The sequence below is a fragment of the Phocoena phocoena genome, chromosome 6 (genome assembly GCF_963924675.1).
Source record: "Phocoena phocoena chromosome 6, mPhoPho1.1, whole genome shotgun sequence".
NCBI classification, from domain to species: Eukaryota; Metazoa; Chordata; class Mammalia; order Artiodactyla; family Phocoenidae; genus Phocoena; species Phocoena phocoena.
The window spans coordinates 66,027,987-66,100,075 of NC_089224.1; the positions used below are offsets into that span (position 1 = coordinate 66,027,987).

General features: G+C 36.2%; 1 protein-coding gene across 6 annotated transcripts; it reads right to left on the reverse strand.

The window, feature by feature from the left end:
- Positions 1-16,157: 16,157 nt before the first annotated feature.
- On the reverse strand, positions 16,158-55,066 carry PTAR1 (protein prenyltransferase alpha subunit repeat containing 1). Of its 6 annotated transcripts, none has more exons than XM_065879328.1 (8): positions 54,980-55,066; positions 44,933-45,102; positions 35,149-35,215; positions 26,146-26,250; positions 23,848-24,061; positions 18,636-18,940; positions 16,466-16,500; positions 16,158-16,384 (listed from the first exon to the last, which is right to left on the reverse strand). In XM_065879328.1, exons 1-8 carry the CDS (start codon positions 55,063-55,065, stop codon positions 16,158-16,160), a joined length of 1,209 nt encoding a protein of 402 aa, XP_065735400.1. In that variant the 5' UTR covers position 55,066. The 6 variants fall into 6 exon arrangements, with proteins under 6 accessions (XP_065735400.1, XP_065735401.1, XP_065735399.1 ...); XM_065879329.1 differs by having other exon boundaries at positions 16,158-16,381; positions 54,980-55,065; XM_065879327.1 differs by having other exon boundaries at positions 16,158-16,500; positions 54,980-55,065.
- Positions 55,067-72,089: the final 17,023 nt, after the last annotated feature.

Consider the following 72,089-nt stretch of genomic DNA (forward strand, 5'->3'; position numbering starts at 1 on the left):
AAGAATACATTTTATAACTATATTGGTACAAAGATGAATATATTAATATTATATAACGAAACATCTTCTTTGACTTAAAAATTTTTTTTGCCTCTGATTTTAAAAGAAATTAAGACATTTTTATGGGCTCCTTAAAGTATTATGGACCTTAGACATTGTATCTGCTCTAATAGATAAGTCGGCCATACAGAGTGCTGCATAGGAGGAGTGAGTCACCACACAAAACCTACAGAATGGAATCGAGAGGCACAATATGGCATTCCATCTAAGGTGCTGAGATGGTGGTCTACAGGGTCATTCCTTTCCTTCATGCTATGGGAACTGAAGAAACAAAAGGACACACACACTATGGCAAGAAAGCAGACTGTAGCAAATCTCCCTATCATTGATTCTATGTGAACTCTATTCAGAAATGTTCCCTTAAACTGAAATACTGTATCTATTTTTATGTGTTCAGTGTAAATCTACATAGGGTTAGGTTCAGTAGCTGGAAAAAGAGATTCTTAGTTTCTCATCTATGCATGTGAATCTAAACATCCACATTGGCTCATACTCAGAGCATCTTTGAGAGAGAAATTTCCATAGCTTAGATTGATGTTACCAACCTTTATTGTAGACAATACTTTCAATTCGTGGTTCTATTATTTATCCACAGCAAACTCTCTGGCTAGAGATAAGAGATGAACTGTATTGATCCCTACTTGGCAAACAGAGTAGGGGTAAGAAACTGTGGGTAAGGCTCATGGTGACTTGGGCATGATACCAAATTTGATTCTTTCAGCCATGTTGACCATATCACCCAAGACTGAAGATTCATCTTGAAAGATAAATTAGTAAAAGGGAATTTTCCATACAGTCAAGGGATGTTCAACTCCAGAACAGAAGTATTTTGTTTTTCTACTGAAAGTGTGTTTACTCAAAGATAAATTGCCACTTTCTGGCTCAGGAGCAAAGGCAAATGGATCCCAGAAATACACAAGGTCTATATGAGAATTTAGGACATCATAAATGTGGCATTTCAAGTTAGTGCAGAAAGATGTATTATTTAATAAATGTTATTAGGTTGGCTGACTAGACATTTGTGACGAAATAAACTGGATCTCCATCCCACTCTTTGGGATGCAGGGCATGCAAGATCTTAGCTCCTGGATCAGGGATCAAACCCTTGTCCCCTGCAGCGGAAGCATGGAGTTTTAACCGCTGGACCACCAGGGAATTCCTGATCCCACTCCTTATATCAAAATAAATTCCACCTACTTCAAAAATAAAAATGTAAAATAATGAAGAGATTAAAATACTTGAAGAAAGCACAGTGAATATTATTTATAATCTTGGAGTGGAGAGGGCTTTTCTAAGCATGACACAAACCCAGAATTAGAAAGTACCAAGAAAAGTACATTAACCTTAAAGAATTTCTGTACCAAAAAAATTGAAAACAAAGCATCAAAAGAAAACCTTAGAAAATTATGCATATAACATAATAAAGGGCTACTTTCCCTGATATAAAAAAACTTTCACAAATCAACAAGAAAAAGGAAACAAATAGAAATACAAAGGACAATAATGGCCAATTCCTAGAAGAAAAACAAATGACCCAACAGATCTGTGAAAAGGTGCTCAACCTCTCTAATAATTAAAGAAATACAAAAGAACAATGGTAATATTTTGCATCTATTAGATTGGCCAGAACAAAACAAAACTTGATAATATACTACCTTGTTACAGATGTAAGAAAACAGGCATTTTCATTATGCACTCTTACTGTATAATGTGAGTATAAACAATATTTTTAAAGGACTGCTTAGCTAATAAACTTTGACCCTGAAATTTAGGAATTTATCACACAGAAATACTCAAGGTGATGGATGCTTACTGTAAAATAGTCATACATTTCAGATATTTTTGCATTGTACAAGTATACAAAGACATGTACCTATTCAGTGTAGCATTGTTTATAATAATGGTATGGTAACTGAAATGACTATCAATAGGGAACTGGTTAAATAAACTACAGTATGCCAAAAAAGCAAGATTATAAATCATTAAAACAAGGGAGGCGGCCCATGAGTTCTTAAAAGGGAAATTGTCTGCAATATATTGTTAACTGAACATTCAAGTTACAAAGCAGTATGTTTAGAATGATCCCATTATTTTTTAAATGTTAGATATTCATCCAAAAATTTGGAGTAACATATACCAAACTATAGTACAGTTAGTCACTCTTTCTATCATAAATACCTATAACATTTGAAATGTTTATAACAAGGATTTATTATTCGTATACTCAGAATAAGTAGTTCAGAAAAAGAGCAAATAAAAAAATACTGTTAGTCCATTTTAATAGACTTGTATTTTTTCTAAAAATGCTTTTTCCTCCTCAGGCCCAACTAGTCATCAGGTGTCTTATAGCACTGAAGTGCCAAGCAAGAGAATTTCTGGTCACTTTTTTTTAAACATCTTTATTAGAGTATAATTGCTTTACAACGGTATGTCAGTTTCTGCTTTATAACAAAGTGAATCAGTTATACATATACATATGTCCCCATATCTCTTCCCTCGTGCATCTCCCTCCCTCCCACCCTCCCTATCCCACCCCTCTAGGTGGTCACAAAGCACCGAGCTGATCTCCCTGTGCTATGTGGCTGCTTCCCACTAGCTATCTGTTTTACGTTTGGTAGTGTATATATGTCCATGCCACTCTCTCACTTTGTCCCAGCTTACCCTTCCCCCTCCCCGTATCCTCACAGACAACTTTTTTTTTATATACCTGACCTCTGTATGGCTGCTAGTGCCAGAAGGAATTGGAAAAACTGTCACCATTGGCTTGAAAGTTCATATTGAATTTCTTTATTAAAGTTAGAAACCAGGAATCTGTAATGAGCACATGCTGTGAGATTTCCCTGCTGTTCCAGACATAGCAGTGATTGTTTATGTATATTATACATTATAAAAATATAAGCTAATATATTCTCCTCATAGAAAATTTGGTAAATATAAGAATTGAAAGAACAATATTCCTCACAGCTTCTCCACTCAAAATAACTACTGTTAGCCTATACTTTTAAAAATCTTTTTTCCCCACTTCTTCATTTTTTCAAGTATGTGATCATATTGTAAAAACAATTTTGTGGGACTTCCCTGGTGGTCCAATGGTTGAGACTTTGCCTTCCAATGCAGGGGGTGTGGGTTCAATCCCTGGTCGGGGATTGAACCTGCACTGAACCCCGGTGTTTTGGCTGCATGCTTCGTGGCCAAAACACGAGGGCTTAAAACAGAAGCAATATTGTAACAAATTCAATAAAGACTTAAAAAAATTGTCCACATCAAAAAAAAAGAGACAATTTTGCATCTTGCTTTCTTCACTTAGCACATTTTATCACATTATTTTAAAAGTTTCTTTGTAAACATTTTAATGGCTAGTTGATATTTTATTATTTATCTAATAACCCCCCTGTATAGCTTGACATTTAAGTTGTTTTCAAATTTTCATTAATATAAATAATTCTTAGTGAACATTTTTATATATAAAGCTTTTTCTTTTGGTCAGGATTTCTCTTTAGGGTGATTCCTAGAAGTGGGATATCTGTATTCAAGGATGTCAAGAGTCCTTATACAAATGACGAAATTGCTTATTCTTATTTACACTCCCACCAGTAAAGAGAAAGGGTACATGTTTTATTATACTTTTGCAAATATCTGATATTATTACTAAAAACGAGGAAAACCAAAAACCTTTGCTAATTTGATAGGTATTGAAGTCTTATTTTAATTTGCATTTCTTTGCTATGACTGATATTTTTCTGCCTTATCTGTTAAGGTACCTTTTTGTCTTTTTGTGCGTGTGTGTGTGTATGTGTGTGTTTGTGGGTATGTGTACTGTCTGTTTATACCCTTTACCCATTCATCTACTGGGCTCTTGATGTTTTTCTTATCAAATTACAGGAATTCTTCATATATCAAGGGTGCTTATAAATTTTTTTTATTTTGAAATAACCCTAAGCTTACAAAAAATTTGGAGGAACAACAACATTCATTTTTTCATTTGTGGCATGCTTACAAATGTTGCCTCAAGTTCATAGTTTATCTTTCCATTGTTAGGATTTTGTTTTAATTTTAGACTTAAAATTTGAGTTTACTGGGCATTTTTTGCAGTTGATCAGTTCTTTTTTTAATTGAAGTATAGTTAATTTACAATATTAGTTTTAGGTGTACAAAATAGTAATTCAATATTTTTATAGATTATACTCCATTTAGAGTTATTATAAAATATTGGCTCTATTCCCTAAGCTGTACATTACATCCTTATATCTTAATTTATACCTAGTAATTTGTACCTCTTAATCCCCTTCTCCTATCTTGCCCTTCCCCCCCCCACCCCTCTCCCCACTGGTAACCACTAGTTTGTTCTCTGCCTCTGAGTCAGTTTCATTTATATTCATGCATTTGTTTTATTTTTCAGATTACACGTACAAGTGAAAACATACAGCATTTTTCTTTCTCTGTCTGACTTATTTCACTAAGCATAATACCCTCCAGGTCCATCCATGTTATTGCACATGGCAAAATTTTGTTCTTTGTTATGGCTGAGTGATATTTCATTGTATATATATACCACATCTGCTTTATCCATTCCTCTGTTGATAGACACTTAGGTTGCTTCCATATCTTGGCTATTGTAAATAGTGCTGCTATGAACACTGGGTGCATATATCTTTTCAAATTAGTGTTTTCGTTTTCTTCATATTCCCAACAGTGGAATTGCTGGATCATATGGTAGTTCTATTTTTAATTTTTTGAGGAAACTCCATACTGTTTTCCATAGTGGCTGTACCAATTTATATTCCCACCAACAGTGTACAAAGTTCTCTTTTTTCCACACCCTTGCCAACATTTATTATTTGTTGTCTTTTTGATTATATCCATTCTGACAAGTATGAGGTGATATCTCATTGTTGTTTTGACTTGCTCATCCCTGATGAATAGTAACAGTGCAGAAAAACAAAGGATCATGAGAGATTACTACAGGCGACTATATGCCAATAAAGTGGACAACCTGGAAGAAATGGGCAAATTTGTAGAAAAGCACAACCTTCTGAGACTGAACCAGGATGAAATAGAAAATATAAACAAACCAATCACAAGCACTGAAACTGAAACTAATTAAAAATCTTCCAACAAACAAAAGTCCAGGACCAGATGGCTTCACAGGCAAATTCTATCAAACATTTAGAGAAGAGCTAACACCTATCCTTCTCACTCTTCCAAAATATAGCAGAGGAACACTCCCAAACTCATTCTACAAAGCCACCATCACCCTGATACCAAAACCAGACAAGAGATCACAAAGAAAGAAAACTAGAGGCCAACATCACTGGTGAACAAAGATGCAAAAATCCTCAACAAAATACTAGCAAACAGAATCCAACAGCACATTAAAAGGATCATACATCATGATCAAGTGGGGTTTATCCCAGGAATGCAAGTATTCTTTAATATATGCAAATCAAACAATATGATACACTATATTAACAAACTGAAGGAGAAAGACCATATGATCATCTCAATAGATGCAGAAAAAGCTTTTGACAAAATTCAACACACATTTATGTTAAAAACTCTCCAGAAAGTAGGCATAGAGGGAACTTGCCTCAACATAATAGAGGCCCTATATGACAAACCGACAGCCAACATCATTCTCAATGGTGAAAAACTGAAACCATTTCCACTAAGATCAGGAACAAGACAAGGTTGCCCACTCTCACCACTATTATTCAACATAGTTTCGGAAGTTTTAGCCACAGCAATCAGAGAAGAAAAAGAAATAAAAGGAATCCAAATTGGAAAAGAAGTAAAGCTGTCACTATTTGCAGATGACATGATACTATACACAGAGAATCCTAAAGATGCTACCAGAAAACTACTAGAGCTAATCAATGAATTTGGTAAAGTAGCAGGACACAAAATTAATGCACAGGAATCTCTTGCATTCCTATACACTAATAATGAAAAATCTGAAACAGAAATTAAGGAAACACTCCCATTTACCACTGCAACAAAAAGAATAAAATACCTAGGAATAAACTTACCTAAGGAGACAAAAGACCGGTATGCAGAAAACTGTAAGACACTGATGAAAGAAATTAAAGATGATACAAACAGCTGGAGAGATATACCGTGTTCTTGGGGAAGAATCAACATTGTGAAAATGACTCGACTACCCAAAGCAATCTACAGATTCAATGCAATCCCTATCAAACTACCACTGGCATTTTCACAGAACTAGAACAAAAAATTTCACAATTTGTGTGGAAACACAAAAAACCCAAATAGCCAAAGTAATCGTAAGAAAAATGGAGTTGGAGGAATCAGGCTCCCTGACTTCAGAGTATACTACGAAGCTACAGTAATCAAGACAGTATGGTAATGGCACAAAAACAGATATATAGATCAATGGAACAGGATAGAAAGCCCAGAGATAAACCCACGCACATATGATCACCGTATCTTTGATAAAGGAGGCAAGAATATACAATGGAGAAAAGACAGCCTCTTCAATAAGTGGTCTGGGAAAACTGGACAACTACATGTAAAAGAATAAAATTAGAACACTTCCTTACACCACACTCAAAAATAAACTCAAAATGGATTAAAGATCCAAATGTAAGGCCAGACACTATGAAACTCTTAGAGGAAGACATAGGAAGAACACTCCATGACATAAATCACAGCAAGATTCTTTTTGACCCACCTCCTAGAGAAATGGAAATAAAAACAAAAAGAAACACATGGGACTTAAAAGCTTTTGTACAGCAAAGGAAGCCATAAACAAGATGAAAAGACAACCCTCAGAATGGGAGAAAATATTTGCAAACAAAGCAGCTGCAGAACACAGGGAGATCCGCTCGGTGCTTTGTGACCACCTAGAGGGGTGGGATAGGGAGGGTGGGAGGGGGACGCAAGAGGGAGGGTATATGGGGATATATGTATACATATAGCTGATTCACTTTGTTGTACAGCAGAAACTAACATAACGTTGTAAAGCAATTATACTCCAATAAAGATATTTCAAACAAAAAAGAAAACATGGGGTATAACACTGAAATAACCAAGTAATTCCCTGCTCCCTACGTTCATTTGAAGTATATTGGAAAAAAGCATATGTAGTCATAATGATGATTTCACACGTCAGCTAGTCATCGTTAATGCACTCTAAAGACAACTGCACTCTAATTTGTTTTGGCATTTTTTTTAATGTCCTAGACACAAGTGATATGTTTAGATTCTTTTTACAAATGTAGGTAATCAAATCATTGGCTTCACACAAGACAACAGTTCACACCTCCACCCAACTACCACTATCACAGCAATTAAACAGGACAAATTGGGAGACTGAAGTTGAGTTTAAAACACCACCACAAGTAAAAATAAAATCACACTTAACACTCATTTTAGGAGATGAAAAGTTTACTTAGAAACTGCAAACATTTAGCAAAGACAAGACATAAACACTATTTTCCATATTCTACAGAAATACAATAATTTATAGCTGGCTTGGTACATGGTCACATGATAAAAACAAATATAATTGAAAAAAAAAGTTCATTCTACTTTTCTGCCACTTATTACAACTTAATACGTATACCAGTAAGTACTGGAGGACAGCTGCATAGGCAGATTAGAATCCGAGGGCTGTTTGTTAATACGTATTATTGTATTATAACAATCATATAAAAACAAAATAGGTACAGATATATAATTAACATGCAATTTAAGCTATTATTTTGAAGAAACAGGACAGAATTTAGTGAACACATTGAAAAATGTGTTGTTAATAATATGTTGTTATAATCAGCATATCATGGTATTTTACATGCATGGAAATCCTTCCTTCTTAAATAATGCTTGGCAAATTGAAACTGGTTGACCCTACTTCTAGAGAAAATTTTAAATGAAGACAAAAGAACGAGTGGACAATTCTGTTTGATGCTTTTCTAAGTATACTAAATAATTTTTAAAGTACCATAATTTCATGCCTACCTCACCATCTCCAATTTAAAGTAAAGCCATACTTTGTATTCTATGAATCTACACTGTCCAGTATAGCAGCCCTCATCCACAAGTGGCTTTTTGAGTATTTAAAATGTAGCTAGTCAGAACTGAGATGCACATGAGTGCAAAATACACGCTGAATTTTGAGGACTTACTATGGAGAAAAAAGAAGGTAAAACACCTCTATTTTGTATATTGATTACATACCTAAAAGATAATATTTTTAATATATTGGGTTAATTAAAATATTAATTTTATGTGTTTCTTTTTTTAATGTGGCTACTATAGAATTTTAAATTACATACGTGGCTCACATTTATTTCTACTGGATAGCGCTGATACAGATGTCTATAGTCATTACATCAGCCTTAGCACTTAGCATCACACTTAAAGCGCTCTGGAGTACTAACTCTCAGAACACCGTAAACACACTCTGTATGTACGTTATTGCAAAATTTATTTTTATGCCTCTGCAATTACACATTTTAAGTGTAAAAAGAATTCACAAAATATTTAATCCTTAAAAAACATCAACTAGAATATGGTTAGAGCTAAAGGAAATTCAATGCAGACTGTTATATTGGGGGAAAATAGTTTAATAGTGAAGACAATTAGTATCTTCAGTAAAGTAAGTTAGCCAAACTTATCTTTAATGCCCAGGATCTGACCTTGCACCACAGATCATACATGTAACTTGTCCATTTAACCATAACCTAAAAGAAAATCTTAAAACAACACTGATTGCAACCTACTTAAATACTCCATTTTCTGGAGAATCTTCAAGCAATGTAAAATTAACACACATAACGGATTCTAACAGCAGAATATAGTAGCTAAGAACTATCCCTTAAAGTCCCTCAGTGTTAAAAGTAAGCAACTACCTAGTGTCCAAGAGATGTGGATTGAAGAAAAGGTTTTTAGAAGCTATTAAAAAAAAAAGATCATTGCTCTCTTATCATTTTCTTCCCCTCCTCCTTTTTTAGTTTTTTTGTAGTAAAGGATATAAATATTTGGTATATTCATAATACCTCATCTTTTATTTTGTCCAACTCAAAAAACAAGTTAACCTAGTACAAAGTCCATTATTTTCCTAGGAACAACAAGCACCAAAATACAATACCGACAGTGGTGACCTCAGTCAGAAGCCAGCGTCATAGCCATGCATCAAGAACCTCGCCAGGAGGCAATGCCTAAATACGCTTGTGCTGCACACACTGCTTCTCACAGCTCAGGTTGGAATGCTTGTTTTTAAACTGTTTAAATCTGTTTGCATTAGGTAAAGTCTGTCAAAAATGCTCTGAAAGCCACAAATTAATAGACTCTGAAACGACTATATTATTCATAAAAATTTCTCCTTCATTTTGAACATGTTCTCAAAAAACAAGTAGAAGTTATTTAATATAACTTCATACCTTACCATGACTACTTTTAAGACACTGGAAAGTAACCAAGATTTAGGGAGAAATAAACAGTACCTATACTAGATAATACTAGATATACCAACATAGAAATTGATTGCAGAAGACTACAGCAGTTCTCTCTAGAGTTCAGCAGCCTATTAAGACATTTAATCACATTTATGAATGTGCCTTGCACAAAGAGATACTACTTAAACTTTTCACATCTCCTGTCTTCAGACCATTTCTACATAAACAGCATTTTTATTACACGCTACTAACTCCAACCTAAATAAGCCTAATAATTCATGTCAAATGAGAAAAATGTTCAGTTTCAAACATATATTACTCTAAAAATATACTCCTCAATGAAAAGATGACAACAGTCTCCTTTCTGAAAGCTGTTACTTTGATGTTAGATCAATAATCAACTAAATATTTATTGAGCACCTACTATGATTGCATTCAGCCTATACTCATTCTTCAACCAACAAGAAAAAAAATATCTGCTCCAAATGCAAAATGACATTTGTGAGGGAGGATAACATATTAGCATTTCTAACAGAATGCTGTATGAGTCATATCTGGACATGTGAAATTGTTCATCCCTATGACACTGAAAAACCTCAAATTTATTACTGATCACTTTATAAAGATAAATAAACATTTGAAGTATGCTGCATAGTACTCTGAGGAAAGTGACTGCCATACTTAAAATTAAGGCTGATTCCCTAAAGGTATGGAAGAAAAGTCAAAATGTCATGGTTCGTAAGCAACCGAAGACTTACTATAAACAGTTTACAGCAATATCTGGTTAATTCAAGCAAATGGGCACTTGTGTTAGGTTTCCAACTTTGCTTGAGGGGGCTGGTCTAATAAAGAAAACTGCCTTTAAACAGGAGCACTTCAAGCAAGTATGAAAATAAAAGTCCTTTGGATAAAATTCTTTGTAAAACCAGTATGTAAGTTGAAATTCCAAATCTCATTTAAATATATATACATATATGTGAATACACACACATATGTATGCCTTAAAAGTATCTAAATTGCACTTACAATGCTGTACAGCTGTATATCTTTGCCTTGTATGTTTGAACCTGATTATGTATCTTCAGCACAATACTGTATTTCTCCTGAAGTTAAGAATGTGGACAACGATGATAAGACAGAGATAAATAAGCTAGTTTCAACTTTCTAGCCTTTAACAATTCTGACCTGTTGAATTCCTACAAGGTGCAAGGCATTATGCAACATACTGAACGTGTACAAGAGCTGACACAAAGCACTCTTTCAGGGAAACTGAAGTTTTAAGAAGCAAAAGAGTTGTCAGTTTGAAAACCAACAGTAATCACTTTCCCAATAGAATTTCTAAAAACTGAGATTGATGTCAACTAAAGCACTCCTACCTCTGCAAAACATGGAAAATAATGCAATACAGAAGTCATTTCCGTAGAAGACACGTGTAAGAGAACATTCATAATAGAACCACAGGGATTGAAGCAGTGAGATGAACAATGAGGCAGTCACAGAGCTACTGCACTGGTAGTAGTTTATAAAAAATACTATCTATACTAAAATTTTAAGAGCTAGTAATATACTTAGCATATTTTTGCCTTTTTTTGGCCACTGAATATAAAATTTTGTCCTAAATTTACTAAATCTTCTACACCCTGAGAAATAATAACAGATTAATAAAAAGAAATGCCAGGGTTAGCTTTGTGGACCATATTATTGTCCAGAAAGCACAAGCTATATATAGCTAATATTCTTGGAAGCACAAGATTTCATCAGCAGAGTAAGCTGCTGCTCTCTATTTTTTTTTTTTCTTTTTTTAAGTAAAGGGTTGGTTTTACAGTGTTAACATGGCCTAGTGAGAATACAGAAGTCAAAGTTGGGAGCCTGAAGTCCCTACCCCCCAGATCCACAACTGACACAACAGTTTTCTGTTTCCACTATGAACATGACCTATTGCTGTCTGTTAGGAATACATTATTCGACAGTTCTCTGAAAAGCACTTTGGAATCTTAAGCTATATATTTTAATGAAATTACAATGAACAATTATTTGCTATCTGGAAATATGGAACTCCTATCCCTCCCCTCTCCATACCCAAATACATAAAAAGCCACATTTTAAATTTCATCTCAGTATTTGCCTCTTTTCCTCCAATATTTGAAAAGATTAAGGTTCCATTTTTCCCCCCACTCAACTATCTTACGTAGGACAAAATTTGGGATGGGGTTCTCAAAAGTCCTTAAGATGAGGCAACGGATTCATTTAGGACAACTGTATGGAGCTTCTTTTAGGGCAGAGTGCCACTGTTTCCCTTTAAACATGGGCTGCACAGGGTTTTTGGCTGATCTTTATGCATATGCCATCCTCTAAATGTGAGGCCTCCAACCCCAAAAACATTAGTTGTCACTGAGAAAGAACTAATTCTTCCTGGTAGGGTGCTTAAAAATGATAACTAATGACATGCAAACCAAAGCATCCTTCCTGCTCTTATCAGTAACTCACTTAAGGATAAAATATTCCATTGGGCCATGCCTAGCAAGTGGAATAAATAAAATAATGAGTCAATCAACTGTTTAATAAAATTTTCATCCTTTGTTTTCTACCTAAATGTTAGACTTAAATATAATCTTGCTCCCCCAAAAAGAAAGGCACTCGAATGAACACAGTATATACAGTTATTTTTTAAAAGACACTGTGTGATGGTAAGGAGAATTCTCAGGGTTGATTTTTCCTGCTCACTGCCTTTATAACACTGAATTTGCCTATGCTTTCCTGTGCCTCCATGAACTTCTCTAATAAAAAGGAGCACATTACAGAGTATACTCAAGTACAGGGAGGCGGCAGCACGTAAAGTGCTAGGGTTTGCACAGTTCTATTTGAGAAATTTACTTAGAAGACAAAAAGTTCAGTTGTTACAATGCTGCTCAAATTTTCTAGCATACTTTAGATATTGAAAATTTTTTAAATATAATTTTCTAGTAACAAAATAACTAAGCTCACAAAAGCTTTTTGCAAAAACAAAAGTGTTTTCTTACTTCCTTTGATAAACTAAATATTTAGCATCTTCTCTAATACAGGGGAACTAAGGTAGAAATGAGATTGCTGCATAGCAAGTGGTAGTTGCATTCCTAAATTATATTTAGCCCTCATGTCAGATACCATCTTGTGCTATTAAGAGAAAAATACTAGGCTGACAATATGTTTTCAAAAATATTAAAAGTTTTTACACACATGTATGTATGTGTCTAAACAAGCATGAATTCACATGACCTGAATATATCTAAATGACACAGCCTACCACCATATATGCTTTCCTACAAAATGCCACATAAAAATCCAAGAACTTTTGTTTGCACATCTTGTGTTACATAAGCCCTTATCTGAAGACTTAAGTGGCTTTGAGTGACCTCTTGTATATTTAATCCGATAGAAGCCTTTAATTTAAATTAGAATTGTACCATAGGAATAAGAGATATGACTCAAAAGTCTGGGCCCAGAGTTTTCAAAGAGGTAATAAAATGCTAAAACCTAGAAAAGAAAGGGTTTTGAGTCTAAAATGACTACTCATGCACAGATACAGATCAACACGTCTTTGAAATCAGTTTCCTCAGATACTCCAAGAGTGGCTATGGCTCTATTGGCAAGATCTGTCCTCCAACATCATAAGTGAATAGAAAGTAGTGTTCTTGCAAATGTTCTTCATTTTTCTATGAATTTTTAATATACATTATAGTACAGTTAATGGATATTATACAGCTGCATTTCTTGGCTGGGATTTAACAAGCATAAACAAAGTAGTTTAATGAAGGAAAAAAATCTAAATTAACTTATTCTATATGCAATAGCTCCCCCTAAGTATCATGAAGGCAGAGTACATCATTCATTCACAATCCATTGCTCTATTCCATCAATTTCTCAATCATAACTCACTCTATGTATCACTCATAATTGATCTTTCTCATCTTCAGTTAATCATTCATAAATTTAATAAATATTTAATGAGTCCTTACAATGTGAAAGGCACACAGAATCTGGGAACACCATGTTACCAAAATAGGTATACTTAAAAAAAAAAAGTCAGGTTGGGGAGGGGTAGTGGTAGAGATATTTACAGATCTTATTGCTTTTTTGCTTGTCAGTAGTATTCTTGATCCACAGGATGGCCTACAATTCTTCCAGTGAAAGATGGATGACATTTGTGTCAATCTAAATCACCTTTTCCTTTAACAATGACATATTTATAGAAAAATAAGTGAAGACTAATGAGTCCCTAAAAATAGACACATCCTTTCCACTGCATGAGCTCATTCATTCCAAGAGATAATATCATGCTACAGCTAGTGAGTTTAGATGTGAACCATTTAGGGAAAAAATACAACCATCCAGGGCAATACTAGGTTTTTCAGTGAATGAACAGTTGAAAACTGCAAATTTTAGAAATAAAGCAGCACACAAAAGTCAGATATAAACAGTATCCTTTGGATATTTGTATTTTTACTCCCTACTTAAAGCTATTAGGAAGACAGGAGACCAAGATACATTAAAGGACTGCATGGCTTCATGTAAGGGTGGGTTAAGAGACTTAAAACACATGAAGGCAGTTAACATCAAAGAAGGGCAAGAGACTGTGGAAGGTATAAAAAGATGTGGAGCATTATCAAATTTAGCTGATGTTTCACAGAGTATTCATGTCTCAACACTCTCACATCAAAGCATAAGAAGCCCTACTACTTAATACTTAAAATGATGATACTTAAAATGATGCTTGGAAGAATCGTAATACTGAGTGAGGCCAGAATTTGGCAACATATATTAGTGGAATGTGCTGAATCTTCCATGTCATCTGTGTGTAGTCTGCCCCCCAAGCCCCACAGGTGCTAAAAATCATAAATTAATAGTTTTATCCATAGAGGTCTAGGTAGACCTTGAGGTATTTGAATCAAAATATGCTTTGTACACAAAGGGTCATAGATTTATGCTCATAATACCAATCATTTTCTCACCTAAATACTATAAAAAGCTAAAAAAGGGTAATTTTTGCCCTAAGAGAGAAGGACAGGCAGCTTCTGTCTACAAGGACCAGTCTAGACAATTTTTTTGGTGTTCTTGTCTCACTTGACATTTTGCCACTCAACAAAATCATGACATACAAGTAAAGGACCTATTCTTTTCCCTTAAAGAAATGCTCCTCACTCAAGTCCAGAGTCTCCGTAACAGTGGTATAGGAGAGGTCTGCTTTTCCCTACATCTGTCTTCTCACCCTACAGGTGACCTAGCATATAAAGAGGAAAACAGGCAAAGCATAGTGCACTTGTTTCTGCCACTATTACATTTCAAACATACACAGGATAATAGACAACTTCCATCATTAGGGGAACTTTTAGAGGGGCAGTTCATATTCATATTGTGTGTGTGTGTGTGTGTGCACGTGTGTTTAATGGGGTATGGAATTAACTGGAAACAGAGAGGAGATTATGTTTAGTACACATCCATGAAATACAACAGATAAGGAAAAATATACAAAAGTGGAGATGACAAAAAAATGGAATGGGAAAATAAAGAGAAAGGTGTGTGGAAAGAAGAAATGCAAAGCATTCTTTCATATTAAGACATTAGACATTACCTGGAACTTTCCCCACACCTGCCTCACCTACCTAAAAAACCCAGCCCTTATTATTGAAAAGATAAGATACAGCTAAAAGGTGTATACTTTGGTAAGTTGTCCCTGATAAATTTAGTATCAAAGTTTTTAAATTGTTTTATTTTTTAAAATAAAGACTGAAGAACTAACCTTCAAAACTATTCATCCCCCCTGGCTTTTGCCAGTAAACTTTTAATAATCACTTCACAAAAACTTTATAGTTTATCCAGTGTATCCTTAATAACTTAAATTTTAAAAAGGAAGATTTTTAATGGACACATTTCTATGCATAAGCTTCCCATTTTTCATGGTGAATTTGGAGGAAAGTAAGTAGTAATAACTAAAAACAGCATTCTAGGTTTTTTTTAAATTGATTTTAATTGAGGTAAAAACCTATCAAAGCTAGTAGTAGTAAAAATAATTTTCTACTACAATTACATAAACTCTTAAAATTATTTTTTTAAAAAATAACCATTTTTAAAATGGACTATATTGGAAGCATGTTGTTCATATAAATTCCAATACTTCTGACTTTGGTTATGTTGGTCTATGACTTGAGTAGAACATACTAGAGAAAGAGAAATGGTGTGTATTTTCACACATCCATCCATCTGGCCATTTGATTCTCAAAACAACAATTAGATCAAGTAATTTTGAATTTGTATTGTTCTTAAGCTAAACAACATAAATTTTTAATTAAAAAAAAACTAGCCTATGCAGCAACCACACTGAGGTGGGTTGAGGTGTGTGTGAACCAATCTGGAGAACCAAATGAGAAAAGCCTCAAGTACAGGAATATAAAGGATGAGAAGTTTAAAAGAAAAAAATTAAGACTCACTGTTCAGCAGGAAGGAACTACACAATTATTTTATCCCCAAAGGAATGCCAGTTCTTAACAAAATAAATAAAATGCAAGATTTACTATGGACTTTTAACCTAAAGATGAAGCACATATAGTTAGACAATAATAGCAAACAGTTCATGCAACTATGTAAATAAGAAAGGAAAGCAATATTGCACTAAAAGGGGAACCTTGCAGGACTAATCCACCTCTTTCATTGACTCAATGTAACCAGCCATTTCCTGTATGCATTGGCAAACCTGGCCTGCTCCACGTTCCGGCAGGTGGACAATACTTGATCGATGAACCTGTGCTCCATTTCCAGGCCCAGGGAGTCTGGAGCAGGGGTCCGCTTCAGGCGTTTGGTTTCCTGGGAATAGCCTTGCTTGCTAGAGTCACTGAGTCCATCCACCTCCATTGCCTGAGATGTATGCGGTCCTGCTGGGATGAGGTGCAAGTCACTCAAAGTCCCCCCTGGGCTGTCTGCAGGTGACAACTGGACCACGCTGTGAGGAAACCTACCATTTAAGTGATGCTGAAGGTAGAAAACATGCCGCCTGTGAAAGAGGGTAAAGAAGAGAATAGAAAAAGAAAAGTCACATCACAAAGTCAAGCTTTTCAGAAAAGACAAAAAAGTCGATAATCTTAAAACATACAGTACTCAGTTCAGTGCCCCCTTCGTAACCCAGAGCTATCTGGGGGAAGGAGGAAGAATAGTTAAGATGTAGTCTCTGGGTATTTGGACAGAGCCTCACAAACCCAGATTACTGGTTTGTGAGAAAGAATGCTACCTCGAAGGTGTTTAAAAAAAATGGACTGAGATGATGACAATCACTTGGTGTTGTTACACCTGTTACTATAATATGAAACTAGAAATGGGTCTTAGCTCAATCTCTGCTATAAGTTAAAATATAAAACAAAACCAAAAATTAACCTCATTGATATCCTAAAAGACAAGTGATTTTCAGAAACAAGAGAATTAAATATTAGCTCCTCTAGAGGCTTAGTGTATGGCCTCTATCCAATACTTTCTTTAATAAGAACAGAACTGCTGTGGTTGGACTTATTATCTTAGAAACCCTCTGAATTCTCCCCTAAATCCAGCACTATAGTCTTATTAAACACCGACATGCAGTAGGGATGTGCTGGGCTCTGAGAAAAGTATGTTAAAAGACACAGTTCCTGTTCTTCCTCTAAGGAGAGTTCTCCTGCCCTTAGAATCATCTGGAGTTATTTGTTAAAAATGAAGATCCATGTGCCTAATTTCCAAAAATTGTGACTCAAAGGGGTATACATCTCTGTATGAAATAAGGTAAACTACCTTAGGTAGTTTCTAGGTTGTTATACTTCATCATTCATATTAATAACTCTAAGCCCTTAAAAGAGAATTCTATTCATTTTCCCAGCTTATTTGGGAGCAGACAAAGGAGCATATAACACCCATTTTACAGAGGACAAATCTAAAAGGGCTGATAAGCTGCTTAAGGGCACTGAATCAGTAGAAAATATAATTCATTCCTGTAATATACAGGTCATCCCAACTGCCTCTTCTCCCCACTCCAAACTCCAATTAATCTTTATATGAACAAAGAAAGTTTCTGTTCTAATGATCTAGCTCTCTCTCAAACACAAATATAATTTTTAATATTCTTTGAGTCTTGCTATTAATGTGTCTAAATATAAAACAGCAATAAAAAATCGGTAACAGCAAAACATGCAAGATCTATCTTCTCTCCTAAAAATGTGTAATAAAAATGTTTTGTTTTTAAGGGAAAAAGAAAATTCTGTATTTATGAAGATGCCAAAGTGGGGGACTGTCTTCCATCTTCTAATATATCTTCCAAATATATTTAGACTGGAAAAAGGGAACAAATCACATTTAACTTAAAAAATACACAAATATTTTAAATGCCTACCTCCCGCCTAACACAGGCAACTCTTTTGTCTACAAACAGAATCCTGTAACTTACAGTAAAATCTGTACATATAATGCCAGAGATGCCTCCAACTAAATGATAATCCAAAATAAATCAATCGGGGGTTCCCATACCTGGATTTCATTTCAACATGAAAAGTACAGTCAAAGGTTCTTAAAACTCAAGTTATGAGGTTGCTAACCCTCTTTCACTCCTTCCTAATAATCCTGATTCACTCCCAAAGTACATATTACTTTAAAAAAGCAAAAAGTGTCAAGAGATTATACTTAAGGTAAATTAATCTGCAGGCCATCACGGTTGGGAAGAACAATAAAAATGTCTAACTATTCTCAGGGTCTAATCAATGGTCTCAGCCCTGACTATGTATCAAATTTACCTGTCAGGGTTTTTTCTTTATATTTTAAAAAACAGATGGCAGCACTCCATCCCAGATATGCTAAGTATCAGGATCTCCAAGGAGGGAGTCCAGAAACTTTCTTTAGTTTGAAAGTAACACACCTTATTCTGTGGCGCAGTCAAGGATGAACGCCACCATCTTGAGCCATTGGCAAAGATCTGCATGAGGAACTTCATATTGATCATGACCATGAGGAGGAGTATATGGTAACACAAACTCCTCTGACGCACTCAGGCAAAGTTCCACAATCAGATTACCATATTTACCCAAGTAGGCACGAGTCAGATGTAAGACCTTCTGTAGCTCTCATAAGGACACACACAGTTTTATGCAGGAAATAGATCTTCCTTTCTCTTACCTATGACACCAAAGGGTTTCATGTCCTGGGTAGGAATCAATAAGATCAGTGCTGAATTCAACTTCTTCTTCTAGAAGATGGGGAAGATTTATCCTTGATTCCTCTGCTGAAGCCACTGCTTCTTCATCTTTTGGAAGAACTATAGCTGGCTCACTTCTCAACGTATTTTGCTCCAATACAGAACCATCTGTCACAGTTTGGCTAACCAAAGACTTTAATAAAAACTGGCGGTAGTGAAATCCACTGTGGTCTGAAACATGCATGGACGCCCAGTGTTTAGTAGAAGATAGTTCATCAAGAAGAATCTTGTAGGAAGAAAAAAGGGAAGTGAAATGAGGAATTGCCAAAGGTTTTACTTTCTCCATTAATGCTTTGGATTTCTCTTCCGACTCATTTCTTGTTTTGACAACACCATTCCTACCAATATTTTGTATATAATGCCCAACACAGTGTTGTCATTTAGTGGAAGCTTGCACTTAGTGGAAGCTCAGTAAATTCTAATTTTCCCTTTCTTTTATAAAGTAATTGATTTTTTTTTTTTTTTACTGCCGCAGAATTTATGGAGCTTTCCCTAGACTTTGATCACATTCTGACTGGCACACACATAGAAAAGACAGATTCTAAAATAATGATAGACATTTGGGTGTTCATTTTCAAGTAATGCTTATATTGAAGGAAAAATATAAATTCAGAGATCACTTTGATGGAAACTTTCTTTTGCATTTAATGAATCTGTATTATACCTAACTTACTATTTGTTCAACAATAGACTCAATGTAATTATTTCTTCTTCACTGTAAGTGTCATCAGGGCAGAGACCATGTCTGTTTTGTTCACTACTTAATTCTAAGGGTTTACTACAAAAACATGATGCAAGAATAACAGGAATTTTCAAGTGCTCATGACTTTCACTATCTGTCTCAAACTTACTTAACATCAATGATAAATGGCTTTTTTAAGTAGGTAAGACAAAATTCAGCAGTGAATTCTTTAAATCTGCAAATTAAAGAATTTCAAATAGAATGATAAAAAGAAAAGCAGCATTTATGAAAAAATAAGAGTGGGATTGCTGGATCATATGGTAGCTCTATTTTTAGTTCCTTGAGGAACCTCCATACTGTTTTCCATAGTGTCTGCACCAATGTACATCCCCACCAACTGTGTACTAGGGTTCCCTTTTTCCTACATCCTTGCCGACATTTGTTATTTTTGATGATAAACTTTTTGATGACAGCCACTATGAGAGGAGTGAGGTGGTTTTCATTTGCCTATCTCTGATGATTATAATTTCAAAACATTTTCATCATCTCCAAAACAACCCCTATTCCTATTAGGAGTCCTCTAATTCCCCATTCCCCCTATCCTCTGGCACCCACTAATCTGCTTTGCTTATTCTGAATATGTCATATAAATGGAATACTACTTTCAATCAGCATATTGTTTTCAAGGTTCACCATGTTATAGTATTTATCAGAACTTCATTCCTTTTTTATGGCTGAATAAAAGACCACTGTATGGATATACCATATTTTGTTTTTCTATTCCTCAGATACTGGACATTTGGGGTATTACTTTTTTTTTTTTGGCTTTTATGAGTAATGCTGCTATGAACATTCTCATACACGCTTTGGTATGAACATATGCTTTCGATATTTTTGGATATATACCTAGCAGTGGAATTGTAGGGTCATACATGGTGTTTCTATGTTTAATTTTTTGAGGAAATGCCAAACTTTTCCCCAGTGGCTGCACTGTTTCACATTCCTACCACCAATGTATAAGGGTTCCAATTTCTCTACATCCTTGTCAACACTTGTTATTGTCTTTTTTATTTTAGTCATCCTAGTTGTGTGAAATGGTATCTCACTGTGGTTTGATTGGCATTTCCCCAGTGGTTAATGCTGTTGAACATCTTTTCATATCTTTCTTGGTCATTTGTATATCTTTTTTGGAGAAATGACCCTATGTGCTTTTTCAGGTGACACACGGTATCAGCTTTCAATTGGCTAGTAGTAATGAACTCTGTTCAACTGTGACTGTTTCCTTCCACCCCACCCTCAAATTAGACTATTTTAAAATTTTACTTCAGTATATGTCCACTGAAACACACAAATATTACAGGGAACAAAAAACAGAAAATTAAAACCTCTCATAATTCTACTCCCGAGCACTGGTAAACATTCTTTATTCTCTAACCTTTTTTTTCTGACTAGAAAACGCATGCTTATAGAAAATATAAGAAAATATATCTGTAACAGCACTGTGTTTGTGTGTATAAATATCTGTTGAGCACTTACAATACACCAGGTACTGTTCTAAACATGTTAAATAGCATTCAATGCTAATAACATAAAAAAATTGTAGTAGGCCCATCTCTTATTTACTTTTATATCCTTAACCTATAATGAATATTTTTCTTTAAATAATCTTCTAGAATATAATTTCTAGTAGCAATAAAATATTCCACTTTGTGATGGACTGTAATGTAACCAATCCCTTGTTACTAGAGGATTAGGCTGTTTCCAGTCTTTCACTATTATAAACGGTATTTTTATATACCAAACTCCCATATTTAATATAACAGCCAGTGTTTATTGATCAATTAGTATGAGCACTTGTGATAGCCACGTTATGTAGATTCTCCCACTTAATTTACGTCCCTCGATGAGGTAGGAATTATCATCATCCCCAATTTACAGATGAGAAAACTGAAGGTTAGAGAGGCTAAGCAACGCTCTTAATGTCACACAGCAAATTGGTGGGAGAGTCAAGATTCAAATTATGTCTGTATGACCACTGAGTGGAGCCTTTAATCACTATATCATACTGCACCTCCCATTTTTTCTTTAGGATGAATTCCTAGAAGCAGAACTGCTAGATTAGAGATAACACACATTTTGGGGGGTAACATCTGGTAAATGCTGCCATGTTGCCCTTTGGTAAGATTATACCAATTTCTACAATGCTTGTTTTTATAGCCTTATCAATGCTGAATATCAGCACTTTAAAAAATCATTTTCAGTTTTCTAAGTAAAAAAATGCCACTCAGTTCATATGTATTTTTAAGCTGCTCTAGACAACTGGTACTTTTGTGATTACTTCCTCTAACAGGCAAAGCATAGTACATGATCTCCTAGCTGGGCCCAATGGCTTACAAGAACAGAAAGGGGATTTTGTAAATTCAGTGCACTTCACTGAGAGTGAGAGACAGTGGCAGTGGTGACAGGAAGAGTGCCAAGTCCCCCCAAGGGCAGAGGAGGGCAGACTGACAACATGTGAGACTAGCAGTGGACCAGGGCAGATAAGTCAACACATTACTAACGCGTTGTCATCTTCAACAATGGATGGTCTCAAGGAACCAAGAATTTCACCTTGGCCTCATGTTTCTGATTTACGGGAATGCCACTTTAAAAGGTTCACATAAAGGCAGGAAAGTTTCCAAAGACCTCTCAGCTTACCTGGACTCTGCCTTCCTTTATCCTCAACCCTCCCCTTACCTCTTTCCACCTCCCACAGGATACCAAGTTGTGGAGTGGAGATGACTGGTTTTAAAGCACTCCATATCCCTCACAACCCACCAGATAACTTGAATTCATTCCTCCAGACACCCCCACAGTGTAGCATCCCTCCCTCTGGCAGCTGTTTCCAATGAGCCCAGTCTGGATGAGGAGCCATTTCTGTGATCCCACTGTACCTGGAGATTCCCTCAGTTCCTGCAAGTGTCACACTGCTTTGTAACTGTCGGTATGTGTTTCTTCAACTAGATTTTTCAATTTGTTGAGAGCAAGCTTTTTGTCTTTATGCCTCACCCAGTGTATACAACAGTGTCTGGGAATGACAGGGTTTCACTACTTTTTCATGAATGAATTGCACTGAGTTGACCTAGCAAATTGGTAGGCAAGTTTCATCTAAGTTTTCTATCTATGGGGAGCAGAGAAAGGAACTAAAATTTAGTGAGCCTCTATTAGGTGCCCAGTACTTTATACACATTACCCCAAGTAATTCTCAGTAATCCACTGAGGCAGGCAGTAGAGCCCCTATCTTACAGATGAAAACATTAAAGCCTTACTTTACACACACAGCTAATAGGGCCAGAATCTGAACTCAGGTTAATGTGATTCTGTCTTTTCTCTTTCCACTCCATTAGGTAGCCTCCCCTCCTGAAATGCAAAGCCATGTAAACTAGAGGGAAGGGCTTCTCTTCCAGAACTGTTGGCTTAAAATCCCTCAGAAGTGAAGGCTCTCCTAATTGTCCTGGAGGAATCTCTGGCTAGGACACAGAGAGGGGAGAGGGGACCTGAAGGGAGACGTAGGAAGGGGGTGGTGAGTAAAAATTAGAGAATGCTTCGCTATTAATCTGAAAGCACCACATGAGACATTCTGACCCCTTTAAATTGTCTCAAGTCTGGGAAGCTTTTAGAAGAGTACCCTAGATTCTTAAGGCACTGATACCACAAGAAGTGAAGAAAAAATAGAGAAGCTGTAGTATGTAAGAAGGAGCACAAGGATACCTGGCTCTCATTCTGATGAATAATAAATGATACAACCGTGGCTAAGTCCAAGCCATTAAAATTCTATGGAAACTTCCATCTCCTCATTTCTAAACTAAAAGGATTAGGCTGTGACAGTTCTCAACCTGGCTCTGCATCCAAATACCCCCGAGCCTGTGAAAAATACTGATCTCTAAATCCTACCTTCATTTCAATTCAGTAGGCCTGGGGTGGGACACAGGAATTCTCAGGTAATTTACAGATTCAGCCAAGTTTGGGGACACCTGGGTGAGATCCTCTGTTCCCTCCCCAGCAGAGGAGATTGTGAAAAGGCAGCCAGCTGATTTAGCACTTTAAGTCACAAAACAAAAGACTACCAAGAAAGAACAATTTCAGTTCCATAAGGTTTAATAATCTCTTCCTGTTTCAGGGCAAAATGAGTTATGCTCAGTCTTCCTTACTGCTTAAACCCGCTTTGTTCTACCAATGGACTAGCCTTAAGAGTGTCAACACCGTGCTGGTGAGGAATGCAAACTTTTTAAAAAAAATTACCAGGGTTTCTCGGGAGATATCAGTTCTTACAATCCTCTCCGGCCTACTGGGTCATTAGTTCCTCTACTTCTTTCTTTTAAAGCTCCTCTGAGAAGGAACTACTATATACTACCAGAAGATTTAAATGGCAGGCAGGAAGTATGCCTAGGGACATAGAATAACAGCCCTACCTTGACATCTAGCTTGGCCAGGTGCTGTAAAACCCAGATGCGATGGGACCAGGCATTATAGTTGCTTGGGTATCTCCCTGCTGCTTCACCACAGACCTCCATCTCTTCTCGTATTAGTTGCTGTGTCCTTTCCGCAGGAATTATTCCCAAGTTTCCTTTGGTCACAAAGGAAGGCAAGGAGGTTTCCTGAATTAGCTGTTGTAGCACCCATCGCCTGTTAAGGTAACATGTGGGAAAGAAATGAGGAAAGAAAATAAACCACAGAGGAAAACAACCAGAGTTTTCTTTATTCTCAATTTAATTTCCATTCATAGACAATGCAAAATAATGCCCAGTTTTCAAACTTTTTTTTGGGGGGGGGTTGTTTTGTTGTTTTTGTTTTTAAAGACATAATTAATTTATGGATATGGGTGGTGGCGGGGAATAAAGGACAAAGATTAAACAAAAAGCTTTCCGAAATGTTAACATTTGTCAAAAAGAGAATGTTATCAGTTCCAAAATGACAACTTCAAAACTTCATTTGGCCAGGAAATGTAAAGGCAACGTGTGTGTGTGTGTGTGTGTGTGTGTATGTGTGTGTGTGTGTGTGTGTGTGTGTGTGTGTGTGTGGTGGTACTGTGTGTGTGGGAGGGGGTGATATTAATTAATGGCTGGTAAATAATCAAGAGGAGCATAGTTCACTTTTATTTATTTTTTAAGATTTTTTTTTTGATGTGGATCATTTTTGAAGTCTTTATTGGATTTGTTACAATATTGCTTCTGTTTTAAGTTTTGTTTTTTTGGCCAGTGAGGCATGTGGGATCTTAGTTCCCTGACCAGGGATTGAACCTGCACCCCCTGCATTGGAAGGAGAAGTCTTAACCACTGGGATACCAGGGAAGTCCCGGTTCACTTTTCATTATATGTGCATGCCTCGTCCTACGTGTATTTGTTTGTTTGCAAACAAGAAGCTGTATTAAGCTTTCATGAAGCAAAATTTCTATATTATAGCACAGAATCTGGAAGGAAACAAATACAATATGATTAGTTAAACCACCAAGGAGGTTTTAAAATGTCTTTATCCACAGATTTTCCCTTTGTCTATTTAAGATTTTCACTAGCATACATTTAAATGAAAAGCACTAAAAAAGTGTCTCTAACCACTTAATGTCTTCAGGTTTTACAAATATTTTCTCATAAGAAAGCATTCTTTTTAGATTAAAAATTTCCAACCCAGGGTACAGGAAATTGAGTAAGAAAACTCATTTTGTCATTTTCAAATAATAGAAGTTATTTTTAACAACCAAAACTTGCTTTATAAAATAATAAGCCAATAAATGATGGCTGCATATTTAATAACTCCCTTCCCCTGCCACCACCCCTTTCCTAACCTCTATGCACACAATCATATATCTCTCTGTAGTCTGCTATCCCTATTTCTAGTAGGAAGAAAATACAGCTAACTATATCATTTGGAAGTAGCTGCTCTGCAAGGCTAGCCAAAGGCAAGATTACAGTTAAGAAACCTTAAACTGACTTTAAGATCCTAAAAATACTCAGGATGTAAGAAAAGTTATAAGGGGCTTAAGAACAGATTTCTTCAGAGATTCTCCTCACTGACCCCAACCAGTAAGCCTACACCATCTCATTTTAGTCAAAAGAGAGTAGTTACATGGGATCCAAGAGTAGGATGCTTCCAGAGAGCCAGGATTTTGAAAAGAGTTCTTACATGCACTTTGGATATCTGCTTCAGGCCTTTAACCTAAAAATATTCTATGCATTTACAGTCTTAGCAACTCTAGTTCAGCCCACACACCATTCACCTCAGTTGCCCTTACTTGGTTAATTTTAATAACCATAACCATCACCACCACCATCTTTACCAGGAACACACCTGAATGAATTAAATCCAAGTTTAATAAAACTCAAATTGCTCATTACAGTTGAATATCTAAATGCAATTTCCATGATTGCTTCAGACAGTTAATAATAATAGCTAAAATTTACTGAGTATTTCATATATGCCAGGCACTATGGTAGTGTTTACATGCATTATCTGATGTTAACTCAACCATTTATTCTGAGATAGGTATAATTATTATTCCCATTTTACAAATGATAAAACCAAAGCTTGAAGAGGTTAAACAATTTCTGAAGATCACATAAAGTGATGGCATCTAGACTTAAATGTAGACATAATTTGACTTTAGAATTCATACTCTGAATCACTGTGTGACCTGCTTCACATTCTGTTTGTTTTTTTTTTCTCCAGCCACTCTAAATTCTAAGTAAGAATCCTATGGTGTAAATTAACCAAACCTGTGAATCCATGTTTCTGGACTCTTTGGAAACTTAGTTAAGGCCAGTTTTCCCAGATGTAAGTCCTTAATTGGATTTAAAGTGCCAGAGAGGATCAGCTCTTTTCTGTAAAAGAAAAATAAAAAAAAAAACATTACTTTGCCTTTCTACAGAAACATACTGCATGACTATTAATATAACCTCATTGTGAAGCAAATTTCCAAGAATAAAAAAAAGAAAACATAAAACTCTCATAAATGTCACACAGTAATCAAGAATGTATTCTCATAATCTTGAAATAACAAATTAAAAAACAGAAACAGAAGCTCTTAAATCAACAGTGGAACTTTAGTTATCTATTTGGTAGAAGGCAAAGGGGTTTTCTGGCTTGTATCATTTCCAAAACTTACGAGGCCTGACTTCAGTATCTGTAGGGCAAATCCAATGCAAGTCAAGAATTGTAGCTTCCTAAGTAGGACTTGATATGGTCTAGTTTGTTACCAAAAAACACACATACAGCAACACATTGGACTGAGATGTAGGAAAAAAATTGTTCATTCAATAACTACCCTAACAAAATTATTATTATTATTTTTGGATTTTCCCTTCTACCTTTCCTCATATGCATATGTATTTTAAAATATAATTTTATATTCTGCTCTTATATCTTAAGAATTACCCCACAGTTCTATATAATCTTTAAAATAAACATTTTAAATGGTCAAATAGTTTTCATTCAGTAGCTATCCTGTAATTTAATGACCTTTCCCCCTGTAATTAGACATTTTAGGTTGCTTCCAAGTTTTTGCTATTCTAAAAGAATTCTGAAACAAAAATCTTTGTGCTTATAACTTCTGTTTGTACTACTACTTAGGATAAGTTTCCAAAAGACATATTACCAGGTGAAATACTTGGATGGCTCTTGATACACTAGACCATTCCTTTTTGAAATATAAACAGAAGTAAAAGGAATATGAGCTTTTTGTTGTTGTTTTAAAACTGTTCAAAGCTTCAGTGCAATTATAAACTATGTCACGCGAGAGTTCCACCTATTTCTCAGGTTGCTCTAATTTAAGTTTAGATTGAATTTCTCAGGTAAGTTTTTAATAAGCAGCTCTGATATTACTGATTACACTCCTATTTTTCAATTTATCTACTGTTTTATAATAAAATTAGGTCACTTGCTAGTTTTTATTAACTTTAAAATGTCTTTCCTGTGGTAGGACTGATCATTCATTTACTTTAGAGATGTTAATCTCAACAAAACCAGAGCCCAGCTCATATGTCTCAACTACTTAGATGGATTTAGTTCCTAAATACCACAATACATTTTCTTTCCAACAGCAATGTACTATTTCTAAAATTTTATTTGATAAGGAAAATAAATTCCTTTTTAATGGAAATACTATATAGTGATAATAAATACTTGCATTTTACAATCAATTTTATTTCAGACCAGTAACTTCACTCTGTAAAATAATCTGAAGTGATACCAAGGTTTATGACTGCTTTAAAAAATGATTTATTGACTATTTTCTTTCAATGTGCAGGAAATCTATGTCATTAAAAGAATATTTTAATGCAACAGCCAGTTATTTCTGCAGTTCTAGATCCCTTCTCTTCTGAAATCAGTAACGTTTTGTTCATACAATAAGTCAGGATACCTGTAGTGTAAAAGAAGGCAAAATATTGCTCTAGGTAATTTAAACTACTTTGTAGAGCACTTGTTTCTCAGAGTAGGGTCCCTAACTGCAACATCATCATCATTTGGAACTTGTGAGAAATATAGATTCTTAAGTCTCACCCCAGACCCACTGAATCAAAAACTCCAGTGGGGCAAAGCAATGTGTTTTAACAAGCCCTCCAGGGCACACTAGAGTTTAAAAACCACTACTGTAGAGAACTTACTGTATTAAGCCAAATTTTCATTTACTAAATTTAAAACCCCTCCTTATTTAAAACTGCCTACCTATATTCCCATATATGTCTATATATAAGGGGAATTAAAATTTTCTTCAGAAAAGAGGAAGTTACCTTACAACTGAATCTTGACAAAGTTTCTTAAATAAGGGCCATCTCTTAATCTCTTTATTTTGAACAACAAAGTCGTATTTGTAAAGATATCTTAGTCTGAAACAACCTCAATCAATGGTATATATGGATGCTTAAAAAGATCATCTGATAGAATCATTAAAAAAGGTAGCAAAATTTTACTATCAATTTAATAAACATTCCTAGGAAAGGACTGAACATTGCAGGCGTTGGATCATTATAAAGCAAGTTTTCAAAAGATCACTTGAAAAAGAAATATGGTAACTGGTTAAGTTATGGCTATCATATAACCTAGAGATCCAACAAAAAAACACCTGCTTTAATATAGTCAAGTAGGAATCTCGTCTGAGATAAAACTTCCAGTCACACATGGATTTGGAAAGTGCTGTATCTGAAACAACTAAAATGTAAGTAAACACGATGTGCTCTGGAAAACTGTGCTAGATAACTCAAAAAATAGTTCTCGTGATGACAAAAAGTCACCGATGTCAATAAGCCATGTGAGAAGTTTGAACTGTCTAATGAAATGTGAGAGCAAAATGAAGAATTTATAAATTAAAATATTTCAGGTAACATGTTATTTTAAAGGTGTGTAACTAAATTGAAAAATTAAATATCCTAAGAAGAAATTTGCTTATTTCATGTACTTACCTTAAAGTTTACAAATTGATATTAGCCTAAAAAAATCTTTTTTTTTTTTGGACTGTTATTGAGGAAATGGAGTATTGTCTTAAATTTGAGGTGACTTTATTTTCTGGCATACTGAATAAGCTGGGCTTCTATATTCATCCTAAAAGCCTTAGGTGGTCCATTGCTAACAGATGAAGAAGGCATTAAGTGAGGGTCATCAAATAAATATGGAAAAAACTAATTAGGAAAGGACAAGGCAGCTGTCATTTGGGATAGAGAGCAGAGTGGTAAGAAACAGTGCTATGCTACACATGCAACCTTGTTATGGGATTAAATTACGTGAGGGCTGACTTTTTTTTAAATGTGGGTGAAGGGAGGAGACTAAAGAAGTTTTAAGAAATAATAAAAAGTAGAATGAAAAAAGGAATGAGGTTTCTCACATAGCAGATTTTTCAAACAATAAAAGTTACTCCTTTAAAATTTTTGCTACACATTTCACTTACTAATTAAACAGTATATGAAAAACCTCATTACTTTCCCTTGAAGACTGTAGTTCATCACTATGAAAATCAGCTAGTGTTGGTTAAAACACACCCACAGGAGCCTCCAGGCTACTACTACATAGTACTTAGTACTACTACTAAGGTTAAGTAGTGTGTTTTCTTTCTCTATATGAGTTCCTGTGCTTTTATATTTCTGCAAAGTTTATCTTATTTTATAAAGTTTTTATGTCTTCTCTACCATCTCAAACTATGGCTTCTCTCTGCTGTCACTCTATCCAAAATTTGTAGGAGACCAGGGGCCATGTGTATCATGTCCATGGCTAAATCTCAACTGGTTAGCCTCAGTACTTGGCATACAGTAAATACTGAATAAACATATGCCACCGTTTTTTCACCCCTTAATCTTCAGTTATTTTGTGTGAAATAACAATAATGATAATAATAAAAGTCATCCTCATAAAAACTACCATTTATTGAACACTTCTCCTGAATCAGGCAGTGTGTTAAGTGAATTACATATATTTTCTACTTCAATTCTCACAAAGATCCTGTATTATGTTAAATAATATGAAACTGCCAATATTCAATGTTTTGTTGTTTTTTTAAAATAAACCTTTTATTTTAGAGTTGTTTTAAATTTACAGAAAAGTTCTTAAGAATAGTACAGAGAATTTCTGTATGGCCTGTACCCAGTTTCTCTTATTATTAACATCTTATATTATTACAGTACATTTGTCACAACTGATGAAGCATTGATAGATTAGTATTGGAAGTCTATACTTTATTCAGAATCACTTCGTTTTTACCAAACGTCCTTTTTGTATATCAGGGTCCCACCAGGATATCACATTATATTTGGTTGTTATATCTCTGTAGGCTCCTCTTGGTCCCTTAGATATACCTTGTTTTTGATGGCCTTGACAGTTGTGAGAGTACTTATTGGGTATTTTGTATGATATTTTTCTCATGGTTAGACTAGGGTTATGGGTTTTGAGGGGACCACAGAGGTAAAGTGCCATTTTCATCATATATCATGGGTACATAATATCAACATGACTTGTCACTGTTTATGTTGACCTTGAATACCTGGCTTAGGCAGTATATGCTAGATTCCTCCACTGTACTTTTTGGGAAAAGGTTACACTTTAAGGAGTGAAGATATATGCTCCATCTCTTTGAGGGGAGTTACCTAGATAAATTATTTGGAATTTTTCTGTATTGGGAGAGTTGTCTATTATCTCTTATTTGTTTGTTTATTTGAGCATTTCTTTTATCAGTATGGACTTATGGATATCCATTTTCTACTTTGGGGTATAATCCAATACTATGTTATTTTATTGTTCAAACTGTTCCAGCTTTGGCCAATGGAAGCACTTCCTTACTTTCTGTCTCTCAAAGATGTTCCAGGCTCATTTGGTGTATTTCCCGGCTTGGTCCTAGAATCAGCCATTTCTCCAAAAAGCCCAGCTCCTTTTATTAGAGAATGGTGTTAGAAACCAGGATCTGAAAGTTTGGATTTAATCATTTCCGATTTACAAAAAGAACAATTTTATATGGTACAACCCAATGTTACCTCAGTTTTACAGAGGAGGAAACAAAAGCTGGGAGAGATTCAGTAACCTGCTCAAGGTCTCCAAGCTCAAAGTGTCTGAACCAAACATCAAATCTGCACAAAGTAAAGTTACCAATTAAATTTAAATCAATCTTTACTTTGAGTAAAGAATATGAATCATTGGAGCTTGGTGTCAGCTCTTCTAGCTGCTCAAAGATGTTTTGCTTACTCTATGTTCACAGACTGAGGGAAAAATAGGACATTATTATGAAGTCAACCTCTTTCATCAATTAATTCACCAATTTTCAAAGCAAATTCAAAGCAAAAAAAAAAAAGTACCATTTTTTTTCTAGAATCAGCTGGGTTTTTAAACTATATGCATCACATACTATAATCACAGATCAGCTCAAAAACTTATTCTTGCCCTTGTTTTTCTTCCTAAGACTGCGACACCTATAAAGTGAACTACTGATATGTTACAACATCTTTTAGCAGTTTATAAAATACAGCCAAAGATCATTCAACGATTCCCAAAGTTACTGCAGAAGAAATGTACCAACAATTAAACATAAAATGTTGAGTATTTGATTTGTGAGAACTTACAGCATTAGATCAGTTTATTTCCAAAGTTGTTTGTTTTTTGCTCAAAATGGACTCATGACTCTGTCTTTACATGTCAATCTTACCAATACAAATTAAAATTTACTAGAACACATATCTACAATGGGTTTCTTAAAAATCAAGGTTTCCTTTCTACTCATCCAGCACAAAACTTACTAAATCATCTTACTAGAATAGCTTCAAGATTAACTATTAACATCACTGAAGTCAGATTTATGGAGCAATTTCCCTTCATAAGACCAAACCACACACAATCAAAACACAGTTTCAACAGAATCATTTAAAAAAAAAAATCACCTAATTCAGATTTTTTTTTTTTTTTTGGCGGTACGCGGGCCTCTCACTGTTGTGGCCTCTCCCGTTGCAGAGCACAGGCTCCGGACGCGCAGGCTCAGTGGCTATGGCTCACGGGCCCAGCCGCTCCGCGGCATGTGGGATCTTCCCGGACCAGGGCACGAACCCACGTCCCCTGCATCAGCAGGCGGACTCTCAACCACTGCGCCACCAGGGAAGCCCTAATTCAGATCTTTTATTTCACAGCTATGGAAACTAAAACTCCTGAGAAGTTAAAGGTCTTGTCCAAGGCAACTGCTAGTTAACTGATGAAACAGGACTAAGATTCATATATCTTAAGAACTAGGTTCTCTCTTCACCACTAAACTGCCATATAGAATATACAATGAATTATATGTGTTTGTGTATATACATTATGCTAGTAAGAATCTTTTTTTGTGGGAGGATTTTAAATTCCTCTGTAATGATGAGGAATCTGTGAACATAAATAAAAATGGTACTCCCACTTCTCTATTACACTCATTTCTTTTTCACTGAATTTAATTATTTTCAGTGCCCAGTCTGCAAACTGAGTATCTATTGTATACCAGGCACTAAAGTGTTAGAGGCTAGGGAAACAAGGAAAAAAAAAAAAGACATGGTCTCTACCCTTAAGAAAGCGCTCAGTTTTAGGTTTATAGTACCTTCCTAAAAGTCTCCTTTGTTGATTCTTCCTCATCTCGCAAACTCTAGAACAGCGCTGTCCAACAGAAATATAATGTGAGTCATACATGTGAGCCATATATGTAATTAAAAATTTTCTAACAGCTACATTAAAAACAAGTACAAAGTAATATATTGTATTTAATTAATATACCCAAAATATAATTTCAACATGTAATCAATATAAAAATTACTAATAAGAAAGATATTTTACTTTTGGGGGTACTCAGTCTTCAAAATCTGATGTGTAGTTTACACTTACAGCACATCTCAATGGAGACTAGTCATATCTCAAGGGCTCAATAGCCACTTGTGGCTAGTGGCTACTATACTGAACTGTGCAGCTCTAGAAACCTGTAGTGTCCCAGTGCTTAGTCTTTGGACTGGTTCTCTTCTAATATCTATACCCACTACTTTGGATATCTCAAACAATCTCATGGCTTTAAATACCATACATTTTCCAGTGATTCCCAAATTATATCTGGCCTAGAACTCTTGCCTGAACTCTAGATTCATACACAACTGCTTGGACACAAACCTAACATGTCCCAAACTGACCTCTTGACTTCCAACCAGCACCTGCCCCCTCACGCACTTAAATCTGCTCCTCTTCCAGACATCCCCATTTCAGTAAATAGCAACTCCAACCTTTCAGTTGCTCAGGCCAAAAACCAGAGTCAATCTTGACCTTCTTCATTCTCTCACATCCAATTTATCATCTGTGTCTTTAAAATCAGTTTATTAAATACAGTCAAAGCTTACATAGTTTATAAAATACAGTGAAAATCTTACCTGCTTCACACCACTTCTAGTGCTGAGCTTTATCTACCTCAGTCACCATCATCACTCACCTAAACTACTGCAACCACTTCTTAACTTCCTAACCACTCCCTGCACTCCTACAGTCTACTTTCCACACAGGAATCAGAGTTTTAAAACAAGATATTGTCCCTCCTAACCTTGAAAACCTTCAATGACTTTCTATCTCACCCCAAGTAAAAGTCAAAATTTCTTATTGCTGTCTTATTGACAGCAGCTTATGAAGATCTACAAAGCCCAGTGAGATCTGGCCCATCACTCTCTGGCCTCATCTCCTGTTACTCTCTCTCTCATTCATGCTACTCCAGCTACCCTGGCTTCCTTGCTGTTCCAGAATAACCAGGAACACTTCAGTCATGAATGAGGGCTTTTCCACTTGCTGTTCTCTCTACGTGGAATGTTCTTAGCCCAAAACTGACAGAGATTGATCCCTGGCTTCATGGCGGTCTTTGCTCAAATGTAGCCTATTAAAACTGCAATACCATCCATTCCTTCCATTCTCTTACTGGTCTTCCCTACTTTCCTTTCCCACTTTTTCTCCATAGGATTAAGCAACACTTGATCTACCATATATTTCACTTATTAATGTCCTTATTGTTTTTCTTCCTCTACTAGAATAAAAGTTCCATAAGGACAGAGATTTTTGTTTGTTTTGCTCATGGTTCTATTCCCAGTGCCTAGGACCTAGCATAGAGTATACAGTTAATCAATAAATATTTGATGAATGAATGAACAAATGTTGTCAAGTATTATTTGGGTTAAATGAGATAACATATAAAGTTGTAGTATGGTCCCTGGCATAGAGTAGCCACTCATAAACATTAGTCTACTCCCTAACCACTGTGGAGCTTTCCATGAAAGAAAATCAGAATTCTAAAATTTGTAAATTTTTAAAGCTGTCTATCTCATCCTATCCTTTCTCACTCTTTACTCTAAATATCTGATCATTATCAGTCAAAAGACAATTTAAAAAAAATAATAGAGGTTACCTAAATTTAATAAAACTAGCTACAAATTTAAAATTCAGTGGGTATTATAAAACACTAACGTGGAATTAAAATTCACAGAAAATTGAAGTATTGTTTAAGTCATCTTTAAAGATAAAGAGCTATAATTTATGGCTCTTTCCTATAGGAAATTTTAAATGAATTCACAATGTTCAACAGGACTTCACTTTTATTTATCTACAATTTGTATCCTGCTTTCCTCCAGGAAAATTTGTGTTAGTCTAAAGAACCACCAATTTTTAAAAACCATACATACTGTTTAAATGAAAATTTTAAGAAATGAACCTGACCTGAATTTTAATATTTCTATAAAGTATTCTGTGTTTAAAGCGACAACAATCAGAATTAAAGAACTTAAGATACTAATAAGATGTGGTCCTTCTCCAAAATACTGAGTGCCAGAGACTTCAAATGATTTGCCCACAGAGGTCACAAGGTGACTAAACTAACAGTTTGTGACCTTGAATGCTCACTTTTACACTTTCTACTGCACTGCAGTGCTTCTCAAATATACTAACCAACACTTTACAATACAACCAATTATGCTGCTTCCTTCTACCCCCCTAAAAAAGGAAGATAAAAGCATGTATCAAATGGTATACTGTAATTCAACATGAAAATTTATATTTCAGGCAAGAATTTTAGGGAGAACAAACATAAACATGCAAAAAGGGGCAAAGTGTATATTAGAACTGTCATGGAGATATTATAAAGAAGAAATAAGTTTAAGATGCCATGAATATGTGATTTATATTTCACTTTTCAAAAAGCTAACAATTCATGTGGCTTATATGTCTTCAGAAATTTGGGCAATTTCATTTTATCACTGATGAGAATGACGTACCTCACGTTCCACGCAGTGGTAAAGTCTGGGTTTAGAAGTAGCAGGGTGCATGTGACATCTATCAATTCTAAAATAAAGAGAAGTCATATTAAAAACAAACAGTCCTACCCTTGAAGGTGTGGCTTCTCTTTCTTTTAAGGTCCTCTTCATTTTATATACATATATCACATTATACTTATATCTCATGTCATAGTAATTTTAATGATAACTTTGTTCTAAGCTGTCAGAGACACAAAGATTATCTTCAGATACAAAGACATGAAGATTTTCTTCTACTTATGATAAGTATAACTTTTTAAAAGTTGACACTGAAACCACTTTAGAATACGTCTATAAAGAATAATCAAACTAAGCTATTCATTCTTTTAGTAGTTTTTGGCACAAAAAAACACAATTTCTCTACCACTATTCATTTAATTTCACAAATATTTCAAGAATTGACTACGTGCAAATTTTCAAAAAGAAAATCACATATAATCCAACTTAGTTAACAATTCATTTACATTCCCCTGCAAAGATTCTTTCTTACACACATTTTTACAGTTATAGCAATGATAAATGCACGATTTTGTTCTATGTTTTTTACTCAACATTATTACATATGCATTCTCCTATATTGCTACAGTATGCGTTTTTTTTTTTTTTGCGGTACGCGGGCCTCTCACTGCTGTGGCCTCTCCCGTTGCGGAGCACAGGCTCCGGATGCACAGGCCCAGTGGCCATGGCTCACAGGCCCAGCCGCTCCGCGGCACGTGGGATCCTCCCAGACCGGGGCACGAACCCGCGTCCCCTGCATCGGCAGGTGGACTCTCAACCACTGCGCCACCAGGGAAGCCCTGCAGTATGCATTTTTAACAACTGCATAACAATCCTTCAGTTTAATATATTATCATTTATCTTCTTTAGGCTGTTTCCTGTTTTGTTTTTACTCTTATGGATAATATTACTACAAACATTTTTAAGCATACTTTTTGTCTCAGAGATTATTTTCTTTGGATATTTTTCCAGGAGTAGAACTACTATGTCAAACAATACAAATATCAGTATGGCTCCCACTAAGCACTTCCAAATTGTTCTCCAAATGGACTGTATCTATTTACATCGCCAAGAGTAACGTGAGTGTACTTATGTCCCTGTAACTTTGACCTATGTAAGTATATTTTTGAAAATGAATGTGGCAGATAAAAAAATTGTACTTTGTTTCTGTTTTAATTTACATCTTTAATTACAATTATTAATACAAACATTTTTTGATTTTGTTTACTATTTTCTATTTTCATTGCATAGTCTATTCATATTCATTAGCTATGTATCTATCATGGTCTTGAATAAGCTCCATAAGCCTATATTTAATAAAACAAAGTCAGTAATATTTAGATATATCGCCTTCATTTTATTAAAACTGAAAAAAAGAATTTTAGGATTAAGATGATCAGCCTAGGGCATAAAACTAAATTACAGTAACCTCTACCAAGCTCATATTAAATGCTAAGTAAATAAAATAATAAAAACTGTTATAATTATTTGGCATTATTATGTATCAGGCACATTATTTTATTTACATTATTTCATTGAATTCTCATAATCATAATCCAAGATATTTGGAAAGGGACATCTAGAGAGTTCAAGGAATTTGCCCAGTCACCCAATTAGTATGTGCAATGACAGTGCCTGACTGCTTTTAATAACTCAGTTATACTGCAGTTGAAATGTCTGTCTACAATAAATAATTGGGACACTCTCTGTTTAAGTAAAAGATAAACTTTTAAAAATCTAAGAGTAAATACACATAAGTGCATCCCTATAGTCATCTTAAAATATTTTAGTGAACATGAAAATCAATTATTCAATTCTCAACCATCTCAATAAGAGATTAACATTTATTGTGAGCCTATGATTTCATTACTACTGAATATATTATAACATTTGATAAATGAGCAACAAAAGGTAGGATTAACACACATTTATTTTTGAACTTTATCGTCCTCATTACAAGCATCATGAAATGTCTATATTACAAACATACTATATAATATCAACGTATATATTATATAATGTCAATATGTCTATAAAGAACAATCTAATAAACCGCTTCCTTCTTTTACTTTTAGTAGTTTTGGGCACTAATTTAACATTTACCAGGGAAATTAAATACAATTTTCTATACCATTATTCCTTTAATTCCAAAATATACCAAGTACTGACTATGTGCAGAGATTAAACTGGGCCCACAGGACTGAGAGAATGGATATTATGAGAAATGCAAGATCTGATCTTGCCTTCTAAAAGGTTAACCTTTAGTTGGAGAGAATATGTAAACAATTATAAGGCAAACTAAAATAACTGTGAAGTAGAAACATATACCACATTTTGGGGACCACCAAAGCAGCTGCAATTAATTCTTACTGGAGTACCCAGGGAAGACTATAAATGAGTAAGACAGTAAAGGGCACTACAGACTGTGGAAAAAAGTATGAGGAAAGGTAAAGAGGCAGGGAACTTCACACACAGTATGCTCTCAAAAGATTATGGGTACCCTGAGCGTGACTAAAGCTGAGGGTGCTGGAGAAATGTACCTGGAAAACAGAATCTGGTCCCAATGTCCTTGTCAGCCTGGCTTTCCATTACTTTCCCTTCATGTGCTACATTCCACCTGAACCAAACATCCCCCATTCCCTAAACATACTGCCCATCTGCCTACCTTTTCTTCTCTGGCTATAACTCAGATTTACCTGCTTCCTATTCTCTCTGCCAGAAATGTCCTCCTATCCCTGAATTTAAAAGAAAAAAAAAAGCATCTTTCTCTATAAAGGCCTTCCTGACCTACATGGTTGAAAGCAATCTTTCATCTCTATGTTCTGTGTATATCTTACTTTGTTACTGAACTTATATAAATATTATCCTCTTGATGAGACTGTATTTTTTGGATGCAGGTCCTCTCTAATACACCTTCAAATTAGCCATTCATTCATCAAAGATGAAAAAACTATGGCCTCTTCCCAAAAGAAATTCCAAGTCTGCCCACATCACAGAGAAGTGGTAAGAGCACAGGCCTTAAAGCCATTCTGCCTGGGTTCAAATCTCAACTTCTCCACTTACTGCCTACATAACTTAATGTCTTCGAACTTCAGTTTCCTTATCTATGAAATGGGGATCATAACATCAACCTTAGTGTTGTAAGCAATGAGATTCATCCCATTTCTCCATAGCTGTTTGACACACAGTTTGACTAAATAAATACTTGTTCAACTAAACACCATTACTACTTATCAAGAAATGAATATTCTCAACATCAATTAATCAAAGAAGTCAGAAAAAATGAGGCAGTTGTTCTTATTGCAAAGCTGTCTAAATTTCTAAACTTGTGTAATGAACAATAACAAAAAACCACTTGGTTATTAAGTGGCTGTATGAAAATGTTTGTGCATGATGGGAAGGCCTCTGGAATTTTTTTTTTAAGTCCACAATTTTTCAAAATCCATTACACTTCCCAGATAATGAGATAAACTGGTATTTAGTTTCTTGGACTCTCCCTTTCTGCATTAAAAAAAATGTGTATTTGACCAATCATAGTTGCTATTTGTTTGTACTTCTAATGCAACTCTCCTTCCCCACCCATAAATGAAGAGGAGTTCATCCTCCACAAGATACTTGTGTATAGCAGCACAAGGCAAAAACTAACACAGAAAATACTGAAGTCCCCACTTTTCACTTTGTGGATGTGTGAAGAGCACTTCTTTTACTGGAGGGTCTCCCCCTAGCAAGGCAACAGCAGCTGTTGGGTCAGAGCCCAGCTCTACTACTGACTGGGAAGTTCCGAGGCACATCAATCTTTCTGTGTCTTAGTGTCCGCCTCATACGTAAAACTGAGCTAATAATAGTACTACCTCATGGGTGTATTAAATGATTCATACCCGTGAATTGTTAGGACAATACCTGACACACAGCAAGCACGCAGTGATAACTCCTGTTACAAAGCCTGTATCTCCTAGCCCAGTTATAAATGATACTGGGATTGGATGCCACCAGAGGCAGGAAAAGAATCTCTTGAGCTGGCTGAGCAGCGACTGCTGAGTGGAGGGATCCTTCTCAAACCCGCCCTGTTCTCTAAACACAACTTATCAACAGCCTTGGCCAACCACCAGTAATGCCTAGTAACACATACAGTCACATGCCCTTCCCCCTTCCTCTTTGATAAACTGCTAACTCTTCCTGATTCAGGACTTAAGTTCAGATGGGACCTCCTTTAAGAAGCATTCCAGTCAGATCCAAGAGGTGGGGGTGAAGTAGAATATCAGAAATGGAAAAGGGCCAATGAAGGAGAAGTAACTAGGTTATAAATACTGGACATAATTAAAGAATTCTTACTGAATTATATATATTTTTCTGCTCTTCTTCCTCACTGGCTCTGGATAAATGAGAGAAAGGAAACTAGTGTTTCTTGAGAGTCAATGACATGTCAGTCTCTGTGCTGGGTGCTTTACATACACTAATTCATGTGATCCTCACAACAACCTTCTGAGACCTGTGAGAATTCTCTTCTTTTGGTGTGGAACTAGGAAAAGGTTAAGTAATTTGCCTAAAATCACTGCTAAATGACTTCAGTGTGCTGATAAATTGAGTCTAAATCCAGCTCTGTTTTTCTTGCAAAGAAGATGCTCTTTCCAACCTAGCACACTGTCTACAATTACTTTGCTGTCTTCAAGTGAGTGTTGAACCAAAGATCTAAAGATAAACATGTATAATCAACAGTTGACTATTTCACTCTCTCCATCTCATCAACTATATACCATTTTTCTTTGCAGTTTTACCAAGCTGTGAGCTATTGATATCCCTACAGTCTCTTGAAATTAAACAGATGTCTCTCCAAACACCAGAACATATACCAGCAAATAACAATTCCTTTGTTACACACACTCCAATATATGACTAGCTCATCATCACATCACAAGGAGAAGATGAATCAGGGCACATTATATACAGGAAAAAAAAGTACCTAAATTTCAGCTGTGACAAAGAGAACATTTAAGGATGTTACAGAAAAGTCAGAGAAAGACCAATATGCTTTCTTGGCTTCAATGCATTCTAGAAATGGCCCAAGGTGAGCAGTCACCTGGTACTGGACACTGGGTTTGACAACTGTCTCTAACAGAGATATGTTTTCATGCATCTAAAAATAAATCCAAGGTCAACTTGGATTAATTAATCTCTTCCTCTAAAATACATTCAGGTTACCACAACAAGAGAGGCTTGAGGTGAGGCTAGTGGTAAATATCAGAAAGGTCCTGTTTATTACAGAATACAGTCACTGAATCAATAGCTAGACTAAGCTAAAAGCTCTTGCTTACCAAACTCTTGTTACTTATTTGACAAATATCTATTGAACACATAAAAGTGCTGAGTAAATAAAGACAAGCTATAACCCCTCTTTCTAACAAACCCACAATCTAGCTGGGATAAATGCTGTTTAAATAATCAACTACAGTAAAGTCTGGTAAGTTCTACTATGCATGCAGTATGAATAAGGACTCCCACAGGAGTGCAAAGGAGTAACTGTTGCTTCCTGGAGCAGTCAAGAGGCTTCACATGTGTGTGTGTTGGCAAACACAACAATAATGACATTAGACCTGAACCTGACCTCAGCAAAGGCATGGAATTAAGGCAGTAGTACACAGCAAAGTCCAAGAATGGAACAGTGTTTGTTGTGGCTGGAATGTACATCAAACAGCTGCAAACTCAAATGCTTCCAGGGCTCAAATAAATGGCAAAAAAGAGGCAAAGCAAACCTGGTAAGTAGCAAATGACACTGCCTCAGTGTCTGAAGGACATGAGGAGGTTGCAGTCAACTGGAATAGGCTTGCCTAGTCAAGAAAAGCAGAGGCTATGATCCTCAGCCAATTGCTGCTGCACAGAAACGGATGCATCCAAGGCTTCTGATTTTTCAAGTGAAGGCAGAAATCCATATTTCCATCCTAATTTTAGAAGTTCATCCTGATTTGAAATGTTTATCCAACAACAAAGTTGTTTTAAAAACAATTTTTAAAACATTATACAAGCCAAAATGAAATAAACATGTGGGCTGGCTTCAGCCTGGTGGCTGAGAGTCTACAACCTCTGATGCTGAATATAAAAGTAGAGGAGGGCTTCCCTGGTGGCGCAGTGGTTGAGAGTCTGCCTGCCGATGCAGGGGACACAGGTTCGTGCCCCGGTCTGGGAAGATCCCACATGCCTCGGAGCGGCTGCGCCCGTGAGCCACAGCCGCTGAGCCTGCGCGTCCGGAGCCTGTGCTCCGCAATGGGAGAGGCCACAGCAGTGAGAGGCCTGCATACCACAAAAAAAAAAAAAAAAAAAGTAGAGGAAAAAGCTGGTAATACAGCCTGCAGACAGATCGTGAAGGCCCTTGAATACCATGTGAAGGATAATAAGTCTACCTTGTCCCTCTAGGCATCATGAAACAAGAGGATACATATTTCAGAAAAGCATCTTTCAAACTGTGTTTCTAAGAAGTGTTTGAAACGACTGACTAGTGGCATGACGGACATGGATTACAGAAGAGAGGCCGAAAATGGAGTAGACCAACTATGAGGTAATAATATTTGTCCAGATGAGAAATAAGAAATGAAGAGATAACAGAGAGCTCAGTGATGGACTGAGAGCAAGCATTGTGAGAAAGAGGGAAGAACAACAACAAAAAGATGGAAGCGCTGACATGGAGATACAGTGCGGAACAGAGCACTACTCAGTCAGGACTCCACTGCTATGGACTTCTCTCTTGCTTTTCGTTTCTGCCATGGATTTTTCATAAATCAGAATTACAGTATCACCCGTCTCCCAAACCAAATATGGCTATTACTGCAGCACACTTTTAAAAAATATTAGTTTCTCTCTAAGTAAATAAACAGGGAGACTGTGATGGTTACTTTTGGTTAAACTACGGTTAAACTTGACTGTCTACAGGGTGCACAGATTAAACATTACTAAACATGATTTCTGAGTGTATTAGTGAGGGTGTTTTCAGATGAGATTAACATTTGAATCTGAAGACTCAGTAGACTGCCCTCCCCAATGTGGGTGAACATCAATCTGTTGAGGACCTGAACAGAACAAAAGGAGGAAAACAGGAGAATTGACTCCTTTTTTGCTTCCTCTGTCTGCTTGAGTTGGGACACCTCATCTTACCTTCTCCAGCTTCCAGACTGGGATTTAAACCACTGGCTCCCCTGCTTCTCAATCCTTCAGACCCAAACTGAATTAAATCACTGGCTTTTCTGGGTCCCCAGCTTGCAGAAAGCAGATTGTGGGACTTCTCAGCCTCCATAATCATGTGAGCCAATTCATCATAATGAATCTCGTTTTATGTATATATATACATAAAATCTCTATTGGTTGTTGCTGTGGAGAACCCTGACTAATACAGATGATTTTCAAACATCTAAGGAATTCAGCACACTAATGAGAGCATGAATTCAGTTTGGTTGAAAAGAAAAAAAATATATGCCCAGAATAAAGGTCACCTACAGTTACAGAATACATTCTTAAGGGAATGCCGAGGATTTGGGCATGATCTATCACAAAGACACTGGCATTTCTAAAATTGTTCTTAAACTGCCAGCTTTCTTCACTTGGCTCTTATATGTATATTTTCTACAAAAACAATTTTAAAAGTATAGCATTTTCATGAAATGACTGCTTTTTCCTAATACTTTTAACTTTCTTAGCAAAATTCACCACTGTGCTCTTCAGTTCACAAGTTTAACAGAACACTCTTATGTTAGTCAGTCTGCATTTTCAGGTATCTTTTTTTATCACATCAGAAACTCACTTCCATATTTTTACCAATAATACAATATACAACCTGAGTAATATATGACACCGCATTGAACTATACTGTCGCTGCCCCCAGAAAGTGAAACTGAAAACTACTTCCATGAAGATATAGGTTAAGATAAAATCAAGTTGCTTCTGTATACACGAACAGTTGCATCAGAATTCAAACCTTAGATGTCAGCAATTCATGTGAGTGAGCTTAACCATTTGATCTTCTGCCTGGATTCTCCTGGGTCTATCAAGATAAAACTACATGATGAGGAGATTTAGCAAAGCCTACAGTGCACTGCCCAGAAAGACAAGAAACAGGGAAATGGAGAGAAGAGCTTGGAAGACTACAGGAAGAAGGCAGGTTGGGCTAGCATACATGAAAGGGCAAAAGCTGATGATCTGAAATGACAGCCTTTGACACTTTCAAATTCATACTGTTTCTTCTCTACAAGAGCATCATTTGTCTCCCCCTGCAGAGTTAGTTACGTATTGGCTCAATTATACATTTCTGTGTGCCAGAACATACACGATATAGCTCTGTTAGGCAAAAAAATAACTTGATGGATTCACATGGTGCTACTTTGTACCTTAATGTTGATGAAAACTACTATAGGGTAATGGAATGGAGAATGAAAGAGGGGCTAACAACAGATAAATGCCCTTAACTTTAAGTTTATGCCTAAACTTATGCCTTTAAGTTTCTGCCACAAACTTAAGTTATGCCATAAACTTAGACATAGCCTTATCATTAAGAAATATATATATCAGTGGACTGAGTGAAACAGAAAATAGAAACTATTTCACATTAAATCTTCAAATCAGATTACCTTTTCTACTGGTCTAAACAGGGAAAAGTGCTATTAACCTATTATGAGAGTATATTAAGGACAATGCCAAGAGGAATACAAGGAAATTGGCATGTCCCCTTTGGCAACACTATTCTCCATGAAGAGACTGTTTCTCACTCAACTGTAAGCTTCCTGAGTAAAGGAAACAGGTATTATTCATCTTTTTATCCTCCACAGTACTTAGAACAGCTTCAGGTAGGAGTAGGCCCTCAGTAATGGCTACTGAACTTATAATTAAAATTCTCTAAGAAACAAAGTTCTTATTCAAAATTAGCTACCAGATATACTGAGCACTTTTGAAGGTACTGCTGTATGTGGGAAGGGGAAGGAGCTTTACAGAAACAGTCAAGAATATGGTCTTGGATGAGCACTCTCCAAAAAAGTGAGAACTCAGATCCTACGTTTACCTAAAAAGTAAACTGAATTTGTGTACATGGAGGCTTAACATCACATACAAGGGGAAAACAAGGAAAAGACACCAGGTGGGATGAATAGGGATTGTCTGATGCAGCAAAGAACTACCTCGGAGAAGCAGAAAAAATGAAGAAATAGGATGGTTTTCTTTTGCTCATTTCAGCATAGGAACAGAACACAGTGGGCCAGAGCTTACTTGGGAGTCAAAGTACAACAGCACCATCATAAACCACTGACCTGGTTCACAGTATAACCACCACCATCACACCTTGGTTATCTCATTTGGACTGCTACTAAATGAGTTCTATTGCTCATAACGTACTAAAGGATTAGAAACCAGAGAATCAGAGCTTGTAGGGACTAGAGTTCACTTCACAGATTTTCAAACTGTTTTTAGCCATGAGATGCTTTCTTCAAATATCTTACAAATGACCCCAATACATTAAAAAAAAAAAAATCTGTTTGCAGTAGAGGGCCTGGCACCCTGCTTGAGGCACCTTCCACAGAATCATCATGGATGCAAAATTAGAAAACGAGTGATGAGTCCAAGCTCCTCAGTTGACAGAAACGTTAAACGCCTGCCCAGGCAGTGAATGAAAAAGCCAGAACTAGAATCCAGGAATGGCAACATCAGAGAGGGTTCTTCCCACTATATTTCATGCTGCTTCTAAAAGTCAAAGAAAGAGGATAGACTCCATACTTACCATCTTTGTTCAGCCATTGCTTTCTTGTTCTGTACAAAAGGAGTTTGTTGTGGACATACGGTAAAAGGAACTTGACACACCAGCTCTCCACGCCAAGTTTGTTTTCAACCAGGACTATGGGACTCCGATTATACCTAGCTTCAGGACATGGGATCAGGCCAATTTCATCTCTTAATATGTAAAACATAAAAAAGAATTAAAGATAAGAATACTAGCCTTTTCAAAAATTTTCATATCCTACAGAATATTAAAAAAAAACTGTACATATTTCCCTTTCTTAAAAATATTTAGCTCACCAATGGGTTGGTAGAAATAATAATCTTTTAAAAGTTTGATAATACTGACAAGAGTATGGAAAAATCAGTATGCTGTACTTGCTGTTACAGGAATGAAAACTGGTCTAATCTTTGAATAGAAATTTGAAAATGTCTGTCAATTTTTAAAGTACATATACCCTTTGACCCAGTGATTCTACTGTTCAGAAATTATCCTGCGCCAAAATATATGAATTCATTAGATATTCATGGCAACAGTGCAACAATCTGGAAATACTATGAATGTGTATCAAACAATATAAGACTGGTAAAATAAATGTGGTTCATCCATGTTATAGAGCTGAAAAAAAAATTATGAGGTAAATCTGCATATGCTGGTATAAGGGTGCCAACATACATAAAACAAAAAAAGCAAAATGCCAAATACAGTGTACAGCACAAAGCCCTTTGTATAATCTCTTTTTTTTTTTAAGGGCAAAGTCCTAGTCTTTTTCTTTTCCTTTTTTTTTTTTTTGGCTATTCTGGGTCTTCATTGCGGTGTGTGGGCTCTTAGTTGTGGGCTTCTCTATAGTTGTTGTGTGTGGGCTCTAGAGAGCATGGGTTTAGTTGTTTAGTTGCCCCACAGCATGTGGGATCTTAGTTCCCCCACCAGGGATCAAACCCGTGTCCCCTGCATTGGAAGGCAGATTCTTAACCACTGGACCACCAGGGAAGTCCCTGTATAATCTTTTAAAAAGATATATAGATGCACTAAAAAATTTCTTGAAAGGATACCAAGAACCTTTTGGGGACAGGATTTATTTTTATACAGTTTAAATTTTCTAGTTACTTGTACATATTATTTATGACTATAAAAATGTCAAAAATGTATTTATGTTTGCCTGCTAATAAATATATGTAGACCAGATTATTAATAAAATTATATTATCAGTGAGACTGTGGGCCATATTTTCTTTTCTTTTTTATAATTCTTTATACATTTCTAAAATAAAAAACATGTTAATATGTAAATATTGTTAAAACACAAAATACACTTCAGGATTTGACCATTTTCATCTGTGGTGGCTTCTATATCCCTTAATCCATCTCAACTTAAGTTCAAAATTTACATTACAGGCAAAAAATAGAACTACCATATGACCCAGCAATCCCACTACTAGGCATATATCCTGAGAAAACTGCAATTCAAAAAGATACATGTACCACAATGTTCATTGCAGCACTATTTACAATAGCCAGGACATGGAAGCAACCTAAATGTCCATCAACAGATGAATGGATAAAGACAATGTGGTACATATATACAAGGAATATTACTCAGCCATAAAAAAGAATAAAATTAGGTCATTTGTAGAGATGTGGATGGACCTAGAGTCTGTCATACAGAGTGAAGTAAGTCAAAAAGAGAAAAACAAATATTGTATATTAACGCATACACGTGGAATCTAGAAAAAGGGTACAGATGAACCTATTTGCAGGGCAGGAATAGAAATGCAGATGTAGAGAATGGACACATGGACACAGTGGGGGAAGGGAAGGGTGGGATGAATTGGGAGATTAGGATTGACATATATACGCTACCATGTGTACAATAGATAGCTAGTGGGAACCTGCTGTATAGCACAGGGAGCTCAGCTCGATGCTCTCTGATGACCTAGATGGGTGGGATGGGGGTGGGGTGGGAGGGAGGTCCAAGAGGGAGGGGATATATGTACACATATAGCTGATCCACTTCGTTGTACAGCAGCAACTAACACAACATTGTAAAGCAATTATACTCCAATAAAAAAAAAAGAAAATTTACATTACAGGCAGAGATTTAATAAACAATACATAGGGCAGTTGACTTACACAGTAAATGAACCAGCAAACACAAAAATATTTTTGTAAAACCTGCACTCATTCCTTTCAACTACAAAGAATTTACAGTTCTTGTCTATGTGAAACATCCTTTCTCAAATAGTATGTTCTTCCATTAATTAATGAATAACTTACAAGAAACCTTTTAACAAGAGCAGTTGACATAAATATTTTTAGAGTGTCTAAGCAGATTTCTTTTAAATGTGTTTTTAAAAAACAGAATAAAGAACTGGTTTTCAGAGCTTGTGTGTGACAGCATCTATTATGCCCTTGAATTCCCCTGCCAAGACAGTATGCTGGCTGACAAATGCAAAGAGGAAAACTGTTCAATTACAGGTTATAAGAAAAGCACTCTTTATCTGTTAGGCCACCATCACAAACTGGTGGGAGGCTGTGGAACTAAAATAAAATCCGTCCTGGAAACTCTAAACTGGATAGCTCAGAAGTAACCTACTTTCTACTGATTGCTTCATTAGTGACACAGGGATATATCAATAAAAGAGGGTATTCTAGGGGTTGCAAGTCACTAACCGTTCTTTTGAGCTGATTTAACTCCCAAGTAGACTTTGGGACCTAAGGCTTTTTGTCCCGACAACTGACTCAGTTGACTCAGGGGTGTTTTGATACACCATGCGAGTACTATCTAAACATTTCCTGAGTACTACAATGAATTGGATACTGTGTTAGGTTCTGAAAATGCAAAAATGAATAAAACAAGGTGATCCCAGATTACACAAAGCTGATGGTTTTGCTGGGGAGTTGCGTCAATATCTAAAACAAAATGTTAACACTTTGCCACTCTAGTAATATAAATGAAGTTCTTAGGAAGAATGGGGCAATGCTGAGAGAGCATCTGAGTCCAATGTCCAGTATTTCAAAATATATTTTTGTATTTGGTGATATGAATTCTAATCTAATTTAACACACTATTAGGACAACTAGCCACATCTAGATCTATAACTGACTAAATACATGTCTGAATTGCTGGTATTTTCTGGTGTTCAGGTATTACTATGTAAAACAATATTTTAAGAAAACTAGAATTATAGTTAAAAAATAATAAACTCAGTATAATTATTTCAAGAAAGTCTGTTTTCTGAGATCTAACAACCACCTACAACACTACAAAGAACTGCAAAAGTCAACAATATGAATGTTAGAGTAACAAGAATAAAAGAATCCTAGCTTCTGAGTATAGCCCATTGTGGGGGGAGGACTTTTTACTTAAATTCACAATGTAAAAACCTGCCTTGCTCACTATGTACACCACACATAAAATGCCCAACTAATAATCTGGTACCTAAATGAAAGTACAGAACCATCTGCACAAATAAAAACACACTGCGTTAGTTGGCTATTATCCTTCCAAGAAATAATTTTAAAAAACAAGAATGCCTTGGATATAGCAGGTGCTCAATAACTGCTACTGGAACGCTGATTATCAGTGCACTTCAGTGATAATATTCAAATAGTTTTCAAAGAATATCACTTCTTGACTCTCCAAAAGAACATTACCTCTGATTTCCTTCTAATGCAGTGGGTCCAAATCCTAGCTTTGTCAATATGATATAGATATATCTCTCTATATATGTATCGATATCTCTATCTCCTGCCACTTGGCCTCTGTAGACCTCAATTTCTTCATTTGTAAAATAGAGGAATTGCATTACATTTCTAAATAAGGGAAATGGGCTGCTAGGTCTCATCCAGCTTTCAAATTTTATGACTGAGAAACCCAAAAACTATTCTCATGTAAAGAGAATGAAAATGGTCGTATCAGGGAATATGAAGCACTATGAAAAAAAAAGAAACATTGAAAGAGAGGTAGGAGGATGTAGAGACAAAAGCACTCAACCTTCTAAGGTCCAGGGTTCTAGTTAGTCTCTGTTCTACCACTGATCAATGTGAATTTGACTAGGCACTTGCCATCAGTATCCTCATCTGAAATACAGAAATGACAATACCTTCCCTGCCAGTTATGAAAAGCAAATAATACAATGTAAAGACTGTGGTAAGCTACAAAGTACCAGGCAGAGATGAAGTATATTACCATTAATTCAGTTAAGAGCCTGCGGTCAACCAGAAAAGTTCCTTGGTTAACAGATAATGGGAAGCTAAAGCAAAGAAAGTTAAGCCTTTGTCAAGTTTTTTGACCCTAAGATACAATGCTTTGCTGCTTCCTAAAAATATAACATGTACTTCATAAAGGTAGGTCAGTAAGATTCCAAATAACAGTGTATTTGACTTCAGATTTCTCCTATGCCTAGTCCCTTAGGTCATAGTCCACTTTTTTTCAGACAATTTAGAACAGAATTCCAGAATCATTTTGAAATTGGAAGGGACTTCATTCCTCCAGTCTCTCATTTTGTCAGATGAGGGAACTGAGATCCACTGAGGTTAAGGTGATTACTCAAGGTCATAGTGCTAGTGGCTTAATTCAAAATCTGGATCTCCTACTATTTAGCCCAAAACCCTTGACACTAATGAAAATAAAAACATCAGTGAAAGCAAGCAGGCTTCAGATTAACTCCTTTTAGAGTTCTAGCAAGATTTCTGGCTATTTAAATTCTAATTTCATACCCAAAGTTGGAAAATTCAGGGAAAAAAAACTAAAAGTCATTTGTCATCCCTCTACCACCACTAATGTTGGGTATGCATCCTTTTTTTCTAAGTAGTCTACAAAAGTGGGATTATGTTGGACATACTCTTCTATAATCCTTTTTAAAATTTTATTTATTTATTTATTTGGCTGTGCCCCATGGCATGTGGGATCTTAGTTTCCCGACTAGGGATGGAACCCGTGCCCCCTGTGCTAGAAGCACGCAATCTTAACCACTGGACTGCCAGGGAAGCCCCATAATTCTTTTTTTTTTTTTTAATTTAACAATTCACATTAAACATTTTCTTATATAATTTTTGTATCATTCATGGGTACAATGAATGTGCTATAAACATCAAATACATCTCCAGTTATTTCCTTATGAAATAGTCTAAGAGAAATTTCTGACTCTTTCACTACCACCACATTCCATTCTTCTTTATTTTTAGGTTTCTGGCAATTTAGATTCCTGGTGCTTAACCAGGATACTCAAGTAAATATCTGCATTAACAAGGACATGGGTTTTTACAAACATGAAAATTTGAGACAGCGATCAAGTTCCAATCTTTTCAACGAGAAACCACAGTGCTCACTTTGTAGGTTACCTTTGAAGGCTGCTCCAAAGGAATAGCAACATGGAATGAACCTACATATTTACTTAAAAAAGATCATCCACAGCATGGTATATCTCCCTTAGCGCTTCACTTCACAATGGGGATCCACTAACTTCTAGATGAAGTTCAAGGTTCATACAACACTGATACTGACCTTGTTCCTCATGTTTAGACAGCTTCTCTTGTCTGTACTTTTCAGAAACATCAGTCTAACTGGAGTCGGTCCACTTATTTACAAAAGTAATATTGACCAGCTTCCTGTCGGGGAGGTAAGGATGGTCCCCAAATATTAAAACTGAACCCTGTAATGTGGAGTGACTGAAGAGAAAACAGCCCAAGATTCAGCAAATGGTACAAATCTTTTTAATCTAATAGTTATTTTTTTCCTTCAAACTGGAATTCTTTCCAGAATGACCAAAAAGTTAGAAAAGTATCTAAAAGAACTGAGCCTTGCATATTGTTAACTAAAACTTTACTGGTGATTAAGAAATTTTAGAGCCCTCATAAGCTTTCTCAATTCTAAAGATTACTATCACTGAAATTATATTACTGACCCTATTTAGAAAACAGATACACAAATTACTATTGTTTACTGAGTGTTTATTATATGCAATGCTCTGTTTTAGGTTTTACATACACTATTTCATTTATTCCACACATTAATCTTATAAAGTAGGAATTTTAATTCCATTTTATAGATGAGGAAAAAGTCTTGTCTGAGACTACTCAGCTAGTAAATAACAAGCCAAGGTTCAAACCCAGTACTGTGAGACTGCAAACCCAAACTTTTACAAGTATACTATTGTTCAAATAAATAGATAAAAATCAAGTGTAAGAAGTCAATTAAGATTCTATGCTTTCCTATTCTTCAGTTCAACTTGCAGACGATCTGAAACTGCCTTTCATTACTACTGCCTTACTCAAAAATTCTCACTGGGGCCTACCCACTGCCTAAGAAGTATATTTTCCCTGAGCCAACTCTTATCCAAGCCTCATGTCTCAATTTAATTGCTATTTCCTCAGGAAAACTATCTTGACCTTCCATCCTAAATTAGTCCTCTCTGTTATTATTCTTTCAAACTATCCTTCTTATCCTTTGGGGCTCTTTTCATAATTTGTGTGTTGATTTGTTTAAAGTTCCACTGGGCAGGGACCAAGTGTGGTGTGTTCATCAATCTATACCCCAATCCTAGCCCCATATACCTAGAGACCAGCATTGTATCTATCAAATAGAAACATTCTTTTGCTGAATGCACCAATGGAATGAATGAAATTAAGTCAGATAGTCAAGGACTTCCATAATCTGTCCCTACTTTATCTTTTCAATCACATTTTGTGAATTTAGTCCATTCACTGCTTCTTGTAGAGGTCTCCAAGACTGTAAATCCTACCTTGTCTTCAAAGTGCCACTCAATAACCCACCTCCCCTAAGAGCACTAGCCCAGACATACCCAGATTCCCTTTTAACTACTAATAGACTCAACGTACGACTTGCTTACCATACTGATAGTCCAGCCCTTATTATAAACGGCTTTGCAGGGTAAATGCACTGTTCATACATACAAGTCTTAATGTCTCCACCTAGACCTGCACTGTGCAATACAGTGGTCACCAGGCATATGTGTCCATTATGTATAAATCAATTGAAATTAAATAAAACTTCAAATTTAGATCTTCTTTCGCACTAGCCACATTTCAAGCACTCAATAGCTATATATGGCTAGTGGTTACCATTTGGACAGGACAGATAAAGAACATTTCCAACATCACAGATATTTCTGAGGGCCTTGAGTACAAGAACTGTATTTTATACTTCTTCCTATTCCATACTGTGAAGATGGTAGCTACATAAACAGTGAGAGTTCAATAAATATTACAGAGTAATAAAAAATAATAACTTTCTGGATAAGAGAACTTTGACATGACCCTAATTACACTGTAAACAGCTGTCCTCCACACTAGCACAGCATCTGTACATTAAGCTAATACCTGTCGCTGGGTCAAGCCTTCAGTTATTTTTCCAAAGTATTCTCTAGGAGTCAACCACACAAACAACATTTGCATGGTATTTTTCAGTTTATAAAGTGCTTCACATTCATCATTCAGTTGGCCAATATATTTCCTAAGGAACACAGGGATTCAGGTTAAGTCTACTATTTACCTAGTGGCAACTAAGTGCAAGACACTGTGTGAGGTAATTTTCCTATGTTTTCATCAGCCTCTAGAGCCCATGCTCTGCAACAAGAGAAGCCACCGCAATGAGAAGCCCGCGCACTGCAACGAAGAATAGTCCCCGCTCACCACAACTAGAGAAAGCCTACGCGCAGCAACGAAGACCCAACGCAGTCAAAAATAAATAAATTAAATAAATAAATTTTAAAAAAGAGAGAGAGAAAGCAGAAACAGGCTGAGAAAGGGTAACCTATCCATACCCACCAGTAACAAAATCCACATTTCACCCATTATATCTTCAACTCCTACTGGCTAGAAATTTCCAGAGACAAAGTCAATATATTTACTGTAGTAGATGCTGGCTAATAAAATTATGATCTATCTTGTATTTGTAGAAAAGAGGAAAACAAAAAGAATAAAAAACTTTCTTTTATAATACTGAAAAGTGTAATTAGGTACTAACTTTGAAGGTGAATGATGCCTTTTTCTTTTAACTAGAAATAGAGCATATGTATTTTGGAAGTAAAAGGGTTAGATGAGGGGAGGAAGTATGAGCAATTTTGAAAAGTCCAAATTATAAGACATTTTAAAAGACGCATTGTAATATTACTGGAGATATTGTTACTGTAGGGAATATGTACTAAAATATAGCTGAAGATTAATACTAAACAATGAGTTAAGCTATTTAAAATTTTCAGATCTATATCATTATTTCATATTTTTTCAAATGCTCAAATTATTTCAAACTTTAAAAAATACTGAATGACGCAAATGTTTATTAATAATTTTAAGTTATGCACTGGCACAAAGCACATTGATGAGATCTCATAAAAATAGCGATTGGGGGGGGCATTAAAGTCCTTTATGAGTTTCAATAAATATGATCCAGAAGAATCGGGATGTGTTCCAAACTGCACTGTGTCAACCTGCCAGGCCAATGAACACTCAAACTCAAGTTTTTTCAAATATGAAATACTGATGCTTTTCTAGTCTACTTCAAAGAAGATAAACTAAGATGATTACTGTACTTATTAGACTTCTTTCTAACCTCCTCAATTTCTTTAAGAAAAATAACCCCAAATGATGAGAAAATAGTCATTTCATTTGTCCAACTTTTTTTTTTTTTTGAGAATGTCTCTTATTTGCACTAAAGCTCTCATTCTCAAAAGGGGACTGAAAGACTGATATACAACAAGGCATCAAAGCATTCTTTAGAAGGCCCAGTGCCCACTATGGTTACTGCCAGGAAATCATTCCAAACACTCTCATTCTGAAAAAGGCAGCAGTCACAAGGGGAAAGGAAGTGGACGCTGTCAGAGGTGGCAGGTGTGTTTTGAGGCCAGCAGTGTCTTGTTTTTAATGAGGCACAGTTGCAGGTCTCCAACTGTGTGCCACGAGGGAGCAAGACATCTGAGGGCATCACCTTGAAGGAAAAGAACACTTCATTTAGATGAAGGTTTGGCACCTCTTTTCAGCAGAAAAGCTTAAGGTGTTAGAATGCTTAAAAAGAGTAATTCATGCGTTCCAGTTTAAAGAAAAAAATATTTTTTACAAAAACAAAACTCCATAAGCAATTAGGTAAAGTGAAAACAATGTAAAACTGGATTCCATGTTTCTTTCTCTTGAGGGAAGGAGGGATGAAGGGAGGATGGATAGGAAAATAGCTACACTCTTGCTTCTTCCTTACTCTTTTATACAATGTGTAGATATATCTCTTCTTTAATAGCTTCTTTTTCGTTACATAAAAGCAGAAGTATCAGACAGAATACAGTCTCTTACCGGATCTTCCCGGAGTACTCCAAGTAAAATGGAAAGGAAGGAGGGAAAGATACACGTGTCAGTTCTGTGGTGTCCTACTTAAAGAGGGCAGCAGCGTTTGAATAAAAAAACAATTAATATGCTCCCTGTAACTATGAATCAGCTAATGCTAACAAGTGTCGAGGTTTCATCTGCTTCCCACCAGACTCAACCTGTGTCTACAGAAGCTACTCTCTTGAGAATGCCCTGTTCACCTTCAAAACAAAATGTTTCATCGAAGTTCCTCTACAATTTTGGGACAGGTGAGGCGAAAGTCAAAAGCAGCCTCAAGCTACCTTCGGCTAGTAAACTGAGGGGGTTTTGGCCCATGGAAAGTAAGATGATTAGTAACCCCTTCTTACCAAGGTCCGGGATGAACCTCAAAAGAGTTGTGTTAACAAAGCACATACAGACCCACACCGTGTACCTTAAACGGATGTGGGACGTGGACACACGGGTTAAGTCTTTCGAGTTTCGTGAACTCCTGGGAAAGGGGTGGGAGGGAGGTCACTTCTAAGGACTCGCCCGAGAGCTTGTTCCGGTAGCGGAAAGCTGGCCCCGCGGCGGCCGACAACTATCGGGCCCCGACCCAGCTCCGTCGGCTCTTGTAAGCAGCGCGCGGGTCAAGACCTGCCGTCCGAGGTCGGCTCGAGGTTTGGCCCCGCCCCCTCCCGCCCCCGACGACCCCCGGAGGCGGCGGAGGCGGGGGCATCGCCGGCGCGCGACTCACATGTGCGGGTTCCTCCTGAAGGCGTTGGTGATGTCCTTCACCACCCGCTGCACCAGGACCGCCACCTCCTCGCTCGTCTCGGCCATGTTGGCGGCGTCCGCGGCGGCTCGGGAGCGCCTCCGGGAGAGCGCCGAGCCACCCGCGGGAGTTCCCGGGGAGCGCGCGCGTGAGCGCCGGTTTGGCCGCGCCCCTGCCCCCGCCGTGGAGGCCGCCGCCGAGCACTTCCGGGTCAGCCCGCGGTCGGCCGGTGTGTGGTCCCTGACGAGGCTGAGGCTGGCAGCTTGGTCCCTGACTTCCTCTCGTAAGCGAGTTTCTAAGCGCCCGAGAAGATTCTGCAGACTCATTTGCAGTTACCTCAGGTCGCTGTATTACACTTTATTTTAGTTTCTGGTCTACTGGGGACCGAGGAGGGAGGGGTCCTAAGGTCACTCCTAGAGCCAGGGTCTGACCTGAATACCCCGCCCAGAGCACCTGTCCTCAGCTGTTCTGGAAAGGAGGCAGTCCCAGAATGCTCCTGGAGGAAAGTTTAACCGAGAGTGAAGATCCTCTTAAGCAGTTAGTCCCTTGGCGTTCTGAGAGCTTGTTCCCTGTATTTTCTTAGTTGGAGGGATGAGGCCGTCCAGAGACACCCTTGGCGGAATGAGGCCCAGTCGGACCGTATTGGTGACTTTAAGCTTTTGTACCTGCGTGCCAATTTCGGCCACTAAGCAGATGCTTTCAAAAAGTTAATTTAAAAAATTTAATAAATGGATTAAAGGAAGAAAAAGGAAAGGAAAGGAAAAGTTATTTGCTCTCTCCATATAGGGAGTAGAAGTACAGAGGTATTTTTTAGATTTTCTACATCGAGTGTACCTTGCTTTGCACATCATTTGGTGTCCTATGAACGTTGCGTGTTAGTTTGGGAGTTAAAAAACCAAGTCCCTGGCAAGGTTTGCTCTTAATAGCTATTTGCCTTGCTACAAATAATTTTTATAAGAAAAAGTGGCATTCTAGTCCATTTGGATTTTGAAATGCTGTAATTCAAATTTTCATGTATCAGATTTTCTTTCAACCACTGTGTTAGAAAAAATCCAGCTGCTTTTGTTTCTTTTTACTTAATCCTTGAAGTCTTTTAGAAACTTTTTTTTTAAAAGCAAACTCAATGTTTAATGTAAACATATGAAGAGCATTTGAAGTAGGGTTGATGATTGTGAAAGTAAAAACCATCCACTGGATGCAAAATTATAAAGCAGTGAATGAGAAATATAAATTATATTCAGTGGTCGATACTCCCTGTGGGTACGTTTAGAAAGGCTACACCTGCTGTAAGGACTTTGGCCTTCTGGTTTTAAAAGAAATGAGCTAGAAGTTTCATAAAATTATAGAAAAGCAAGATGGACAGGTTTGATTTAGTAAGGTCAAACAAACCTTAACATATTGACAAGTTCTCAAATGAGTCAGTGGAGTGAATTTGTGTTTAGATTCCAGGGCCAAAGACAACTTCAAATGTCCTGATTACTCTTAAAATGTAGTCAGTTCTGAAATGGTTTGAGTTCACTGATAAGTCTTTTTCCTATTCTATTAATCAGAGCCTTGCATCCTTTCCTGATAAAAGTGGAAAATACATCCTGACTTCTGGGGCAGAGCTTAAAGGACACACTCAGAAATATGACATTTTTTTCAAAGAATTTATTTTTATCTTAAAAATTAGTGTGATTTTTGTATTTCACTCTAATATATTTAACAGGAAAAACAACAGCAACAGCAAACTTTATTCCCAAATCTTGAAGTGAAATTGATGTTCCAGGAAGATAACATCCTATATGGTTCGGTGTGTCCCCTTCCAACACACACACACACACACACACACACACACACACACACTACCTTCATTTGAAAGGTGTGAATTATATGTCTCATGATTCTTCTAAGAGTTCACAAATTGTTTCACCCAATTATTAAAGATCTGCTATGTTTAGAACTTGAATTTTTTATAGTTAGAGCATACTAGGACTGTGACCCAGTCCCCTTATTTTGCTGATAAGGAAGCTGAGGTTCAAAGGAGAATTGAAATTCATGTGACTTTAATAATGATATGTTTATAAGAATAGGATATGATGAATTTAGCATGATTTTGTTGAAGGATTCAAAGATTTATGTTCAGGGATCTGCAAAATACACTTACTAATAATGAAATATTTTAAATAGCTTAAATGCCCAACTTTGGGGATTGATTAAATTACAGTAAATCTATATGATAAAATACTGTTTAGTCATTTAAAAGCTCACTGTAACTAGGAGAATATGTAGCAAATGCTTAGGAGGAAGTATATTTATAGGAGAATTTTATTTTCTAAGTAACACGAAGAACAAAATATAATTTTTGTAATATAAGAAGTTTTTTAAAGTATATGTTAATAAAAACATGGATATATTTATTTGTTAATTAGGCAACTCTTATGCATAATAATTTTCTTAGAGATTGATTTTTAAGCAACCATAACTCGCTTACAATTTAATCTCCCCAAAATCACGCCTTTCATATTTTAGGAGACTATTTGACAGTCCTGTGAATGTATTTGACAGTTCTCCCATACCCTCCCCCAAATCATTCCTTTCATATTTTAGAAGACTATTTGATGATGGAGGAAAAGGTAGATATATAATGACAAAAACAAGTACCAAAACAGCATATAAGACAATTATATATGTAACCGAGAAGGACCCCATGGGGCCTTCCCAGGACAGGCCTTCCCCCATATCCTCTGCTTTAGCTCCTCTATGAAGTACCTAGATAGTAGTATTTGATGCAAATTTCCTGAGTTGTTTTCCAGATGTGAACATCCCCCACCCCCCTCAACAAATGGAAGAAACTACTTGACCTTGAGCACATAGCCCCAGGCCTCCTGGAGCTTAAGGACTGATAATGTTAACCCTGTGACACCACCCTGCTACCCCACTGTCAGCCAATCAGAGAACTATGCATAAGCTGATCACATACCCTGCAACCCCCCTCCCTCACCTGGCTTTTAAAAGTCCTTTGCAGAAACCCTTTGGGGAGCTCAGGGCTTTTTAGGGCCTGAGCCACCTCATCTCCTTGCATGGCCTTGCAGTAAACCTTTCTCTGCTCCACACTCCGAAGTTTCAGTTTGTTTGGCCTCACTATGCGTTGAGCACATGAACTTGCATTAACATATATAGATGTTGACAAAAAATTATTCAATAGTTGATCTAAGAAAGAAATGGAAAATTTTATTCAAGCCAACCTGAGGATTATAACCCAGGAGATAGTCTTTCAGGAAGCTCTGAGAACTGTTCCACTTATTAGAGTTCAATGCACAGTTATATAAGTTTTTGAGACAAGGTGTGATACGTCAAATAATGTATCATTGAAGGTTTACACAATCCAAATCTACACATACAAAGCGAGTAGTGGTCATGGGTTATCATGGCCCCTTACAAGATTAAGAAGGAAGGTTATTTTCTTTCTGAAGGAGTTGTGACTCTTTGTGAGGTTAAGAAGGAACATTATCTCCTGAGGAGGTCTGGCTAACACAAATTCACAACACATGCTAAAGGGGAGGGAGGAAGCACAACCAGGCAAAGGAAAATTTTATGTTTAAACTTTTCTCATCTTGCCATAAAAAATGAATTTTATTTCATCATATACAAAACAAATTGTACATAATATAAATATAATTATATATATAAGTATTAGACTGGGATGTTATAAACTAAAATGTTAACAATGGTTATCTCCATATGATAGAACTACTAGAGATAATTAAGACCTATAAATATACATTCTTTATATTACTCTGGTTGTTCCAGACTTTCTACAATGAAAAACCTAATGTATGTGTTGAGGGCGCTGGTGGGAAGAAAGACACCAAGGTTGTTTTAATGACAGACCTAGTACAGTTGACTCTTGAACAACATGAGAGTTTAGGGAGCTGACCCTCCACACAGTCAAAAATCTGAGTATAATTTACAGTCAGCCCTCCATATCCCTGGTTCCAATTCCTCCTTTTCTGTGGTTCAGTATCTGGGGATTCAGCCAAACCTGGATCACAGTACTGTAGTATTTACTATTGAAAAAAAAATTTGTGTATAAGTGGACCTGTACAGTTTAAACTCTTGTTGTAAAATGGTACAGATGAACCTGTTTGCAGGCTGAAATAGAGACACAGATGTTGAGAAAAAACGTATGGACACCAAGGGGGGAAAGCGGGATGGGGTGGTGGGATGAATTGGGAGGTTGAGATTGATATCTATACACTAATATGTATAAAATAGATAACTAATAAGAACCTGCTGTATAAAAAATAAAATAAAATTCAAATAAAATCAATAAACTGCAAAAAAAAAACTCTTATTGTTCAAGGGTCAACTGTAATTACCTTTGTGCAGAGTTGTAGATGACCTTATAATCTGTTTTCATCTTTGCTCTGTATTATTCCACTTTTATCACTATGATGTGTCATTTATTTACTCCATTATTTGGATTGAAGTCCATTTTACTATGGTAACATTATGCAAGATAGAGTGTAAATAGTACTAAACATGTTTTTACCATGTGCTATTATTACAAAAACAACAAGTTTATTTCCTCCATTAAAATAATTAAGTGCTCAATTTTAAGTGCTTCATTATAATATTACCATTGTGACTAAATATATACTTATAGTATACCAAACCTCAACCTTAATCACTCCTGAAATTTAAAATCAAAGAACTTACAAAGAAATAGGAGAAGGGAAATATAATACTAGTCAAGAAGTCACAATATCAATGTCTTTTTATGAATTCTTAAGAAAAATCAGTAGGAGTAATGTTATCTGTAAAGTTTTTATTAAAAACCATTTCAAGAAAAGGAATAGAAATTAATAAATGAATTTAAAAAGACATGTACATTAAACTTAGGGGAGTTTTGGTGTACATTTTGCCTCAGTGTGTGTAGGTTTATTTTCCCAAATACAAAACTTCATGTATGATCAAGAACTATTTTTTTTAAAGTCACAAAATCATGAATTGCAAATGACATCTATTCTTGTACTTAGTTGATATATCTAGTACTTCATTATTCTTTTCTATTGTTACTATTTATTTATAATTAAAGTATCATTGATTTACAATATTGTGTTAGTTTTGGGTGTACAGCAAAGTGATTCAGTTATATATACATACACACATATATATATTTTTTTCAGATTATTTTCCATTATAGGTTATTATAAGATATTGAATATTGTTCCCTGTAACAATTCACTATTATAATTGTTGAGATAAAGATAAGAAAATGCATGTGATAGCACCTTTAAACTGGGAAGTACTATACAAATTATAACTTATTTCTGTGAGTTGACACAACATCATTACAGGTAAATCAGTATTAAAACACAATAGTGGGACTTCCTGGTGGCGCAGTGGTTGGGAATCCACCTGCCATTGTGGGGGACACGGGTTCGACCCTGGTCTGGGAGGATCCCACATGCCGCGGAGCAACTAGGCCCATGTGTCACAACTATTAAGCCTATGTGCCACAACTACTGAAGCCCGTGAGCCTAGAGCCCATGCTCCGCAACAAGAGAAGCCACTGAAATGAGAAGCCCACAAGCGCAGTGAAGAGTGGCCCCTGCTCGCCACAACTAGAGAAAGCCCATGCGCAGCAACGACGACCCAACACAGCCAAAGATAAATAAATAAATTAATTAAAAAAAAAAAACAAAAAACAATAGTAAACTAAGATGAAGCTTAATACTAACTTTCAAAATGAAACTCTATTGTTTAATATTCTAAAGAGAATTATACTGCTATTACAATTAATTTCCTAATCAAAACATGAACTTTTTTTAACCAGACAAAGTAGGTAAATGTTATAAAGATGCTTATCATGACAGTGACTTTAAATGATCAGTTAGTACTGATGTTGGAATCCATGATGATAGAGAAATGAAGATACTAGTTGCATATTATGGTTTTTGTTGCTGAGTAACTGGTGCTTTATTTTTCTTGACATTTGATAGTTCCAAACTGTCATCCTTTTCCTTTATCCTCTTCTCCCTACCACAGAGGCCCAGGAAACCCATGATGTAATCTTCAGAAAAGAACAGGAGAAAATGTCTGGAGAGAAAAAGAGCCAATCCAGGCCTTGCATGTGGAAACAGCTAGGGAGATGGGTATGTTTCTATGATGGATTCAATGTTTCTCATGTACTGAAGATGTCAAATTTTTCTAGGAATTTCTTAGTAATATGCCATTTAGTGGATGACTAAGGGAAAGAAGTATCCTAATATGAGTACATTCTTAAGGAGTTATTTTTTTGCTTTGTGTTTTTCTTATTCTTCAGTGTAAATATGAGAATCATGTAATAGACTTAGGTTAAAAAATCATAACTGAAAATTTAGGAGGGTAGTAAAAACTTCATTTTTACTACCAAAGAGGTTTAGTTGAGACTTCTTCGGTAACTGCCTAAAAGTAAGACAGAGCTATATCTCCTCTTCTTTCATCTCACTTCTTAAGCTAATTTTTCAACTCAGAAATTTTATAATAAAAATATACCATATTTCTCAGTTTATTCCTATTTCCATGTTTTAAGCCACCTCTGACACTTATCAAAATTAACAACAGGCCAAAATCACCCATAGGAAATGATGAACTTTCTTTGTTAAATGTTGAATTATGCCCTAACTTGTAGTGTAGTATTTATAGAGACTGACAGTCTGAGTTTTAGGAAGGAATGCCAAAGAGTAACTCCCCAATTAACATCTTCTGGCTTTAGGCACTTGAATTTCTATGGTAAGTCTGCAAAATCACCATCAGTGTGCAAAAAAGAACAGTGCAAAATGTTGTGTATTGGGTTCATAGGAGGAGAAGGTTAAATACCACCTCTGAGGGATGAGACTCCAAGTAATTGTACTTATTTATTCCACAAATTTTAATGAATGTTACTGTGTTTAAGACATTGTGCTTGCTGCTAGGTATATGGTGGTGAGAAAAACAGACATTATTCTTGCCTTCTTGTAGGACTTACCATCTAATGGAAGAGATACACAATATTCAAGTAAACAGAAAAATGTATAAGGAAAAATTATAATACATGACACAAAAGGTAAAAGCAAGGCACCATGCTAGATGATAACAGTGTGGAGTAAGAGCAGAGCTTTAGACAGTGTGGTCAGGGAAACCTATTCCAGGTGGTGATATTTAAGCTGAGACCTGAAAGATAAGAAGGAACCAGCCCTGTGAAAAGCAGGGGAAGAGCCTCACCACTAGTGGAAACAGTATGTGTGAAGTCCTTAAGAAGAAGAGAGTTTACACAGCATGTCTCAGAAATTGAAAGAAGGCCAAGCTAATAACTTTTACTGACCTGAAAGTGTTTGTGAAGTGATTTCAGATTTAGTATTGCTTTCACCTGGATGTCAGCTATGAGCATGATTGCTTAGTTCCAATTTTTCTTACTTTCTGTATCCTCTTTTTTCTTTTTTGTACCACACTGAACAGCTCACCAAGGACAGCTCATGTCACATGGTTACGTGGTGTCCCTTGGTCAGGTATTTAGTCATGAAGCCCAGTAACAAACCCAGAACTGTTTCTCAAAAGGCTAATATTTATTAATAGTAGAGGACAGGCTTTTTTCCAAAACCCTAAGAGTGTTGCCATGACATTTAAAAAAATTTTTTTGCTACCACTGGATCTTCTCGGTCATATGGCCCAAAATCAGCTTGCATGGAAGCTCTGGGATCCACTCAAAACTATGAGTTACTCAGTCAATTATTCCAGCTAGAACATTTGAATAGACTACATATTGTCTCCTGAATCTAAAGTGGCCCATATGTCTCTCAGTGGTAGAGTGTACAAGATGAAGCAACTTGTCCTTCACGTTGATAGAAATATTGTGACATGCCCCAGACTACTGGACTCTTAGAAGTTTCACTATCATGACAGGCCCCTGAATGTTTTAAGAACTTATCTAGCATCCTCTGTCATGTATGTGTTTTGCCAAGGCATGTAGCATATTTGTTACTACACATGAAGTCAAATACCTAAAAGGAAAAAAGGACTAAAGCTCTCATTATATACTCAAGACTCTTGTATTTTTTCCTTGTAGTATATATTAAATGCAATTAACAGTTGTCTAATTAGTTCAATATCTTTATCATTCTATAGAATGTAACTCCACAAGGGCTAGAACCCTATTTTTCCTGTTCAGTGCTGTGTATCTGTACCTTGCCTTGCATATAATGGGCTCTCAATTAATATGTAAATGTATGGATAGATGAATGAAAGAAAAGAAATGGAAAAAAATAAGAAAGGATAGAATAGCCAACATGTAGCATAGATAAAGAAGCTGTAGAGGAACTCACCTAGGAATTTAGTTAGAGGCTGAATCGTGAGGAAACCTGAGACCATACTTTGGCAGTTGAAATTTTTCTGAAAGGGTTGCAGGGAGCCATTGAAGGGGTTTATGCTTCTCTGTTGAAATCCACCCATTTTTCAAGGGTGCTCTCCTTACTTTATACTATGTTTAGTTATACATACATACGTAAATTGAGCACATACATAGTTTTGAGTTTTATCACATAATAAAATGAGGGAATCCATTTCATCTTTGTTTTCCTAGTACCTGGCATATTACCTGAACATAGTAAGCACTTCAGCATTTGTCAAATGAACAAATAAAGGCCCAGTTCAAATGCCACTTCTCTACTTTAATTAAATTACCTCTTAGAATTAACTCATTTACAGGAACAGTTATGCTATCTGACCCCCTTAAAAATCTCAGTGTGCTGTGGACCTGCACTTAGGGTAAAGAGGTCTATGGCATAGGTTTGCATAATTACTCTTATTTAAACAGGTTATTTTATTAAAGAATTTATTTTATTTACACGGTAAGTTATTAAACAGTATTAATTATTTACCAGTATTTTATTTAAACAATACATTTATGTCTTGTTACTTTAAAGTGGTGACAAAACAAGTTTCTTTCAGATTTTACTTTTGCATTATATACAAAGGAACTATTAACTTTTTACTTGTTTTTCAGGGACCGTATATTTTATAGATAGGATTAATGTGGGTTTTTTTGTTTCTGGCCTTTACTTGTACATTTGCCAAGTTTATGAATTGTCATTCGGCACAATCATTCATTTGAAGTGTACATAAAAAAGAAATTTGGCGTAAAGCCACAAATCATTAGTCGATGGATTTTTAACTAAAAAAGAAAGGTGTTTAACTCTAAGAAATTTCAACATACAACCACATTGACAGCAGAGATTTCTATCTAGATTCATACAACAGTCTTACTGAGATGTTTTTGGATTTGTTACATGTAAGTCACTAATCACAAATAAAGCAAAAGTTGATTTTTGTGTGTGTATTATGACAACATATTTTATTTGCAGGTAAGATTTTTAAAAATATTTTTTCATTTTTTTATTGAGATATAATTGATATATAGCACTGTATAAGTTTAAGGTGTACAACATAATGATTTGACCTACATACATCATGAAATGATTACTACAGTAGGTTTAGTGAACATCCATCATCTCAGACAGACACAAAATTAAAGAAATAGAAAAAGAAAGTCTTTTTCCTTTTGATGAGAACACTTTGGATTTACTCTTTTAACAACTTTCATTTATAACATACAGCAGTGTTAATTATCTTTATCAAATTGTACATTACATCCCAAGTACTTATTTATTTTATAATTGGAACTTTGTACTTGTGACTGCCTTCATCTAACCCTCCCTCCCTCCCACCCCTCACCTCTGTTGGCTGCAAATATGATCTCTTTTTTAATGAGTTTGTTTGTTTGTGTTTGAAGTATAATTGACCTGTAACACTATGTTAGTTCCTGGTACACAACATAGTGATTCGATATTTCTCTACATTTTAAAATGATCACCACTAATTGTCATCTGTCACCCTACAAAGATATTATATAACTATTGACTATACTCCCCACATTGTACATTTCATACTCGTGACTCTTTTTTTTTTTTTTTAGTTCATGGCAGTTTATTTAATTTAAAAATAAAAACAGAAACAATAAAACAAAACAAAAATCAGTTTCCAATGAAAATACAAACACTTTGGGTGGTTATCCAGCTTTCTTTTTCCCTGTAGGCTATCCTGGGCTCAAACCAATCAAATGAATGAAAACCAATTTTGATTGGAGCCATAAAGCATGTTGCACCAATTAAATTACACCAATATATTATTATAATATGTTTGAAATGCCTTTCAGACCAATAAATAAAAAAGACAAATTCAAATTAAAAAGTCAACTTTTTATTACCAAAAAAAAGAAATTAAAGTCACAACACAGATTAAAAAAAAAAAGTGCAGTCAGGTTTCTCTTTTTTTCCTTCATTTATTTTGTAACTGCAAGTTTGTACTTCTTAATGTCCCTCACTTATTTCCCTCCTCCCCCCACCCTTCTCCCCTCTGGTAAACACCTGTTTGTTCTCTGTATCTATGACATTGATTCTGTTTGTTCATTTGTTTTTTAAATTCCATACGTAAATGAAATCATATGGTATTTGTCTTTCTCTGTCTAACTTATTTCACTTAGCACAATACCTCTAGGGCTATCCATGGTGTCACAAGTGGCAAGATTTCATTCTTTTTTATGGCTGAGTAATATTCCATTGTGAATATATACCACATCTTCTTTATCCATTCATCTATTGTTGGGCACTTGGGTTGCTTCCATATCTTGGCTATTGTAAATAAGGCTGCAATGAACATAGAAGTACATATATCCTTTCTAATTAGTGTTTTTGTTTTCTTTGGATAAATACCCGGGAGTAGAATTGCTGGATTGTATGGTGGTTCTATTTTTAGTTTTTTGAGGGATCTCCATACTGTTCTCCATAGTGGCTGCACCAGTTTACATTCCCACCAACAGTGCATGAGGGTTCCCTGTTTTCCACATCCTCGCCAACACTTATTTGTTGTCTTTTTGATAATAGCCATTCTGACAGGTGTGAGGTAGTATCTCATTGTAGTTTTGATTTGCACTTGGGGTTGGGGCTGGGTCCTGCGTCCTCTGGTGGATGGTGCCAAGTCCCAGGGTGGCTGGAATCTTGGGGGGTCCTATAGCAGCCAGCCTACTGGTTGGTGGGGTTGTGTTCCCACCCAGCTAGCTTCCTGGCCCGGAGTGTCCCAGGACTGGTGCCCACCAGCTAGTGGGCAGGACTAGGTCCCAGCACTAATAAGCTAGAGGGAGGGTTCCAAAATGGCACTTACCAGCACCAGTGTACTTGTGGTGGGATGAGCTCCCTAAAAATGGCTGCTGCCAGCATCCATGTCCCCAGAGTGAGTTTCAGCTGCCTTCTTCCTCTCCCAGAGGCTCTCCAAGATCAAGAAGTGGGTCTGACCCAGGCTGCCTTCAAATTACTGCTTATGCCCTTGGTCTTGAAGCATGTGAGATTTGTGTGTGCCCTTTAAGAGTGGAGTATAGGGCTTCCCTGGTGGCGCGGTGGTTGAGAGTCCGCCTGCCGATGCAGGGGACACGGGTTCGTGCCCTGGTCCGGGAAGATCCCACATGCCGCAGAGCAGCTGGGCCGGTGAGCCATGGCCGCTGAGCCTGCGCTTCTGGAGCCTGTGCTCCACAACGGGAGAGGCCACAACAGTGAGAGGCCCGTGTACCGCAAAAAAAAAAAAAGAGTGGAGTCTATTTCTCATAGTCTTCTGGCTCTCCCCAAATCAAGCCTCACCGGCCTTCAAAGCCAAATATTCTGGGGGCTCATCTTACTATGTAGGACCTTGGGTCTGGGGAGCTCCTGATGTAGGGCTTAGACCCCTCACTCCTTGGGGAGAACCTCTGCAATTGTAATTATTCTCACATTTACGGGTTGCTCACCTGGGGGGTCTGGGTCTTGATTATACCATGTCTTTGCCCCTCTTACCCATTTCATGTGGTTCCTTCTTTATATTCTTAGATCTTCTTTATATTCTTGAGAAGATCTTTTCTGATGGTTTTCAGGTCCCTCTCATGGATAATTGCTCGGTAAATAGTTGCAATTTTGGTGTGCCTGTGAGAGGAGATGAGCTCAGGGTCTTCCTACTCCACCATCTTGGTCACTCCCCCAAGATGTTTCATTCTTAACATGGGATCATGCAAAAATCTTGGGCAATAAATTAATAGAGATAATGTTTCTTTGCTGTATAATTTAATAAATAAAAGCAATGATTTAGCAACTGTAGAGTTTTTAACTGAACTAACCATTTATTAGCTATTAATGAGGTATTATAAGAAGGAATGTTAGTTGACTTTTATTCTTAACATGTGTTGAAGTATTTTATTAAAGTTAAAATGCCTCATTGTAAGGAAAATTGTAATGTAGAATTCTGAGGTTCTTATTCCGTTATTCCATTTTAGACTGAATGGCAAAAATTACCATCAGTACATGCAGTATTGTCAGATATTTTAAATTACATTTTGTTTCGTTATTCACTTAAATTCGTTTATTTTATAGGAAGCTAATTCACATGAAATTTATTATAAGATAGACTTACAAGGACATTCTTACCTTTCTATTTTCTCTTTTAGAAAAGCCTACATTTTCACCATGTTTAAATTGCATTATGCAATTGTGATTTCTTAGTGTTATGAAGAATTTAGTGAGGCTTAGCTGTCACATCGTAGACTGGTAAAAATGGCATCATGGAAATGCTGTTAACGTGGTTGTCAAAAGAATGAAAGATAAAAGGAACAGACAGAAAACTAATAACAGTTTAAACAGTTAAAACTGGGTAACAGTTTACTGGAAAAAATTTATAGTTTCTATAGTTTAGTCATAATGAACAGGAATTACAAATTTTGAACATAGTATAACTTTTCAAAAATTTTCCTTCCATTTCTTTTGCCACTTGACAGCAAGGAAATGAATTTTGAATTAAATACATAAGCTGTTGTATTCATGTGTATCTTATATTTTTAATGTAAGATGGAAAGCTGGCTTACAGCCACCTTTTTAATGCATAAAAGCAGTCTTAATGAATGCTAACAAAGTCGTACAGTCTCATGAATATTATTTGCTTGAAAACCTTCCTGTATTTCATAAACTCTAGCCAAAATGACTTTATGTGTTACTTGAGCAAATTTAATCCTGTGCTAATGAATATGTTCTTTATACAAAATTTCAAATAAAATATAAAAAATGTATTTCAGTTAAAATGATTTTATATTTTCCCCCCAATTTTTTGATAAGATTTAATTTTGACCAAGAGCAGGTCTAATCATATTGTACTTCAGGGCCCTCAAAAGTCCACATCCATTTATAACTGTGTCAGAGTGAATTAGGTTTTTCATTGCCATTGATGACATACATTTGAGCCAACAGACCATACTCCAATAATAGAACCAACTAATATAAGCTATCTTTTAATCACTTTTTTCATTGTTAAAATCCTTAGGTAAGTCCATGAAACAGTGCCAACTCAATACCAACATCTAGAAAGGATTGGCTCTTTATTACTGGCTCTAACAGAGCTGACAGTTCTCTTTTATTTCAACTAGAAAAGTGTTTTTTCATAAATTTTTTTTCTTTCAAGAAAAATGAGTGAATCCATTTTAGAAATTTATTTTATACTCTTCTTTAAAACTTAAAGAAATAATTATCTAAGGAGAGTCAGTCTGACTAGTGATAAACCTAAATTATAGAATTTTTTTTTTTTTTTTTTTTTGCGGTACGCGGGCCTCTCACTGTTGTGGCCTCTCCCATTGCGGAGCACAGGCTCTGGACGCGCAGGCTCAGCGGCCATGGCTCACGGGCCCAGCCGCTCTGCGGCATGTGGGATCTTCCCGGACCGGGGCACGAACCCGCGTCCCCTGCATCGGCAGGCGGACTCTCAACCACCGCGCCACCAGGGAAGCCCCTAAATTGTAGAATTTTAATGCGATTTTTTAAAATAACTAGAACTATTAAGTAAATACTTTTAACTTGATGCAATAAAAAGAGGTTCACCCTGAGAAAACCATAATTCAAAAAGTGTCATGTATCACAATATTCATTGCAGCACTATTTACAACAGCCAGGACATGGAAGCAACCTGTGTCCATCAACAGATGAATGGATAAAGAAGATGTAGCACATACATACAATGGAATATTACTCAGCCATAAAAAGAAACGAAATTGAGTTATTTGCTGTGAGGTGGATGGACCTAGAGTCTGTCATACAGAGTGAAGTAAGTCAGAGAAAAACAAATACTGTATGCTAACACATATATATGGAATCTAAAAAAAAACAAAACAAAACAATAATGGTTCTGAAGAACCTAGGGGCAGGACAGGAATAAAGACGCAGATGTAGAGATTGGACTTGAAGACATGGGGAGGGGGAAGGGTAAGCTGGGAGGAAGTGAGAGTAGCATGGGCATATATACACTACCAAATGTAAAATAGATAGCTAGTGGGAAGCAGCCGCATATCACAGGGAGATCAGCTAGGTGCTTTGTGACCACCTAGAGGGTTGGGATAGGGAGGGTGGGAGGGAGATGCAAGAGGGAGGAGATATGGGGATGTATGTATATGTATAGCTGATTCACTTTGTTATAAAGCAGAAACTAACACACCATTGTAAAGCAATTATACCCCAATAAAGATGTTTTAAGAAAAAAAAAGGTTCATTTATGGTTAGCAGCATCCATCTTCACACAAAACATTCTATTTAATGAAGTATTTCAGTTGAGCAAACATTTGCTGGGTATCTGCTATATGCATGGCATGTCCATAGAGGTGACAAAGATGACCAAAACTAGACCCTGCTCCCAAGAAACTTCTTTTCTAAAGCAGATTATCCTATTCACCTATAGTCTTGTTTAGTTGCAAATCTACTTTGCATACCAAGACTTTCTTTTCAAATAGTGCAAATGAAAACTTTTGAGTATCCACTGATCGGAAGATCAGAAACTCTCAATCAGTATATGGAGATGTAACTTGTTTAAACAAAATATAATCAGGCTTTTATTTCAGAAATTATATTTGGAAAAATCTAAACTGCTCCCTGATACCTTTTTGACAATGTAAATAAGACTTTTTCAGTTTAAATTATAAACCAGAATTGAAACTCAATGTCATACAATTTAATTCCTTTGTTTTTAAGAGGGAGTTAATTGTATATTATTAGCAGCCAAGTGTAGATTTTAAAATTAAGATGGTTTTTTAAAAATCAGATTTGTCCTTTTGAATTCTAGCATGGGGTTATACAAGCAAGCTGTCAGTTCATTCCTATATATATTTTGACCTTAAGACAAGAACTTACATCACTAGGAAGTAATTTTCTAGCCTAGTATATTTTTAAGCTTTCGAGAACTCACAGAGGAGAAAGTTTCAAAAACAATTTACATTATTTTCGATAGCTATTTGCTAGTAGATATGATATTGGAAACCCATGAATTATCTGGATGGGGAAAACTGGTTTTCTTTAATTCCTAGATTTTTCCCGTTTTCAGCCAGCACTTAGATTGACTCTGCTGCAAGAAAAAGACTGGAACTAAAAAGCTCCATGTTGTATTTTGAGGCATCATTGTTGTGTGTGTGTGTGTGTGTGTGTGTGTGTGTGTGCGTGCGTGTGTGTGTGTGTGTATTTTAAGATCACTCATGTCAGAGAAAAGTTTGTTTCATGACACTGGCCTCCACTCTATGTACTTGAACATAATTAAGTTGAAATGTTAAGGATATTGATAGAAATATTTTAAAGATTCTTTTCAATACTTGCCTTCCTTATTAGGCAGAATTCTTAACATATTTCCTCTTCTCTTGATGGTATTGATTATGCAGGTCATACCTCCAGACCAAGCCTCCTGCTAATCTCCACACAACTTCCAAAGTGATTTTTCTAATACACAAAAATGACCATGTCATTTCTGTGCTTCACAGCTTTCAGCTACTCTTTACCAACCACCAAAGAAAAATCCAGATTTTTGTTTATGATACAAAAGGCTTCCATAATCTGAACCAACCTACTGTTTCTGGACTTAATTCTCAGTGTTAGACTCTGTGCTTGGATTGAAGAGAGAGATGAGAAGTGAATCTTATAACCTTTAAGAGTTCACAGATTGTGAACTGGTGCTGCTACTCAGTAACTGTAATGGTCTGGTTAATGCATAAAGCAGGAGTCACCATGGCATTTCAGAATCCCGGGTGATTATATCCAATGAACAAGTCTGTTTTGGTCATAATAAAGAAGCCTAGAACTGCCCTGGGAAGAGGAGATGGCTGTCAGGTAAATGAGCCTTGAAAAATTGTAGTAATAGCAGGAGAAGGAGGCTCTGCTGATAGTAATACCATTCATATGTCTGCAGGTAAATAATTATAACCCATGTTTTATGCAAAAATACCATCTCTTTTCCCTCTATTTTATATAGTCCTCAAAACAACTCATTGAGATCTTATCAGTATCCTCAATTCACAGCTAAGGAATCAGATGAAATTACTGTATTCAAGATTAAACAGCAAATTAAGTCAGACTTCCCTCTGTCGCCAAATTATGTGATCACCATGGATAAAACTTCTGGGTTTACTCTCTGATCCAAGATCAAGGAAGTAGAAAGGAATGGGATTCCAGGTTCTTGAGCTGAGCCTTTCCCCTGCCATCATGGAGCAGCCTCATGGAACTATCTGTACTCTTTAGTGTGACTAAACCAAAATAAGGGATCATCACTGTGTTTACCTTGTGCCTGGCACTGTGTTAAATGCTTTACATATATTGCATTTAATCCTTAACAACCCTATAAGGTAACTGCTTTATTTTTCTCCATTGTCTAGATGAGGAAAATAGGGCTTAGAAAATCAGCTTAACCCAAAGGTACATAATGAGTTAGTGGCAGAGCTAGATCTTGAACCCAGATCAGCTTTGTGACAGAGCCCATGTTCTTCTGTTGAGCCTTCCTCTAAGAGAATGGTTAGAAGTTTGGGGTTTTTTTTTCTTTTTAAAATCGAGGATAGCTAACTCTAGAATTTTGAATGCCACACACCAGCTTTTTACAGGGTCCTTCCTCTTTTCTCTTTGATTCAAAGCCATACTGATTAAATGAAAGGGTATGATGACAACTTATTTCTTCTTTGATCTTCTCATATCCTCAACCTTATTTCTTAGTGCTCCAGTATTAC

Bases quoted from the DNA above. Each gene is read 5' to 3' on its own strand.
- PTAR1 (XM_065879327.1), bottom strand. From the start codon at position 55,065: ATGGCCGAGACGAGCGAGGAGGTGGCGGTCCTGGTGCAGCGGGTGGTG. The intron at 24,062-26,145 runs GTTTGGTTAATT...TTACCTTAACAG, and splicing joins CCAGAAACATGGATTCACAG to GCGATGGGTGCTACAACAGC. The intron at 16,501-18,635 runs GTAAGAGAAAGG...CCTCTTTCACAG, and splicing joins GAAACCCTTTGGTGTCATAG to GCGGCATGTTTTCTACCTTC.